Source organism: Dama dama, chromosome 12 (genome assembly GCF_033118175.1).
Source record: "Dama dama isolate Ldn47 chromosome 12, ASM3311817v1, whole genome shotgun sequence".
Classification (NCBI taxonomy): domain Eukaryota; kingdom Metazoa; phylum Chordata; class Mammalia; order Artiodactyla; family Cervidae; genus Dama; species Dama dama.
This window is the reverse complement of record NC_083692.1, coordinates 78,611,912-78,684,000: the sequence shown is the minus strand read 5'-3', so window position 1 is coordinate 78,684,000 and position 72,089 is coordinate 78,611,912. Positions and strand designations below refer to the sequence as shown.

Here is a 72,089-nt window from a genome sequence, read left to right as displayed (position 1 = left end):
AAAGTAGTCAGAATATATAGAAAGGACAGTCCAATTTTGCCAGAAATAAAGAAAGAAAATTTTAAATATAATTGTGAGAAAAATCTCTCATGAAGCCATTAAAAAGTTATTGCTAGAGATGAAGACAATGAAACTGAAAATGCTCATTTCAAGATATAATATTAAGTGGAAAAAATCAGAATTCTAATCATACTAGAACTTAAAAAGAGAGTAAATAAAATATTAGCAATAAATTATCTGGATGCAGAATTATAAATTTTACAACATTTTTGTATTAGACACATTTTATACATTTAGAATATAATTTTTACAATAAGTGAAAAATAACACACATAATTTTTGAAACACAAGCGTTAAGAACCCATCCATAATAAGAATGTAGTATTGTTCCCAAGCATTCATTTATAGAAGAGGAGTCTGATAGAAAATATAAAGTCATTTTTAAAGCCTGAATTTTAAAATAAAACCTAACTCCCTTCAAGAATTCAGTAAGCAATAGTCATCCAACAGAATGTGTTTTAACACTTTCTGCATCATATGAAACCTAATCTTCTTATTCTATGTTTTCCATGTCTGATATGTTAGTTTCCACTTGTAGAGAAACACTATGGCAAATGCTATAACTTGAAGGTTGTGCCACAGGAAGGGGGCTGCCCCAGTCGCAGGTTTCAGTACAGATAGCGGGTGCCTGGGAAGCACTGTGTCCTTGCTGCACAGAAGTAGACAGCTGAGTCTCCAGGTTCAGTGGTGGTGATGTGCAGGGAGAGATGTTTGGCTGTCTTATTCAATAAAACAGTCAGTCTCTGGCCTTCATTTTTACCCATATTTGAACGAATGTCTATAAGGAGCTGGGGACCTTTTCCAGGTTCTTGCTTATACCAAGGGAAGTAGCTTGAGGCAACATCTGTATAAGTACAGGTGATAAAACAGCTGTTTCCCTCCTGGACACTCAGGGTAGAAGGACTCTGCTCCACCTCATTTCCCAGGCTGACACCTATGGAGAAAGCAGAAGTCAGAGAAAGGAGAAGGGTTGTCAGATTTTACTTTTCCTTTTTTACAATAACTAGAAGAAACCTGCATAAAGTCAGTCTTGGCATCTAAAGAATATCTATGAATACACTCTATTTCCCTTAAACCCTCAACTCACAGTCCAGCTGCAGCCACAAGAATGTGATTAAAGCTCCAATGGGTGTCTTCATTGTTTTCCCCATTTAGGATCAATTGTGGATCTGCAGTCTCCAGCCAGAAGAGTTGCTTCTATTACCAAGTGCCCCCTTCTTTCCTAGCAGTCATAGTGGTTTCTCACATTGTCTACCCAGCCAATAATAAAAAGGCACTGCTTCTGCTCTAAGCCTATTCACTCAGAACCCACTCAAATGAACCTGCCACATGTTCTGATCAGCAGAGGCGCACCACCATCTGGTGGTCACATCTCTAGCTACTGAACTCTCTGGTTAAACGTTCTTCTCATACCCTGTGCTTATGAGGGACTCGGATGCATAAAAAGAGCATGAGATTAAACAAATTTGGTGTATATCAGAGAGTAAATGCACAGTAAGAATGTAGAGATTAAGATTTAAATCTCTGCACAGGATTGAGTCACTGTTAATAAGTCAGAAGAAGGTAAATGCTGTTGCCATTTATTCAGTTTTGAAATCAGGAAAGCACCATGAGTTACTCTCTTAAACAAAGAAAATGTAAAATCTTCCTTTTCAGCCAAATCTAACATCTCTACTTGTCTGTTTCTGTAATGCAGAAAGAAATCTTTGTGAAAGGAACATGAAAATCAAACAGCAGAGAAGATCATTTGATATTTCAAAGATCTACTAACTCAACCTCTGCTCCTCTAAGCTGGTCTCACCCATGACCTTGCTATTCCCAGAGAATTGGCAGTACCATCAGATTGTGTTGATTTACAATGAGAAATCGGGCATTCTTTAAAAAATCTATTCCTATTGCTTATGTGGATTATATTCTGCAAAGTATTGAGAGAAAGTAAAAATCCTCATAAAACATCAGGCTGCAGATTCAGAAAATAACCATATGTAAATTTATACTACAGATGTTTTTACTCTCTGATATCAAAAGTTATGAAAGTGAAAGCTGCTCAGTTGTGTCCAACTCTTGCAACCCCATGGACTATACAGTCCACAGAATTCTCCAGGCCAGAATACTGGGATGGGTTGCCATTCCCTCATCTAGGGGATCCTCTTCTCAACCCAGGGATCGAACCCAGGTCTCCTGCATTGCTGGAGGATTCTTTACCATCTGAGCCACCAGGGAAGAACAGATACAGGTGTATATATAACTGAGTCACTTTGCAGTACAACTGAAACTATCACAACATGGTTAATCAACTAAAATACAAAACAAAAAGTTGAAAAAAGCAAGAGGCAGAGCTTGATTATTTTGTCTTCGTCAAAAATATATTAACTTTGTTAAATTATCACTTAAAGTCTGTTGAGGTTTACTTGAATATCTGTTAGGGCATGTTTTTTATTCCTTATTTATTTATTTATTTATTTTTGTACCAGGAATTAGCCTTTACTTTTGGCCCACGATTTTTATTCTGGTGACTCAATTGAGCAAGGCATTTTTACCAAAATTCTTCACTCTAGAAAAGCCAGAGCTCCTATGCCTTCCCACCACAGCAAAGTCTCTGAAATCTCCCTGGAGTTTTTAGACCCTCAAAAGCTGTTTTGTGCTAACTTTCCCTGTCTCTCTGTGTGTGTGTGTGCATGTGTAGCTCTTGTGTAGGTTCAAAAAACTCCCTCTACAGATTTCAAGGTCCTTTTTATGAAGTTCACGTCTCTCCAACACCTTTCCCCTCAAATCCCAGTGATATCCCAGCCCTAATTCTGACCTCCGTTTCTTGCACACAGCAAGCTGCTGCTCTGCGGGGCTCCAGGTCCTTGTGCTGAAGGTTAGAAAATCCCCTGGGAGATGTCTAGTGACTGTGGGTGTCGCTCTGCAGGCTTTCTTTCTCCCACAGATGGCAAACTTTCACTGCCTGCACTCCTTGGAAACAGTTGCTTCATATGTTTTCCCAGTTTTGGAGTGGTTTACAGTTAGAAGATAATTCCATATCAGCTATACTGGAATAGCCAGACATTCTTTTGTTCTCTTAAGATAGCACTTTTTTTTAAAAGTATATTTCCTCTCTTTTGTTTTTTTCTTCCGGTTTTATTGAGATAAAATTGACATACAGATCTGTGTAAGTTTAAGCTGTACAGTATAATGACATATTCATCAGGAAATGATTACCACAGAAGGTTTAGTGAACATCCATCATCTCATATAGATGCAAAATTAAATAAATAGAAAACAATGTTCTTCCTTGTGGTGAGAACACTTGGGATTTACTCTCAACTTTTATGTATAAATGCAGCTGTGTTAAGCATATTTATTATGTTGTGCATTACGTTCATTGTACTTAGTTAGCTATCTTGTAACTGACACTTTGTACCTTTTGACTGCCTTCATCCAATTCCATCTCCCCCTGCCTCCTGTCCCTGGTAACCACAAATCTGATCTTTTTTTCTATGAGCTGATTGTTTATTTGTGAGTATGACTGACCTACAATACTATGTTAGTTCCTTTAAACAACATAGTGATTCAGAATTTCAAAATACTCACCACAAAAATTCTAGTCACCGTCTTTTACCAGACTAAGATGTCCACTGTACAACTCACATCTGTGCCTCACTTATTTTGCTGCTGGAAGTTTGTGCCTCTTAATCTGTCTCACCTCTTTCTTTCCTCCTCCTCGCTCCTTGTTTCAATTTGGCAATGCCTGTTTGTTCTCTTCCTCCATGACTCTGTTTATGTTTTGTTACCTTTGTTCGTTTGTCCTGTTTTTTTTTTTAGATTTCACATATAAGTGAAATCATAAAGCATTTATCTTTCTGTCTTAGTTATTTCACTGTTCCTCCTGTTTTAAAATTACCTGTCATTTTTTATTCAGTAGTCAAAATGTTTCATGCATATGTATTTATGATATATTGCACAGCTTATTTCAGAATGTTGTCTGCATTTAAAAGGAATGGGGTCTCTAGAGCACTAACACCTCTTTCTCCTCAGTAATAATTTCTGACTCTTTCCCTGGTCCTCAGTGCATCTGTTCCTGCCTGTGCACCCTGAGTGTGTGGGTGAGCCTGGGGACTGCTGTTCCTCGATCCTTTACTGCATCACGTCACAGTATTAAGGCTGCTCACTCCAGGAACTGTTAATGTTTATTTTAAGTCCCCCACAGCATGAAGGGTTTTATGACTTGCAAATTATATTTTGGTCTTAAGTTAGCCATCATCTGTCTTGCTTCCCACATGTATATGGTTTTCCTCAAATTGGAGCACTTTCCTCCCACTCTCTTTTGTCTTTAGCCTGATTAACTCCTATTAAACTACTAGGCTTCAAACTGAGGCATCACACAATCCAGGAAGCTCTCTCTGACTGACGTCTATTTGTCTCTATAATACCAAATTTCATCCTTTTTTACTTTATAAGAACTGTATTATAACAAAAATCTGTTTGCCACAGGGCTACATATTCAACAAGAGAAATAACTCTTTATTTACTGAAACCTCCTTATCCAGTACCTGACAGATATTAAATGCATATTTGTTGAATGATTGAATATACAAACCCTGTGAATAATGGTGGGTTGAAAATATGTCCTTAACTGAGGATTCTTGAATGAGGTACAAAAATTGTGACTCATTTTCTCAAGATGAAATAGCATTCTCATGACTGGAAATTAGCTTTTCTCCAATGGTCTTCCAAAACATAACAAAAAGGATAATGATACAAATGATATAAGTAAATACCATTGAATATGAACAAAATTAACAATTAAATGCTCTGTAAGACATTGAAATAAAATTAAGTGAAGTGTTACAGAGCATGGCATTGTCTTTCTTTGACACTTTAAGGTTTGACTTTCTATGATTTTCCTTCATGCGTGAGAATAATATGGGTTATGAATAAATAGTATTCAGGCTGAATATACCCATTTTTACACAGAGTCTTAAAATTAGGTTTGAAAGATTTGCTAACTGGAATTACTGAATCACTGATTCTCTGATTTAGGGATTAGGAGGTTAGGGATAGTTCTATTTAGGAAATGAAAGAGATAGTTACTTGGTTGAATATTCATTAGCACCTCGAATTTTTTTTGAAAGTGATATCACTTTGATTTATCCAGAGTCACTTCTTAATACCATGTAGGTGTGACTAAAAACATTCAGACACCTCTACCTCATGTGGGGTTTGCGGACTGCAGACACACATCTGGGTTCAGACTTGAGGTGCCTGGGAAGCCCTGTGTCGCTGGAACACAAGATATGAGGCTGAGTCTCTGGTCTGGTGTGCAGAAAGTTCTGCCCAGCCTTCATACTAATTGTGGATCTTAGTTTCTTCTGCTCCTTTTATTCCCATTTAAGTGTATTTGGAAAGAAAAGTAGAGCTTTTTCCAGGGTTCTGTCTGTACCAGTGTAAGCTATAAAAAGATGTTGAAGAGAAGGTGAGACTTGTGCTTCCATGCCCTTAGAGATGGAGGGATCAAGGGTTCTGCTCTACACTGAACCAGCTGCTCACTTCTGTCCAGAAAGACAGAATCAGATAGGAAAGAGTTGATCAATGTATAGATTTTACCTAGTTACAGAGATCTCCAGAAGACCTGCTTATGTGCCTCCTCTGCAGTGTCAAGTTGTAGTTCTATAGAAATGCTTTCTGCAGGAATCAGGAGATGCAAGACAATGAGATTTCAATTCTAATCACATTGGGCATCTGCTTCCACTCAGGGGGTTGGGTTAAGTCCTCAACTCTGGTTTTGTGTACAGGCTGCAGGTGTCTGCAGAGCACTGTGCATCCACAGCACAGAAGTAAGTGGCTGAGTCCTCAGGCTGGGAGTCTCTGATGTAGAGTTGACTGTAACGCTCCTTGTTATTGACGGTGGATTTCAGCCTTCCTTTCTGCTGCATTCCTGAAGCTATGTAAAACAGGAGATGAGGCGTCCATCAGGATTTTGTTGAAACCACTGCAAGTTTCTTATGGAGATAGAATAATTGCATATCAGAGAAGAATTTCTGCCCTCTTGGAGTGTCAGAACCCCAGGACTCTGCTCCACCTTCATCTGCACTCTGAGCCCTGTTGAGAAAGAGAGAAATAGGCACAGGTAAAGGTCCCTGAACAATGACTGTTTCCAAGTGGAAGGCATTTTCCTCTTATTTCCATCCTCACGGTGGACACAGCCCAAGAGACTCGTGTTCTCTCTCTTCCTCCATCATCCCCTCCCACCTTTTTCCTTTCCAAATTTAGTTGTGATGTTGATGTTCCTTCAGGTTCCCCCTGGGATGTTCTTAACTCACAGCAAATCTGCATCCATAGGAGACTCAGCAAAACTCTTCTTTGTGTCTGCATGATTCTTTACTCTTCTGCTACAGGGACACACCTTGATGTCAAGCTCCTTTAAATATTGGTATTCATGATATCTTGATTATGGGACTGATTCTGTTCCTGTGTGTCTGATTGTTTTCATGAGAGATTCAACAAAAGCCAACCCTCAGTGTCATCACTCAGCTGTGTAGTGGGAGCTCCACCCATCTCTGACTTAGTCCTTCTACACACTGTGGTCTGTGGGAGTGTGTGTGGGTCTGTTATGATGTTGGGGGTAATGGAAGGATTGTCTTTTCAGTGTTTAGGAATCTATTTCTGTAAACTCTGAGTGTATATAGAATAATTCATGTAAAGAATAGGGAGACCTATTACAGGGAGAATAAAGAAATGGTTTCTTATCTATAAAGAACCATAGATAAGAGATATTGGCCAAGCTGAAATGTCAGATATGATCCAATTTAGAGTTTTTTGGATTGTGATGACATATATATATATATAAAACATACACATTATATAATATGCAAATATATATAATGCAAATACATATGACTCATTTGCATTTTTACACTCCATGTATTTTACTTTTTGAATGTATTAATATCAAATGACACAGTAACAGTCTAGGAAAAATAGCCACTTGAAATAAAAAATAGTCATAATAGGAGAAAGGAAAATATTTAGTTCCTCAGTCTTTTTCACATCTATATATATGTTAGAAAAACATATATTGGTAGTATATACATATAAAACATGAAATATTACACACAAAATGAACTGAAGAAGTGAATGTTAGATGATCCGCATGTTAAATTGAGAGAGCAGAAACTTTGAGGATATATATATATTATGAGTATATATATATATATGATGAAATATTTATATGAAATATCCAGCTCTACTGTGTCTATCTGTCCATCTATCATCTATCCCCTATCAATGTCCATTTGTTATTTATCTTTCTATCATCTCGCAGAAGTTTCTACTCAATAAATTTAACATATAAACCATTGGTTTATAGCCAGTTGCCCCCAGGGGACACTTGACGGCGTCTGAAGGCATTTTTGGTTGTCGCAACTGGGGAAAGGAGAGGGTATCACTAGCCTCTAGTGAGCAGAGGCCTGGGATGTTGCTAAATATCCTCCAGTGCGCAGGAAAGCCCCTTCCCACAAAAATGTCACCTGGCCCCAAGTGTTAATAATGCTGCTGTGAGAAACATACAGACAATGGCTTCCAGTTTAAACAGTCTTCTGCCATTTTCTCTTACTCCGTATGTCTCCACCCTCTTCTTTCCATATATAATTTACCTTTTCTTTACTTGCTTCTATCTTTCCTTTTATTTTTCTTATCTTTGTGTTTCTCTTCTTATGTGAGGTATCAGTATGGTTTGGAAAAGAAAAACAATCAGGTTGAAAAGAATTTCTGGACAAATTAATAAAAGCTCATATTGGTCTCTGGTACCTAAAAATATGGATTCATGAAATTATAAAATTACAGAAGTATGAAACAAATTATCTTGTTTTAATTTCAAGCTTCATTTTTGAAGCTTAGAGATAAGAATTGGTGATAAGAAAGCAGGACCAAGGGCATTATGAACAATTTTCTTGTCCAGAAATTTTCTTGCTCCCCATCCTCTGCCCTGGCCCTAATTATTAGTCCCCTTCCTATTTCAGAGCTCTTCATTCTTCCTTCAGCAGTTAATCCTGAAAGCTTAAAGACACTTAGAGTGCCTCCATTTGGACTAAAACCTAGCACTGACACCACTTCATATACAGAGGGGTGTGTGTGTGTGTGTGTGTGTGTGTGTGTGTGAGTCGCTCAGTAGTGTTTGCAGCCCTGTGGACTGTGGCTCACCTGGTTCCTCTGTCCATGGAATTCTCTAGGCAACAGTACTGGAGTGGGCTGCCGTTCCGTTCTTCAGGGAACCTTCTCAACCCAGAGATCAAACCCAGGTCTCCCACACTGCAGGCAGATTCATTACCATCTGAGCCTCCAGGGAAGTCCATACCCAAACCAGGGTTTTTGATTGTGGCCTTCAGCATCACAGTGTGTTTTCATGAAGGCACAGATTGCTTCAGGATCATGGAGAGTGTCTGAGTTGTTCTTAAAAATTACTTCTCTGAATGGAGGTTGTAGGTGAGGAGATTCTTAAGTTGTGGCCCATGGAGATCAATGGCTAAGGGAACTAGTCACTGGCTTTCCATCATCACAAGAACGAGTTCCTTGAATGTGGAAACTGTGTTCTTTACACATTTACTGCACAGAATATCAGGACCCAGATGAAGATTTTAATGTATCTTACTGAATCTGTCATTCTGCCTTGCAAACTTTTAATTTTTTTAATCCATTGTGCTGGGCAATTCACAAAACACTGTTAATCCTCATAATAACACTGTAAAGTAAGTGCTACTTATTTACTTCCTAAGTACTTATGAGGAAACTGATGGTCACAACATTGGCATATAATGCCCCACAGCCAGTAAGTGGCAGAGGCATGGATATCCCACGCTCTTCTCAGAGTGTCATGTCAACTTTTACAGGTAAGAGCAGTGATTATGGAAAGACATGGGCCATCTTCATGGGAAAACAAAACCAAAATTTCCTGCCAATCCAGAACACCTCTCCATAAGGGTAAAAAAAAGAAAGGAAACAGTTTTATTATTGAATAAACATTAAATTAGAATATAGTGTTTTTCCTGGTCTATCCGTTAAAGATACTGCAAAGACAAAATTTTTTTATCCCTTTATGTAACCAAACAAATACAACCCATTTTATGCATTTCTCAAGATAAATAATAACTAGTTCTCAAGTAAGAGGACTTGACAGCACCATTTGCCAAGAGTCCTTCTGACCTTTACCTGGTCATTGGGGTAGCCACGTGTGCTTGCCGATTTCCTTTACCTGAAGGGACAATGGCTCGTTTCTTTGACAGGAGGAAAGTTTACAACTTAGAGCAAGGTGCCGGCCGAGGTTAGACTCCTACCCTCCACAGACACTGGGAGGTGGGGATGTCCTCCTTGATGAGTCCATTTCAAAGAGAAGGCTCCCAGGTGCTTGACGAATATTTCTGGATTGTAAAACTGGCAAGAGACTTATTTAGCTTTTTAAAAGGTTTACATACATCTCAAAGTGATAGAGAAAAAATTCATAATTACAAATTTTCTAAAGTAAATACTCCAAGAAAAGGGAGGCAGCAAAGCCTTTCCCTTTTTATATGAGGCAGAATTGAAATGTGTTTTTCTTATTTTTAATTTATATTTGCCCTTGCAATCTTCAAAATGAATGTATTTGTTTAAGGGGGTGTCTTCTGAGTATGTTTCTGGGGTAATATGAAGCAATAAAGATAAATAATATTTGGACTCAGTGAGAAAAATGAAACACTACTGTTATTATTTGTTAATATTTGTGTGGAAATTTATATTATCTATGACTTAGGATGAAAAGCTGAATTTCGTAGTCTCTCATGAGTGTAAGAGATTGACAGAAAATTTAAAATAAATGGAAGATAAATTTTTTCTTAATAAAAATGTATAGGAACATTAACTCTTCAAGAAGTACATATGATCAGCATAAATACAGGTCCCTCCTCTGTAAAAATATAGTACTTATTCGTATCATTCTTTCACATGCACACAAAATCACAAAGCCATTTTATGTCATCCAACTACAGTTAGGATTATGTTTAGCTGTAAGTAGCAAAGAAATTCAACCAAAAACTTGTTTATTAAAAATTTTCCTACACAAACAAATCTGGGGGAGGGATTTGACCTGGTGTCTAAAAGGTGATCAGGCATGGGATTAGGGAGGGAGTTTATGATTGTGCTTTCCTTCATGGTAGAGTTATCACTTCCATGTTTCAGGAAGAAAATCACTGGAAAGGGGACAGGAAGTTATGGTGCCTGTACCAGAAGAGCAAAAACATTACAGAGAATCCCTAGTATGTTTCTGAGTGTGACTCATTGGTCAGAACTATGCTATATGGGACCCTTCATTGTAAGAAAAGATGTGAAATGTAGTGGTTATTTTTTTTGTAAGTTGGGATACAGTTGTGCAAATCAAAATTAAAAGCTCTGTTAAGAAGGAAGCAGAAGAGAGTGGTGATTACGTAGGCAACTCACAGTGTCTGCCTCCCTGACTACTAAAATGAGAATTCAGAATATGTGGTAGAGGTTAGCTTATTCCTCCTTGAGAAGTCAGCTAAAATTTCACAGTATAAATAATATTTATTTAGAAAAATTAATAACAATATCATTTATAGGTGCATTTATTGAGTACATATTGCACTTGAGACTTCATATCATTTTTAAAATGTTGTCTCATTTAATTCATAGCAACTAAGCAAGATAGGTGTTCTTATTAACCTGTATTTACAAGGAAGCTTAGATGAGGATGAATAATTGGCCGAGGACACAGAATTAGAAAATCTCAAAGACAGGATTCAAAGACCTAGGTTCAAACCTGGCACATTGTGACTTCAAAACCTATGTGCTTCATATTATATCATCTTGCTTTAAGAACAACCAGGAATGCTTCAGGTATAAAAGTGGGCCAGTGAAGGACTTGCCAGATGGAGGAAGCTGTCAGCTTCCAGTTTCTTCTGGCCTTGAAAACTTGAAGCTATTGATGTCTGTTATGCAAACTGTAATCCCCAAGCAAATTCTGAGCAAATATAGGCTATTGCCGCTAATGCCTAAGTGGCTTCAGAACCACCTAGTGGGAATGTTGCTTTGGGAACACAGTTGGATATTACTGGAGTACATTTGGGGCATTTTCTGTCAAAAAGTAGGAACTTCCTTCTTCTAATTAATTTTTACTGCACTTCTGCCTTTCACTCTGGTTTAGCAAACTGGGGATGAAGAAGCTTCATCAACTGCATAAAGCTGCAAAATGATTCATTTCTGTCTCCTTGTACTGACCATTCCTTGCCATGGTCTTTGGGATGTACTGTGCCTGATATCCTCCATATTGACTTTCTTCTCACCCCTACTGCCTACCCTGAGAAGCTGTAAATATTGGATTTTGCCATACCTCAACATGAATCAGTCATAGGCATACATCTGTCCTCTCCCTTCTAAGCACTGTCCCACCTCCGTCCCCACCTCATCCCTCCAGGTTGTTACAGAGCATCAACTTTGGGTCCCTGTGTCATACATCAAACTCCTACTGGCTGTCTATTTTGCATATGGCAATGTATATGTTTCAGTGTTGTTCTCTCAAATCATCCCACCCTCTCCTTCTCCCACTGAGTCCCAAAGTCTGTTCTTTATGTTTGCGTCTCCTTTGCTGTAATTCATGTAGGATCCTCAGTATCATCTTTCTAGATTCCATGTATATGCTTTAGTATATGATATTTTATAAACCTTTATTTTTACTCACTTAAGTGCATGCATGCCCATGTGCTCAGTCGTGTCTGACTCTTTGCCTGTCAGGATCCTCTCCAGGCAAGAATACTGGAGTGGGCTGCCATTTCCTACTCTAGGGGATCTTCCAGACCCAGAAGATATAAGAAGATCTCTTACATCTCCTGCATTGGCAGGCAGATTCTTCACCACTGGGAAGCCTACTCACTTGAGTGATGAGTTTCATTTCCAGAAGCTTGTCTTAGAGCAGATGAATCTTGTCCTCTAGCACATGTGGGAAATGTTCTGGAAAGGCAGCAGAAACGGTTCTCCTCCATGAGAAAAGATGTGTGAGGTGGAGCTGGAGGACTGAGGCAGCTCCAAGGCTGGGGGCCTGCAGCAGGGTCTGTGTGCAGGCAGCAGGAGACCCTGGAGCACCGCGCCCCTGCACAGAGGTGGGTGCCCACATCCCCAGGCTGGGCTGCAGTGATGGGCAGCGAGCTGTCCTTTCTTGCCTCACCAAATTGAGCCCTTATTCTCTTCTGCTCCTTCGTTTCTTTAGGTTTCGTTAATGTCATCAAGAGGACAGGCCCTTCCTCGGGCTCCTGTCTGTACCACTGAAAGAAGGTGAAGGTGCTTGAGGAGCTGCAGTGCACGGTGACATTTCCTCCCTCCTGGACACGTAGAAACTGCGGATTCTGCTCCAGCTGCTGGGTGCTCTCCCCTGTTTAGAAACAAAGCAGAATGCAGCAGGGAAGGGAGTTAGGGCCTCCTTCCCAACCCAAAATGATTATTTTCTCCCTTGGTCCTCTCTTGCTCTCTCCCTTTCTTCTTTCCTTCCTAACACTTCCTTTTACTCTTTACCATAAAATAACCTGCCTTCAAGGATTTTTCATCTTTGGAGGATTTTCTACTCGTGTAATCGGTAACTTCTTAAACTCACATGCCAGTTGAATCCAAAAGACCAACACCAAGAGTTTCTGGAGCATCTTTTCTTCTTATCATTTGGTGGCTACAGTCCCTGATTTTAGTTGTCCTTGAAAGATTCCCTCCTGAAACAGACTTTTCTGGGCTATAGCAACACTTGCTACCCACTTTGATCTCAGTAAAAAGGTACAGGCCTCTGTGTGTCAGCCAATTGAATCATTCACCCTCCACCCCCACTCCCGTTTCATCCAACCTCAAACTCTACTTTGATTCTGGGAATGATTTTGCCTTTTGGAATACTGCCCTCCTGTGGAGAGGTAAAAAAGTAATTTACTTTCTTTTTATTGACAGTCTAACGGATTGAACCCAGTAGAGTACAAGTAGAGAATATGTTTTTTTCTTTTCCACCATTGTCCCCTGAAACCTGCTCTGTTGAGTTGCTCTTCCTTGACCTTAGTTAAAATGTTGGCAGACTCCAGGGCTTTTTTAGTCACTTTCAGACAGTAAAAACTATAAGAGTAGCCTAATATCACAGGGTTAATTTCTCTTTCATTCTAAGTCTACTTAAAATGTGAGGAAGTCATATTTTCACCTTCTCTAGGCTAAGAAACCTGCAGCAGGGAAGGGAAATGTTGGAATTTCCTTAATGAAAAGTGGCTTGCTTTCAATGATGCTTCTGTTTCTTCCAATTTTCATTTGGTATGCACAAGTATCAGGATTTAAATAAGTCTGGTGACCTGGTTAGACATGAAAATATGACCTTTAAAATTTGCCATTTTTAGCCAAGATAACAGAAGATAAAGAACATATCATCCTATCATTTCTGGTATCCTCAAGAAGCATGATGAGCAGTGAAGTGTCTGTGTAAACTGCATTTGTGGTTGAGTGTGCGCTGTGATTTTTATGAAATTGTATCATATTTTCTGAGTCATATGGCATGGGTCAGTAAGCAGCAGTGAAAGTCTCTCAGTCATGTCCAATTCTTTGCAACCCCATGGATCTAGCATGCGAGGCTCCTCCATCCAAGGGATTTTTCAGGCAAGAATACTGGAGTGGGTTGCCATTTCCTCCTCCAGGGGATCTTCCTGATCTAGGGATCAAACCTGGTCTTTTTTGCCTCCTGCATTGCAGGCAGATTCTTTACTTTGAAGTCAAAGTGGAATAAATACTTGACTTGACAATGTAAGAATTAAGGACAACCACATTAATACATAAGCAAAATAAAAGTTTGTATGTTAGAATAAAATATGCAAAAATATAAAATCAAAATACTAAGATATAGAAATAATTTCTACAAATAAAAAGAGAAAACCTTAAAGAAAAATGATCAAAAAAATAGAAATAAGTTTATGACCAGTGTTAAATAACAGAGTGCCAATTCATGGAGAAAAAGTTGCTTAAAAGCACTCAGGTTCAAAAAAATGTATGTAGGTAAAGTATGTTTGGATTGCTAAAATAAAAACACCAGTATACATATACACCATGGAATATTACTCAGCCGTTAAAAAGAATTCATTTGAATCAGTCCTAATGAGATGGATGAAACTGGAGCCCCTTATACAGAGTGAAGTAAGCCAGAAAGATAAAGAACATTACAGCATACTAACACATATATATGGAATTTAGAAAGATGGTAACGATAACCCTATATGCAAAGCAGAAAAAGAGACACAGAAATACAGAACAGACTTTTAAACTCTGTGGGAGAAGGTGAGGGTGGGATGTTTTGAAAGAACAGCATGTATATTATCTATAGTGAAACAGATCACCAGCCCAGGTGGGATGCATGAGACAAGTGCTCCGACCTGGTGCACTGGGAAGACCCAGAGGAATTGGGTGGAGAGGGAGGTGGGAGGGGGGATCGGGATGGGGAATACGTGTAAATCTATGGCTGATTTATATCAATGTATGACAAAACCCACTGCAATGTTGTGAAGTAATTAGCCTCCAACTAATAAAAAAAAAAAAAAAACACCAGTAATCCCCAATTTGTAGAGAATGCAAAATGTACCTGCTCATTCACTGTTAATTGAATTAAAATTGTTTAAACCATTTGGAGGGCAAATGGTTACTGTCTTCATTTACATGTGCTTTTCTTTAGGGTTCTTTGGTAGCTCAAAAGATAAAGAATCTGCCTGCAATGCAGGAGACTTAGGTTTTATCCCAGGGTCAGGAAGATCCCCTGGAGAAGGGAATGGCAACCCACTCCAGTATTCTTGTCTGGATAATCCTATGGACAGTAGAGCCTGGTGGGCTACAGTCCATGGGGTCACAAAGAGTCAGACACTACTAAGCAACTTTCACTTTCACTTCTTTAGAAAAAAAGTGACTTTCTTTCACTTTCATAGCAATTACAATTTCATAGATTTCATTAAGTAGACATTTCTACATACATAAAATTGTATGTACATAGATGTATAAGGCATTCTCCATGACAGCAAAGAAACAGAAACACATCTGCATTAATAGGAGAACAATTAATTAAATAATGAAATGTTTCAAAGTACTAAATCAGTATCAAAAAGGATAAAGTACACCTCTTTACATTTTTCAATTATAGAAATATCTCCAGGAACTATTAAATGAAAATAAAAAGGTAAGTTGGAAAAATTAAGTTAATCCAGCTTACATGGCAAATTCTGTGTGTCCATGTATGTGTACACATATATGAGTGCATGTGTGTGTTCCTGTATAGTGTTAATCACTCAGTCGTGTCCGACTCTTTGTGACCTCATGGCCTGTAGCCCACCAGGCTCCTCTGTCCATGGAATTCTCCAGGCAAGAATACTGGAGTGGGTTGCCATTTCCTTGTCCAGGGGATTTTCCTAAGCCAGGGATTGAACACGGTTCTCCCGCACTGCAGATAGACTCTTTATCCACTGAGCCACCAGGGAAGCCCTGTTAATGTATACGTAGTTGCATAAAATGATCTGCAAAGTCATACATATTAAAACGGAATGGGCTGGTATCATAAACTATCAGAACTGGTTTTCTCAGAGGACCACAGGAGCTGTGGTGGAATGAGCACTGGGCTTTCACTTTTGGTCTCTCTGAGACTCTCATGATGAGATGGATCTATGTGCTGCTTCTCTCTGTGTGTGTGCTCACTCAGTTGACTCAGCTGTGTTGAGAGAGTTAATTCTTAGGTAGGTTGGGGTAAGAAGTCTGGTTCCCGATGAGGAGAAAGGGAGGAGAAAAGGACAAACAATTTTAGTCTTAGTCACATAAAATATTTTTGTTTTTGCTTTTCTTCTTTAAGCCCAGAGCTAATGATTATATAGCAGAGAAGAAAAGTTATGACCAACCTAGACAGCATATTAAAAAGCAGAGACATTACTTTGCCGACAAAGGTCCATCTAGTCAAGGCTATGGTTTTTTCAGTGGTCATGTATGGATGTGAGAGTTGGACTATAAAGAAAGCTGTGCACTGAAGAATTGATGCTTTGGAACTGTGGTGTTGGAGAAGACTCTTGAGAGTCCCTTGGACTGCAAGGAGATCCAACCAGTCCATCCTAAAGAAGATCAGTCCTGGGTGTTCACTGATAGGACTGATGTTGAAGCTGAAACTCCAATACTTTGGCCACCTGATGTGAAGAACTGACTCATTTAAAAAGACCCTGATGCTGGGAAAGATTGAGGGCAGGAGGAGAAGGGGACAACAGAGGATGACAGTTGATGGCATCATCAACTCAATGGACATGGGTTTGGGTGGACTCCGGGAGTTGGTGATGGACAGTGAGGCCTGGCGTGCTGAGGTTCAAGGGGTCGCAAAGAGCGGACACGACTGAGCGACCGAACTGAACTGAACTGAATTGATTTACAATATTGTTTTAGTTTCAGGTGTACAGCATAGTGATACAGTTACAAATATACATATATTCATTTTTTTCAGATTCTTTACCCAAACAGGTATCTATATTCATGAGGGATAGTTCTCTGTAGTTTTCTTTTTGTGACACTTTAAAAATGTTGGTACTAAAATAATACTAGTTTCAAAAAATGAGTGAGAAATTATTTTCTTCTATTTTCTGGAAGAATTTGTGTATAATTCGTGCTAATTCCTCTTCAGTGTTTGACAGAGTTCTTCAGTAACACTGTCTGAGTCCGGGGACTTTTTTAATTAAAAATTCAGTTTCTTCGTAGACATCATGACTTCAGCTTTCTCTGCCCCTGCTCTGAGGGGAGTTGAGGAGGGGTGGACCCTGGAGCCCACAGTGAGGTTTGGGGACAGAGAGCAGGTGCTTCCAGAGCACTGTTTCTGGGCACAGAAGTAGGTTCCTACATCTGAGGGCTGGGCGGCCATGAGGGGCAGGGAACTGTGCTGTCTGGATTCTCCAAACCGAAATGTCAGTCTCTGCTGCGTCTTTACTTCTCCACCCTTACCTAATATCATCAAGAGGACAGGACTGTCCCCAGGCCTCTGCTTATACCACTGTAAGTTGTAAAAGTGCTCTTGAAATTGCAGTATGTAGTGAAGTTCTCTTCTTCTTGTAGAAGCAAGAATTCAGGAAAATGCTTTATCTGTTGTCCATTCATTTCTGTTCAGAAAAACAGAGGGAAGCATCAGAGATAATCTGGTTAGATGTCTAATCCGTCAACTACCCTGTCTCTCATTCTTGTGTATTTTTCTCCTTTGTTTCAAGTCTCCCTCCTCAACTCCATCTTCCTACTTTATTATTTCTGTGCTTTTTCACAGCTTTGCTCTCAATCAGAAAATCCCACTCCTCCAGTTGTCTGCAGATAAGATTCCACTGTGCTGAATTTTCTGAGAGCAATCAGGGAAACCCCAAACTCACGTGGTATTTGCATCCATAAGATTAACATTGGTGCTATGAGCAGCATCTCCCTCTTCTTCCTCGTCAGGGAGAGTTGCTGAATCTACCTGCTCCTAAAGGGTTTTCCTTGTACAAGCTTCTTCCAGACCCACAGAAACACGGTCTGCACTGCTCTTTGGAAAGAAAGGTGAAAGGAGTGACCGCAGTTTGATGCAGCCAATCAGGCTTACCACTGTTTTACTCAGGTTATTTTCAAGAGAGGCGGGTTTATAGATGCTGCCCCCATGTGGTTGGATCAAATACTGCTGATTTTATAACTAATTTCTTATAAAGTTTTTCTTTCTCTTTTTATTGCAGATATATTTTAAACATTTATTTTATCTTAGAGTATAGTTGATTAACAATGTTGGGCTAGTTTCAGGTTTACATCAAAGTGATTCAGTTGTACATACACATGTATCTATTGTTTTTCAATATTTTTTCTAACTCATGTGGTAAATACTTGTCAAGGCTTGGAAAAAGTTTACTCATGCTGATAGTGTTTAAAAGTTGGAAGAGAAAGTGAAATTCGCCCAGTCGTGTCCGACTCTTTGCGACCCAATGGACTATACAGTCCATGGAATTCTCCAGACCAGAATACTGGGGTGGGTAGCCTTTCCCTTCTGCAGGGGATCTTCCCAACCCAGGGATCGAACACAGGTCTCCCACATTGCAGGTGGATTCTTTACCAGCTGAGCCACATGATAGTGTTTGGGGAGGTATATTTTGCCCTTCAGGAATGGATTCTGTGATTCTTTAAAAACCAGGGCATCAGAATGAAATAAAATATTTCATTTGCCATTTCCAATTTTATCAGAATCATGTAGTGTGTTTTTCTGTATGTACTGATGGAATATATTAGGTCATTTTAATAAATGTGGAAAAGACCCATAATTCATTGTTAGACAACCTATGATGTCAAAATGGAAGATAAAATGTATATTTTTATCTGCTGTCATATAGAATACTCTGGCTGTAAATTATCCAGTTTAAAACTTATGGCTGTCTCACCATGTTACTTTACCACATACCAGGGATTTTAATAAATCAATGTAATTCAAAAACAGTCTTATCTATCTATCAGACATGAACTACTCTAACGAGAATTTCTTAAAACTAAGCAGTTGAATAGAATACCATCCTATGGTTTTACAGAATTTCAGAATTTCTCACTTAGCACTATTAGCTTGTATTTTAATTATTTGTTAATTGTGGGGGCTGGCTCCACGTGCCTAGAGGGCATGTAGTGTATCATCATCAAGAACTAAGCTGTCCTATATGTTGGCTACAAGCTGCTTAACTTAAAGTAAATTAAATTAAACAGTGGAAGTGAGAAATAGACTCAAGGGATTAACTCTGATAGACAGAGTACCTGAAGAACTATGTATGGAGGTTCATGACATTGTACAGGAGGCAGGGATCAAGACCATCCCCAAAAGAAAAAGAAATGCAAAAAGGCAAAATGGTTGTCTGAGGAGGGCTTACAAATAGCTGAAAAGGAGAGAAGTGAAAGGCAAAGGAGAAGAGGAAAGATATACCCCTTTGAATGCAGAGTTCCAAAGAATAGCAAGGAAAGATAAGAAAGCCTTCCTCAGTGATCAATGCAAAGAAATAGAGGAAAACAGTAGAATGGGAAAGACTAGAGATCTCTTCAAGAAAATTAGAGATACCAAGAGAAGATTTCATGCAAAGATGGGCACAATAAAGGACAGAAATTGTATGGACCTAACAGAAGCAGAAGATATTAAGAAGAGGTGGCAAGAATACACAGAAGAACTATACAAAAAAGATCTTCACGACCCAGATAATCATGATGGTGTGATCATTCACCTAGAGCCGGACATCCTGGAATGTGAAGTCAGGTGGGCCTTAGGAAGCATCACTACAAACAAAGCTAGTGGAGGTGATGGAAATCCAGCTGAGCTATTTCAAATCCTAAAAGATGATGCTGTGAAAGTGCTGCATTCAATATGCCAGCATATTTGGAAAACTCAGCAGTGGCCACAGGACTGGAAAAGGTCAGTTTTCATTCCAATCCCAAAGAAAGGCAATGCCAAAGAATGTTAAAACTACCACACAATTTCACTCATCTGACATGCTAGTAAAGTAAAGCTCAAAATTCTCCAAGCCAGGCTTCAACAGTATGTGAACCATGAACTTCCAGATATTCAAGCTGGATTTAGAAAAGGCAGAGGAACCAGAGATCAAATTGCCAGCATCTGTTGGATCATTGAAAAAGCAAGAGCATTCGAGTAAAACATCTACTTTTGCTTTATTGACCATGCCAAAGCCTTTGACTATATGGATCACAACAACCTGTGGAAAATCCTTCAAGAGATGGGAATACCAGACCATGTGACCTGCCTCTTGAGAAATCTGTATGCAGGTCAGGAAGCAGCAGTTAGAACTCAACATGGAACAACAGACTAGTTCCAAATTGGGAAAGGAGTACGTCAAGGCTGTATATTGTCACCCTGCTTATTTAACTTATATGCAGAGTACATCATGAGAAACACTGGGTTGGATGAAGCACAAGCTGGAATCAAGATTGCTGGGAGAAACATCAATAACCTCAGATACCCAGATGACACCAACTTTATGGCAGAAAGTGAAGAAGAACTAAAGAGCCTCTTGATGAAAGTGAAAGAGGAGAATGAAAAAGTTGGCTTAAAGCTCAACATTCAGAAAACTAAGATCATGGCATCCGGTCCCATCACTTCATGGCAAATAGATGGGGAAACAATGGAAACAGTGACAGACTTTATTTTGGGGGGCTCCAAAATCACTTCAGAAGGTGACTGCAGTCATGAAATTAAAATACACCTGCTCCTTGAAAGAAAAGTTATGATCAACCTAGACAGCATATTAAAAAGCAGATACATTACTTTGCCAACAAAGGTCTGTCTAGACAAAGCTTTGGTTTTTCCAGAAGTCATGTATGGATGTGAGAGTTGGACTATAAAGAAAGCTGAGTGCCGAAGAACTGATGCTTTTGAACTGTGGTGTTGAAGAAGACTCTTGAGCATCACTTGGACTGCAAGGAGATCCAACCAGTCCATCCTAAAGGAAATCAGTCCTGAATATTCATTGGAAAGACTGATGCTGAAGCTGAAACTCCAATATTTTAGCTACCTGATGCAAAGAACTGACTTATTTGAAAAGACCCTGATCCTGGAAAAGATTGAAGGTGGGAGGAGAAGTGGCTGACAGAGGATGAGATGGTTGGATGGCATCACCAACTTGAAGGACATGAGTTTAAGTAAACTCTGGGAGTTGGTGATGGACAGGGAGGCCTGGCCTGCTGCAGTCCATGGGGTCACATAGTGTCAGACATGACTGAGTGAACTGAACTGAACTGAAAGTTAAATAGAATTAAATTTTAGTTTTTCAGTCATACTAGCCACATTTCATGGCTTCCTAGAAGGTGCTAGTGGTAAGAACCTTCCTGCCAATGCAGGAGACATAAGAGACACAGGTTCGATCCCTGGGTCAGGAAGATCCCTGGAGAAGGGCATGGCAACCCACTCCAGTATTCTTGCCTGGAGAATCTTGCCCAGAGAGCCTGCTGGGCTACAGGCCACACTTGTACTACTAGGCTAGGGGCTATTAGACAGTGCAGATAGAGAATGTTTCTACCTCCTCTGAGAGTTCTATTGGACTGTGATGTTCTAGAAGGGAGAATATGACAACAAGAAATTTTGTCTTTCATATTATAATTAAAGTCCCAGGTATGTGGTATACACTAAATAAATATTTGTTTATTGTTCATAACCATGTTCCCAGAAACTACTTGAATACCTGGTGAATAGTGAATATTCAAACATTTGTTGAGTGACAAATAAATGTGTGTATTTTCATGCTTGAGAGTTTGAACTCAACATAGGCCAAAGACCAACTTAAATGCATTCTCCCATGAATGTAAACAACCAAGGATTGGCTATAGCTATTTAGAAATGTTACTTTTAGGAACTGTGTCAGAATCCTTTTTCTATCATAAAAAATTATCACAAATTTGAGACCGAAATGCCTCCAATGACCCCTGCTTCCTGATATCCATGCCTTTGTGTAGATCCCGTGCACACTGGATCTCTGCTGGCTTGGTGACTCACTGTAATAAACAGTTTACATAGCATATACATGTATTATCCTAAGTATCCATGGTCTATCATGTTTCTCACAGTCAATGGAAAATCAATTCATAAGGTGTTATATTGAGAGAATGGGTGGAATATTATAATATGTGATGAGTATAACCAAGCAATATTTGCCATGATTGTTTATGTTTCCCATTATTGACTCTTGCTCCCACTTCTCAGGCTATTTCTATACTACAAGAAAAGACATAACTGTAAGCACAATTTCACTTATCAGGGAAGAAACTCTCACTTTGTGAAGTAATTTAGAGTTTTCTTTCCAAGGTAGCCTCTTACTCTCCAGCCAGAATCATCCTATGTATTCTATGTTTGAAGTCAATCCCTTTTATATCTGGCAGGCAAAAGAGAGGGAGAGGGGAAAAAAAAAAACCAAAAAGAAAGGCCAGTTCTCCTGAATTCTCTCTCTCCAGATGTCTGCATTGAGTTTACTGACTGGTTCAGCAACCACAGGCCCTACCTTGATGAGACTTCCTCACAATTGAGTGCCTCCCAGGTGGCGCTAGTGGTAACGGAGTGTAGGAGTGTCAGTGTAGGAGATAGAAGAGGTGTGGGTTTGATCCCTGGGTCAGGAAGACCCCCTGGAGGAGGGCATGGCAACCCCACTCTAGTACTCTTGCCTGGAGAATCCCACGTACAGAGGAGCCTGGCGGGCTACAGTCCATGGGGTCGCAGAGTCGGACACGACTGAAGAGACTCAGCACAGAGGGCAGCAAGGAAGCCCGTGTAAGTCTCACAGAATGTTCGAGTAGGACTGCAGGTGGCAGTGCTTCGGCGTTTACTCCTGCTGCATGCAGTGCGCTGGAGTCTGGTTCTCAAGGAAGGAAAATAGAAAGATTTAAATTAAGAATTCACCAAGTAAAGATGGGTAAAGATGTAAAGGAACTTCAGAGATAACACCATGTAGATGTTTGGGAAGATAGCCTCACAGGAGTGTTTAAAGAATAATACCTCATCGTAGCCCTCAATTTCCCCAGCATACTATTAAATAAAAAACTTGCTAAAGCACTCAGCACTGTTAACTGATTAGTGGATGATTTCCTCATCTACTCATCCTGGAACTTAGTGTCTAGGTTTGGCATCTTCTCTTCTAGTTCACTTTAGGTTCCAGTTTAAACCAATAATGTCACCATCACTCAGATGTCCAGCCACCCTATTTTGAGTCCAAGTGCTTCTCCATAGTCTAGACCTTGCTCCTCAGGAGCCCCCTAAAATGTTACACTCTGGCTGATAATAAAATGTAAAGAAACATTTCACAGTTAGGAAAGTTATGGTTCATTTCCCAAAGACTAAAAAAAAAAAAAAAAAAAAAGAAACAATAAAACCTATCTGATAGGATTTTGATATTTAAATTAGATAATGAATCTGAAATGCATACCACAGTGCCTGACATAGAATAAGCTCAAAAAATACCATCTTTCTTTTTTTCTAGTGAAACCTCCCTTTTCTTCAATATCCAGAATCTGTGACTTGTTACTACCTTTTTTTTTTTTTCCCTCAACATTGGTTCAATGAGGGAAACTATAGGAAATTTATTTAATTACTTCTTTTCTTTGAGACAGTCATTATTTTTCCCTGTCCTCTTGGGTCATATTCTCCTAGCTACATTAGTACATTCAGGGTGCTGAAAGGACACAGATGGAGCATTGAGAGGGAGCTTTATTTTCACTTACCTGATGAATAATAATATTATTTTTAGTATATTTATTAGGTATTGAATATCAAATTTCCGAATTGGATCTCCAAGATTGTCCCATTCTTCTTGACTGTTTTCTTTACTGATTAATTTGTATGCGTTTTACATATTTTTTTTATTTGAGTCCTTTTTCAGAAATATGCATTGGAAATATAGTTTAAAAGTCTGGCACATTGACTTTCCACCCTCTTAGCGTTGATATTCAACACAGACATTTTAATATATGTCTTCATTTTCATAAGAAGCTAGCTTTAAAGTTCTGTTTATTTTCTTAAACACTTTAAAAATACTTTCCCATTTTAACTTCTGTTGGTCTGGATGAGAAGTCAGGTATCACTGTTTTTTCAAAGTTCTGATAGCTCTTATTTTTTCCAGTAGATTTATTATCTCTACTTTTAAAATTAATTTTTATTGGAATATAGTTGCTTTACAGTGTTAATTTATGTTGTACAGCAAAATGAATCAGTTATATGTATATATATATCCTCTCTTTTTTAGATTGTGCTCCTGTATACGTCATTATAGATTATTGAGTAGAGTCTCCTGGTTATACAGAAGGTTCTCATTAGTTATCTATTTTATATATAGTAGTGTGTATATGTGAATCCCAGTCTGCCAGTTTATCCCTCATATCCATTTCCCCCTTTGGTAACCATAATTAGTTTTCTACATCCTGGATTCTATTTCTGTTTTGTAAAGACCTTCATTTGTAAATACCACCTTTTAAAATTCCATCTGATAAAAGAGATATCAGAGGATATTTGTCTTTCTCTGTCTGACCTACTTCATTCAGTATGACAATCTTTAGGCCCATCCATGCCACTGCAAATGGCACTGTTTTGTTCCTTCTCATGGCTGAATAATATTCAATTGTATATATATGTTGTATCTTTTTTATCTATTATTCCATCATTGGACATTTAGGTTGCTTCCATGTCCATGCTACTGTAATTAGTGCTGCAATGAACATTAGGGTGCTTATATCTTTTCTGCTTGTATAGACTACTCCATCAGCTCTAGCAACTGCCTGAGTTCTAATCTTCACATATAACTAACCTCTTATTCAACATCACTGATGGTCTGCTTCCTGATTGTACCTTAATTGACACCAAGTCTAAGAAGAAAGGACTAAGTAAATGATTTTCATAATGATTCCAGATAACTATATCCAGGTTTGTGATGTGAGTGTATTTTAGTGAAGCAGTCACTTTAAATTATTATGGAGCAAGTTTATAGCTTTAGACAAGTTTACACATGTTCTGTATGATTGATTTAAAGTCGATAGTTCAAGAGAAGAATGTATTAGTAGAAAGTTACTGTGGACACCTGCTTCCGAATAACAGAAATATCTTTGATTTACTTGAAGTTTTAACTACAAAGTTTAATGAAGGGAATATTTATAGATTTGCAGGCAGGGTTAAGGAAAACAAAGAGATGGGAAGCATCAAGATACTAGCAAGAGCTGAAAACCTGTATCAACCTGGACAGTCAGAGGAAACTCTGAGTGAAAGGGGAGGCAAGAGCTGTGAAGTGGATCCACCAGAAAGGAGTTGCAGGAGATAAGATGTGCTTTCCCAGTTCCAGCGTCTACTGGCCTCCTGCTCAAATGGGGGACCCAAAGCAGTGGTGGGAAATTGGGGGACCAAAGGGAGGGAAAAACCACAGTGATTCCCTGTCTTCTTCAGGCTGCAGTTCCTGCGGGGCAGGCCCACCTGGTTCCAGCTGTAGCCTGGTGATCCACCTAGAAGGAGTTTTTTGTTTTGTGTTTTTTTTTTAGGAGGAGCTTTTATTTAGAATTAAACCTTCTGATCCAGACCACAGATGAAGCAACCACAGGACTACCATTTCTCCTCTGGGATGTGCAGGTGTGCACTTCAACTGAGGTCCTGAAGCAGTGTGTCTCTCTGTTATTAAGCTCTGGGGATTTTGTCCAGCTTTTCCCATTACTTCAAGCACTGTGAGCTCCCAGAGAGCACAGAAGTACTTTGCAGAGTCTTCGAGCTGTAAGGCTGAAATGATGAGGCTGATGGATTTATCTGCTTTCTGGAAGTTTACAGAGTAGCGGCCATTCCTTGCATTCAGGTGTTCTGAATACTGATGAATAAGGAAATTCATCTCTCCACTGGGAAGCTGTTTACACCAAAAAATGTAGTAGTAGTCCATGGTCCAACTTAATTCATATAGACAATTCAGGGTGACTATCTGCCCCACTCTACTGGATACAGCTGTCTGGACTCGAGTTACTTTCTGGGCCAGACTGGATCCTATGGGGGAAAAAATCAGAAAACAGAGGAAGTAGTAAATAAAATAGTGTGGGATTTAGACTAATTTAGGGCCAGAGACAAATCAAATTGAAATTATAAAATGCTTCTTTTTCTCCAGTCCTCCAAGTGGACTTACCCTCCAAGTCCCTGTGAAGCACCGCACATCTGTGTGCGGTCCTTTCATCCTGAACACTCACATGCATGCTTGGAAGCATCCCTACCAGAGAAGGTGAAGGCCAGGAACACCCAGAGCAGGCCGAACAGTGGCATGAGGCGTGGATTCCCCTGCACAAATGTGCTCAGTTCTGCCTCAAGCTGAGAGTTCAGTGTCTCTGTCTGCCTGGCGGCACATTTACATAGTACCTGTGTGACTATGTGTGACTCCTTCAGACAGGAAGTGGGGTTTGTCATGTTCATAGATTACATGGTCTTTTTCACAGATGGGAAAAACTTTTGGCTCACAGATGTTTAATTTTCTTTCCCTGATTATTACGTTAGGTAGATCCTGAAAGCGTCAGGGAAAAGCAGTTAGTATTATATGTTTGAGGGCTTCCCTGATGGCTCATATGGTAAAGAATATGCCTGCAGTTCAAGAGACCCTGGTTTGATCCCTGAGTTAAGAAGACCCCCTAGAGAAGGGAATGGCAACCCACCCCAGTGTTCTTGCTCAGAGAAGTCCATGGATAGAGGAGTCTGGCGGCTACAGTCTATGGGGTCCCAAAGAGCTGGACACGACTGAGCGACTTTCAGGAATGTTCAGGCCTGCTCACTGTTCTCTTTATTTTCTTTGTTCTCAGGAAAGCAAAAGAAAAAAAACCTCATTCCTCTTCTTTCCTTTTCACTGCAGCAGGCTTCTTCGCAGTTTAACCCATGATCACTGGAGGGGAGCAGAGATGCCAGTGTAAGCATCATAAGATGTTTGAGCAGGACACCAGCTGGCAGAGCTTTAGCTTTCATTCTTGATTCATGCAAGTGTGTTACAGCCTGATTCTCGGGGGGAATATAGAAAGATTTAGATAAAGGATTCATTTTCATGTTCATAAGAAGCTAGCTTGAAAGTGATACTACCTTGAAAGTATTACTAGCTTGAAAGTATTTGCTTCCTTTTAACACTTTAAAAATGCTTTCCCTTGGTGACTTCTATTGCATCTGATATGAAATCAAGCATCATTCTTAATGATATTTCCCAGAATACAATATATCATTTTTCCCTGTTTATTGGTGAAAGGTCACGCTGACCGCAGGCAGGAAAGCGCCAGCCGGACTGACGGAGAAGCCCCCTGCCTGAAAATCCCGGGGACAGACATCCACCAATCAACAGCCCGTTGCCAGGCAGACTGACGGACGCGAAGGCGCCAAGACTCTGGCCAATTAAAAAAAACCGACACGGGACCTAGAAGTCCAATCAGCACCCTGGTCCCGCCACTTCCGTATCTGCCGGGGTATATAGGTGTCGCCCTGCCTCCCCGCAGATTGCAGACCCCCGCTTTCCCCCTGCTTGCGCCTGGGGGCTCTGCCCGGGAGCGATTGCCCAATTAAAAGCCTTTTTGATACTCGGGCGCTCTCTTTGTCTTGCCGTGGCATTCTTACATCTGGCGCCCAACGCGGGGCTCGAGGTGAGAGCCCCGGCTCATGGCGTGCGGGCCCCCTTGAGCTTCACCGCTGCGGCCATACGCGCCCCAGCCACGGACCAACCTCCCGGACGGCAGACGACGGGTAAGTCCCTCCAGCTTTGGATCCAGCCACCCTGGACGACCACTTCCTAGGGCCAGATAACCGGTGCACACATATCGGGCCCACTTCCGGCAGCAGTGCCTCCTTCCAGTTCTCAGCTCATGCCGGAGACGTCCTAATCGGCTGAGTAACCCCCGGTCTCTCTCGAGACCTCCGGCTGCCTCTGTTTGCTCGGGGATGCCTGGACAATAGAGGCTAGCTCCCAGTCTCTCTCGAGACCTCTGGCTGCCCTCTGTTCGCCCAGGGATGCCCGGACAATAGAGGCTAGCCCCAACGTGGTCGCCATGGGGTCGACAGCCTCCAAACCCGAGTCCAGTTGGTCTACTCCGCTAAAATCCCTGCTAGCCAACCTAAAAAATCTGAGGTTAGCGGGCTACGTCTGGCCAAACCGGCTCACTTTTTTCTCAGAGGCTTGGCCTCAATCCCATTGGCCCCCCACAGGGACGCTCGACTTTGATGTCCCCCGTGATGTAGATAATTACTGTCGGAGAACGGGAAAATGGTCCAAGGTCCCCTACGTACACTGGGGGACACTGGACACTGCGCTCCCGCCCTACCCTTTGCACAACCTGCTCCCCGACCCAAATTATGCTCATCACGGCTCCTAAACAGCCTGCCTGCCCAAATCCAGAACCCCCTCCCAAAGAATCGCCAGGCCCTGAGTCCTCTGCCTTCTCTATTCACCCAGAAGACCTGGTCGCCCCCCAGCCCTACACTTCTCTGACTCCAGCAGTTCCATCCTCCACTCCCACTTCTCTGACTCCAGCAGTTCCATCCTCCACCCCCACTTCTCTGACTCCAGCAGTTCCATCCTCCACTCCCACTTCTCTGGCTCCAGCAGTCTCCTCCCCCACTCCCACTTCTCTGACTCCAGCAACTCCCTCCCCCACTCTCACTCCCCTAGCTGCCCCAACAACACCTCCCCACACTTCCTCAATCGATACACAACCAACTGGCCCCAGCCCCCCTACTCCCTCTGAGACAAGTAGCCGGAGCCGAGGGCTTGGCACAGGTCCACATCCCCTTCTCCCTCCAGGACCTGTCTCAAATCGAGGCCAAGCTTGGGTAATTCTCATCCAACCCTACCCATTACATCAAGCAGTTCACCCAACTGACCCGCTCATACGCCTTAACCTGAAAAGATATCTATGTGGTCTTAGGTTCCACCACTACCCCAGAAGAGTGACAAGCCATCTGGACGGCCACTAGGACCCAGGCCGACCAGAGACCCTCCACTAACCCCTCTCCCGAGCGCCCCCCAGGGGCCCAGGCAGTCCCCAACACAGACCCTAACTGGGACTATCAGGAGACTGGGGGAGGCGAACTCAGGGTCAGGTATATGGTAGAGTGCCTCCTGGATGGCATGGAAGCCACTTCTAATAAAGTGGTCAACTTCCTCAAGCTGGATGAGACCACCCAGGGCCCTGACGAAAACCCCGCTATGTTCTTAAATAGGCTGACAGAGGCCCTTACCCAATATACCCAACTGGCTCCAGACTCCCCAGCCGGAGCAGTCACTCTGACCAATTGTTTTATCTCTCAATCTGCCCCCAACATCCAAAAAAACTGGCCAAGGCTGAGGACAGCCCTCAAACTCCCATAGGAGACCTGGTAAAAATGGCCTTTAAAGTTTACAGTGCCCGGGAAGAGACTGCAGAGGCTAGTCGTAAAGCCAGACTGAAACAAAAGGCCGAACTCCAGGCCAGCCTCCTCAACCAACAAACCCAGGCTCTGGTAGCAGCCCTGCGGCCGGTAACGGGCTCGGGCCCACAAAAACCCCCGCCAGGGGCCTGCTTCAAATGCAGCAAAGAGGGACACTGGGCCAAAATGTGTCCTAACCCAAGACCGCCCACAAGGCCCTGCCCAAAGCGCAGGCAACACGGACACTGGGCAAGTGAATGTCCCTCGGCCTCTCGGGCCCTGACCCCAGGGGGTAAGGGACCAGAGCGACCCAGGATGACTCCGAGCCCAGACCCTGCCCTACAACTGCTGACCTTCGATGACGACTGAAGCCGCCCAGACTCGGGAACCCCAATAACCCAAGCCGAGCCCAGGGTAATGCTCCAGGTAGCGGGTAAGTCGATCGACTTCTTGGTTGACACGGGGGCTACCTATTCGGTCCTTCCCTCTTTCGGAGGCATCTTGCGTCCTTCCTGGGTCTTGGTAATGGGAATTGACGGCCAGCCATCACAGCCTTTAGAAACCAAGCCCTTAAACTGTCAATTAGACAATTGCCTATTCACCCACTCCTTTCTAGTTATTCCCTCCTGTCCGACCCCTCTGCTAGGGAGAGATATTTTAACAAAACTCAAGGACACACTTCATCTAGCCCCAGGGCCTTTCCCTTCCACAGGCAGATTCCTACTGCTACTCACCAGGTCCTCTAGCTCCCAAATAGATCCCCAGGTTTGGGACATCGAGATCCCAACAATTGCCCAACACCAACCCCCAGTCCTCATCCACCTAAAAAACCCCACCTGTTTTCTGGCTCGACCCCAGTTTCCCCTGTCCCAGCCAAACCTTCGAGGGCTTGAGCCAATCATTGACCGCCTCCTGGGACAGGGCCTACTGGTCCCCACCTCATCCCCATGTAATACCCCCATCCTTCTGGTCCGTAAGGCCTCAGGAGCCTACCGACTAGTCCAAGACCTCTGGCTTATCAACGAGGCCGTTGTCCCTACACACCCACTGGTCCCCAACCCCTATACTTTATTGTCCTAAATACCCACGGGCACCACCCACTTCACGGTAATCTATCTCAAGATGCATTCTTTTCCACCCCAATCCACCCCAACTGTCAATTTCTGTTTGCCTTCACCTGGACTGATCCTGACACCAGACAGGCCACTCAACTCACGTGGACGGTCCTGCCTCAGGGGTTTCGAGATAGCCCTCATTACTTTGGCCAGGCCCTGGCCCGAGACCTGGCCCTCTGCCCTCTTAGCCCTAGTACCCTACTCCAATATGTAGATGACCTCTTACCATGTAGCCCTTCCGAGGATCTTTCAAAACAACATACCATAGCTCTCCTTCACTTCCTGGCCACCAGAGGATACCGGGCCTCACAGGCAAAGGCCCAACTCACCCAGTCCTCAGTTACTTACCTGGGATTACAAATTACCCCCACCACCAAGGCCCTCACAACGGACCGTTGTCAACTCCTCTGGTCTATCCAGCCTCCAACTAATGGAGACCAAATCCTGTCTTTCCTGGGCCTGGCGGGATTCTTCTGCCATTGGGTTCCCAACTATGCCTCACTGGCAAGACCCCTCTATACAGCAGCAAAAGAAACCCCAAAGGGGCCACTCTCCTCACAAAACGAGGTCACCCGAGCCTTTCTCACGTTACAGTCTGCTCTGACATCTGCCGCTCCCCTTTCCCTGCCTAATCCAAACTACCCTTATCATCTCTATACTGGTGAAAAGGGGGGAATAGCCTTTGGGGCCCTGGTACAGCCGGTGAGCTCTGAGTTGCTGCCTGTTGCCTGCATCTCCAAACAACTAGACCCCACTGCCAGGGGATGGTTCCCCTGCCTGTGGGCACTGGCAGCGGCAGCAGCAGTTTACATGGACGCAAAAAAATTACTTCAAAATCAACCTCTAACCATTTTCTCCCCTCACCGCTTCAGTGACCTCTTGGCTTCCAGATTCCTCTCTGACCTCAGTGACTCCAGACCGTACATCACTCCTGTCTGACCTGCGCAATGATCTCTCCTCAAGGAGGGCTCCGCTCCCCCCAGGAATCCCACCAGCTGAGAGGACATCTGCCCAGTCAAGATTGGCAGGTGGACTTCACTCACATGCCCAGACACCGGGCTTATCGTTATCTGCTGGTACTTGTGGACACATTCTCAAGATAGGTCGAGGCCTTCCCCACCTCCTGCAAAACGGCCGCAATAGTATCTGAAACGCTGGTCAAACACATCATCCCTTGGTTCGGACTCCCTAGCTCCCTCCAATCCGATAACGGACCTGCTTTTGTTTCGCAGATAACCCAGCAGGTAGCTGCAGCCCTCAACATCACCTGGCATCTTCACATCCCGTACTGACCCCAGTCATCGGGTAAGGTAGAACGGGCCAACGGGGTCCTCAAGGCCCACCTCGCCAAGCTCACCTCAGAAGTGCAGCTCTCCTGGGTTGACCTCCTCCCCTTGGCTGTCACCCGCATCCACACAACACCGCACTCAAAGACAGGTTTGACCGCCTTCGAACTGCTGTACGGCAGGCCCTACCTGCTGACCCATCTGCCTCCAGAAAAACCACCTCCCCTGGCCAATTATCTGCCCCTCTTCACCCGCCTGCGCACCTTACTCAGGGAACACACAGATCGGGTCCTGCCACAACCTGGAGACGGTGACGGCTCCATCAGACCACTGTCGCCTGGGGACCAGGTGTTACTCAGGACCCTGTCTCCCGGGCCCCTCCAACCTCGTTGGACGGGTCCTTACACAGTAGTCCTGATCACCCCCACTGCAGCCAGGCTCTCAGGCCTCGAACCCTGGTACCACGTGACCAGGCTCAAATGAGCGCCCCCTCCGGGCCTTCCAGAAAGAGATTCAGGCTTAGACCCGGGTCCAAAGGCTTCGCCAGGACACACATACCAGTCCTCTCTAACGGGGCCCACAAAACTAAAAATCTCCCAGACCCCCTTCCCATCAGTGGCCAAAGAATGACAGGTACCCTCCTATTGCTTGTTCTCCTCAGTCAGACCTATGGGGGATTTGATGACCCGGCTAAGGTGAGGCAAATCCTGGCCAGGCAAATGGGTAAGCCTTGCGACTGCGCTGGGGAGACTCTCTCCCAATATCCCAAGGGAAGGGTCAGACACGTCCAATCAGTCAACTGTGGGGACAAAATGGCTTACAACTTTATAGGGTCGGGATACAAGCCTTCCTCAAATGGATACTCACACATTGGCAAAGCCAATTCATGGCAATGCGTTAACGCCATCTAGACCCCAGAACCCCTGCCCCCAGGTCAGCAAAAATAGACGTGGGCTAGACCTCCTCACCACCCGAGAGGGCAGCATGTGCCTTTTCTTACAGCAAAGATGCTGTTTCTATGCCAACCGCTCTGGAATAGTCCGGACTAAGATTAAAGAACTACAGGACGACCTGGAACAAAGGCGAAGACAGCTCCAGGAAATCCCCTTCTGGACCGGACTCAATGGTTTACTCCCATACCTCTTGCCCTTTCTAGGCCCTATACTCCTGCCAGTTATGAGCCTCACCATAGGCCCCTGCCTCCTCCAATTTGTTTTTCGCAGGGTCCAAAAAATAGCGCAGGCCGCGACCGGACAGGCCATGATACTACCAGCTTACACTCGACTCAGTCAAGAAGACATAGACCTACCTCACAATCCTGCATAAGCTGACCTTTTGTCCCAACCGGCCCTGACCCCCACGTCACCTCCGTTCAGCAGGAAGTAGCCAGAAGACGAACGTCGCCCCTTGTCCTATACCAAAAAGGCCGGGATGAAAGGTCACGCTGACCGCAGGCAGGAAAGCGCCAGCTGGACTGACGGAGAAGCCCCCCGCCCGAAAGTCCCAGGGACAGACATCCACCAATCAACAGCACGTTGCCAGGCAGACTGACAGGGACAGACATCCACCAATCAACAGCCCGTTGCCGGGCAGGCTGACAGGGATAGACATCCACCAATCAACAGCCCATTGCCAGACAGACTGATGGACACGAAGGCGCCAAGACTCTGGCCAATAAAAAAAACCGACACGGGACCTAGAAGTCCAATCAGCACCCTGGTCCCGCCACTTCCGTATCTGCTGGGGTATATAGGTGTCGCCCCGCCTCCCCGCAGATTGCAGACTCCCGCTTTCCCCCTGCTCGTGCCTGGGGGCTCTGCCCGGGAGCGATTGCCCAATTAAAAGCCTTTTTGATACTCGGGCGCTCTCTTTGTCTTGCCGTGGCGTTCTTACAATTGGCAAGATTATTTCCACTTAAATAGACCCTTGGATTTGCCTTCAATACCCTTTGAAATTCTGTCAAAATCACAGTGGTGGACTTGCAGAATGTCTTATTCACCTTGATGACTTTCCACATAGAATTGCTCCTATGTAAGGAGCTTGTTTTATAGGAAGTCAAGTATGGCAGTGAGTGAAGGTGCTTGTTATGAGCAAAAATGTTATGGAATGGGTAATGGAAAAGGTAATTACAAATACTACCAACAATCACGTGGTCATTCGCAGTAACAAAGACTGTAATAGTCAGAAATGGAGTATTTCCTGCCATATCAGTAAACGAGGATGTCACAGTCATCAACAACTGTAGCCCAATGTGAGCTCCTGAGCCTAAGGGCACTCAGGAAGGAGAAGAATATCTGTGATCTAACAACCATCAGAACTGCAGTCACTCCCTACCAGGAGCCTAAAGGATCTCAGGATGTAAGAAACACAGATACTGGCCTCAGGACAGCTGAGGTGAATAGTAAAAGAATGACTTCAGTGAGCCCAGACTCTTTCATCTTCCCATGCACAGAAAAGAGCTAGATTCCTTAACTTGAGATATCCATTTTTCTTTAATTAACAATAATCTTTTGATGTTCAGACTACCTGCACTTTGTTGCAAAACTTTATACAACCTGGCTCCTCTGCTCACCTCCTTAGAGCATTTCTTTCAGGGTTACTTGAGATGCTATCTCCCAGGCTTGAAGTCCTAAAAATTCCCACCAGATAAAACATAACTCTCAACTTCTGGTTGTGAATATTTTTTAAGTTGATAGTAGTTATGACAATTTCTTTTTCAGTTTGATGTGAATATGTTTATGTATACAGTAATCATTTTTAAATCTCTCCCCCAATCGCCTGCCTATGGAAACGTATGATGTGCAAAATACAAGTTAGTCTTGTATCTGATTGTATCTCAGTAGTTAAGATGCAGGATCCAATGGGACAGTGTGGGTGAGGTATAAAGGGAAAGAACACCCAAAAATGGATAAGTGAACTTGGTATCCCTTGAGGAGGGTATGGCAACCCACTCCAGTATTCTTGCCTGGAGAATCCCATGGACAGAGGAGTCTGGTAGGCTGCAGTACATAAGGTCATGAAGAGTCGGATGTGGCTGAAGCAACTTAGTACGTATGCACAAACCTGGTATACTCTTTTCAGGAGAAGGTTATGGTGATTTTGGTCAAATGGGAAGTAATTGCATCGTATTAAGAAGCATAGTTTTGCTGTTTTCTTTATTTGAAGGTGTGCTGTTAAAAGAGGTATAGATGGATGACCAGGTGACATAGAAAGTAATGGAATAGCTTTGTAGTGTCTCTAAGTCGTGTCCGACTCTTTGCGACCCCATGGACTGTAGCTTACCAGGTTTTTCCATCCATGGGATTTTCCAGGCAAGTGTACTGGAGTGGATTGCCATTTCCTTCTCTAGGGGATCTTCCTGTACTAGGGATTGAACCCAGGTCTCCTGCATTGTAGGCAGACACTTTACCCTCTGAGCCAGCAGGGAAGCCCTTGTAGTGTCTGTGCTAGCTGGAAATCTATGACTCAGAATTTGTTTCTCTGTATTGTTCTGGGTTAGGGTTGGCTATAAAAAAGATTGTGCAAGGTTTAGAAGGTAGTTGTCATGAAGTAGCCACATTTTTTTATGTCCTGCTGGTTGGTGCAGGGCTTCAGTCACTGTGCAACTCACACGTGTTGCTGCTCACCTGCTAGCTCATCTTATTGTTGACTTACAACTCCTTAACCTCCAGCCAGATCTCCCACTTTGGGTCAAATGTGCATGTAGCATGATGGTAAATACCCACTTCTCCTGAAAGTCACCCATTACCGTGAGATTGAAGGAGGTGAGAGACAGACAAGTTTTAGTGTGTCTTTGTGGGTCCCAATTGTCCTCATGGGTTCTAGTATGTCCTTACATGTCAGTTTTTCCATGCTTTTGTCCATATCCAATTTTCCTTTCCAAACGACACTCTAGTTGATTTAAAGTATATTCAGGCTCAGCACCAAATGCAAGATAACAGCTTTGTATAAATTCCTCTACCAACTCTAGCAATTGCCTGAGAGTTCTATTCCTTAAAATGAGTCTCTTATTCTGTATCACTGTGGTTCTACTTTTCTGATTGTACCCTAACTGACACAAAACCTAAGAAGAAAAGATAAAGGAAATTATATTCATGACAATTTCTGAAAATTAAACCCAGATTTATGATGTGAGATTTTTCAGGTGAAGTTGCCACATTAAATTATTATGGGGCAAGTTTTCAAATTTAGACAACTTTGCACATGTTCTGTATGATTGATATAAAATTTTTAAAAAATCAAGACAGAACATATTACTAGAAAGTTAGTCTGGACATCTGTTCCTAAGCGACTTAAAAGGGGCTTCCAGACCACAGATTAAGCAACCACACAACTACCATTTCTGGTCTGGGATATGCAGGTGCATATTTCAGCTGGAGTTCTGCAGCAGGGAAGCTCTCTTTTATTAAACCCTGGGGTTTTTGTTTAGCTTTTCCCATTACTTCAAGCACTGTGAGCTCCCAGAGAGCACAGAAATACTCTGCAGAATCTTCCAGCTCTAAGTCTGAAATGGTGAGGCTGATGGATTTACGAGCTTTCTGAAAATTTACAGAGTAGCGGCCATCCCTTGCATTCTGGCCAGTAGAAACCTGACCAATAAGGTAAATCATGTCTCCATTGGGAAGCAGCTTGTACCAAAACATGTAGTAATAGCTCCAGGTTGCTCTATACCGACAGTTCAGGGTGACTGACTGTCCCAGTTGACCAGATATGTCTGGCTGGTCTTGAATAACGTTCTGTGCCACACCAGATCCTGTAGGGGGAAAAAAAAATCAGGAAACGGAGCTGAAGTAATGAACAAAATAATGTAGGAATTAGACTAATTTGGGGCCCAAAGAAAACCCAAATTGAAATCATAAGTATGCTTTTCTCCAACCCTCCTTTCCTCCCCAATTCCCTGTGAAGCATCGTGTGCCTGTGTGCGGACCTTTCACCCTAAACACTCGTACTCTTATTTGGAAGTATCCCTACCAGAGAAGGTGAAGGCCAGGAACACCCAGAGCAGACTGGAGAGCGGCATGAGGCATGGATTCCCCTGCACGAATGTGCTGAGTCCTGCCTCAAGCTGAGAGTTCAGTGTCTTTGAGTGCCTGGCAGCACATATACATGCTACCGGGTACCTGTATGACTCCCCCCAATGGGAAGTGGGGTTTGTCATGTTCATAGCCCACGTGGTCTGTGCACATGTGGGAAAAAAAGTCTGGCTCACCACAAACTTTATTTTGTCTACTTGTCTCTCCTTGGTAATTGAGTTAGGCAGATCTTGAAAAGGAGTATGGAGAAAAAACAATTAGTATTAAAGGTATGAGCTGAGGGGAACTGAATTTTAAACAAGTTGAAAAATATTGATAATCATTCAGTAAAATAATTTTACCAGCTCATTTAAGATAGAATTTAGTATAGGCTATGAACTCTTCTTGTAACTTACTTACTGGTCATTCATTTAGCCTTTGCTTACCGTTCCTCCATTCAGAACAATGACTTTTTTAAAACCCACAGGTTTTCAGCTATCTTGGTGAAGAGCTATCTTATCCAAAATAATTATCTTTTTTTTCTTAACTGTGTTTTAGGGCTCTATTTAAATTTTTTAGTAAATAAAATTACTTCAACATGAAATGAAGAAACATCAGTTCTTCTGACTTTCAGAATCTATTCATTTGTATGTGTTTTTATGAAACTGTAACAGGAATAAAATATTGGTTTTTTGAAATCTGACACTGAATCTTATTTATTAGACTTTGAGGAGGATCAGGATATTCAGTCTTGTTGCCTCTATGAGGAGAATTGTACTTATTAGATCATGTGCCCAAGAATTGTACTGATGGCACTCAGAAAGCTATAAAATATTGATGAATAAAATTAAAGATAATGCAAGTAAATATAAAGATATTTCATGTTCATGGGTTCTAAGAATTAACAATGTTGAAATGTCCTCTGAACCAGAGCAATCTACAGATTTAATGCAATCCCTCTCAAAATAGTCATGGCATTTTTCACGCAACTAGAACAAATAATCCTAAAATTTGTATAGAACCACAAATTATCACAAATTACCACAAAAGACCACAAATTATCAAAGTAATTTTGAAAAAAAAATAACAAAGTTGAAGGTATCACACTCCCTGACTTCAAAATATGTTTCAAAGATGTTATAATCTAAAATGTACATTGCTGGCCCAAACACAGAGATTCAGTCAATGGAACAGAAAAGGGAGTCCAGATTTTAACCCTTGTATACATGGTCAATCAATCTATAACAAAGGAGGCAAGAATAAGCAATGGGGGAAAAACTGCTTCTTCTGTTAGTGGTGTTAGACAACTGGACAGCTACATGTTAAAGAATGAAATTAGAATATTTTCTCACAGCATATACTAAAATAAACTCAAAATGTATTAGAGACTTAAATATAAGATCTGAACTCATAAATTCTTAAAGAAAGTATAGGCAATATGCTTTATGACATTCATCTTTGCCATATTTTTGTATCTATTTCCTCAGGCAAGGAAAAAAAGAAACAACACAGAAAATAGGACCTAATTAAATTATTTTGCACAGTGAAATAAACCATTCACACACACAAAAGAGAGGGCATGAATAGGCATTTTCCCCAAAGAAACATACAGATGGCAAACAGACACATGAAAAGATGTTCAACATCTCTAATCATCAGGTAAATGCAAATCAAAACCAAAATCACCTCACTCCTACCAGAATACTATGATGACAAAAATGAAAAATAATTGAGTATTGTCAAGGATGTGAAGAAAAGGGAAAACTTGTGTATTCTTGCTGGGAAAGTAAACTGATGTAGCCTCTATTTAAAACAGCATGAAGATTCCCCAAAATAATAAAAATGTAACTGCTATATGATTCGGGGTTTCCCAGGTGGCTCAGTGATAAAGAAGCCACCTTCAATGCAGGAGACACTTCAATTTCGATCCTTGGGTCAGGAAGATCCCCTGGAGTAGGAAATGGCAGCCCACTCCAGTAATCTTGCCGGGAAAATTTCCAGAGATAGAGGAGCCTGGCGCTCTATGTTTCCATGAGATTGCAAAGAGTCGGATATGACTGCATTGACTTAGCATGCACATGCATTATATGATTCATTGATTCCATTCCTGGGTATCTACCAGAAGAAAACAAAAACACTAATTCAAAAATATGTATGCACCCAAATGTTCACTGCAACATTATTTCCAATAGTAAAGATATATAGAAACAACCTCAATTTTCACTCAGATGAGTGGATCTAGAAGATATATATATGTGTGTGTGTTTGTGTGTGTGTATGTATACAACGGAATGTTACTAACCATAAAAAAGAATAAAATTTTGCCAGTCGGGACAGCATGATAGACTTGTAGGATGCTGCACATAGTGAAATGTCAGATAGAGAAAGACAAATACTGTATGCTTTCACTTTTATATGCAATCTAAAAAGCAAAACAAGTTAACAAATATAACAAAACAGAAACAGACTCAGACATATAGGGAACAAACTATTGGTTACTGAAGGGGAAAGGGTGGGTGTAGGGGTGAAATAGATGAAGGGGATTAAGAGGCAGAAACTTCCACTTACAAAATAAATAAATTAAAACTAAGTAATGTGCAGTGAAGGGAAAGAATCCATCCTGCTAAGAACTTGACTGTAGCCAGTGAAACTGATTTTAGACTTCTTGCATCCAGAACTGAAAGAGAATAAATTTGTTTCAAATGATCAATTCATGTATGAACACTGAACAGATATTTTCTGTTTGCTTTGCCCCAGTCATAGGATAAGATGTAAGAATTTGCAAATGTAATTGCAATTGTGAGTTATTTGTATTTGCAATTATGGTAAGGCGGATTTGAATATTCTTGAGACACCCAACTAAACTGGATAACATCTTTATTGGAGTTATTTTCTCTCCTTTTAGATCCTTTCACTTTTTATCGTTTTGGAGTCCCTCATATTGTGTTTAAATATTTACTTTAAATCTGTCGTCTTATCTGGATACTCTCCTAGCTACAAGTCAGAGGTTGTAGTGTAGAAGGAGATATAGGAGATATTCAGAAGGGAAAAGACCAAATCCCAAATTCGTTGGGCCAAAAAGTGTTTGTGGTTAAAACTATACCAGTGTAGGTAAGAAATACTAAACAGTGCAGATACCTGGTAACGGCGTCATGGTGTGACTGTGGCTGGAGGAGGGGCTGAGCCCCGGGAGGCTTAGTGTAGAGGCCACAGGTGCCTGGGGAGCACTATGCTGCGCAGCACAGAAGTAAGTGCCCGAGTCTGTGGTCTGCGAAGAGGAGACATGCAGTGAGCTGCGGCATTCTGTAGGGACTGTCATGGTGTTTAATCTTCCATCCTGCTCTGTCCCTGAAGGAATGTAAAACAGATGGATGAGGCGGCACCCGGGGTTCTGACGGAACCACTACACACTGTCTGTGAGGGTGGAGAAATTACACCGCAGGGTAGAGCTGGCTCCCTCCTGTAGACTCAGGGCTGGGGGACTCTGCGCCACATCCACCCCTCTCACACCTGATGAGAAAGAGAGAACAGTCATAGGAGAGGGTCACAGTAGTGTAGTGTAAGTCACTCAGTCATGTCCCACTCTTTGTGACCCCATGGACTATATATAGCTCATGGAATTCTCCAGGCCAGAATAGTGAGTGGCAGCCTTTCCTTTCTCCAGGGGATCTTCCCAACTGAGGGATCGAACCCACGTCTCCCTCATTGCAGGCGATTCTTCACCAGCTAAGCCACAGGGCTCCAGTAAAACCCTGAAAGTGCCCTCAGAAAGAGAAATTAAGGAATCAATATCATTCACCATTGCAACAAAAAGAACAACTTATCTAGGAATAAACCTATTTAAGGAAACAAAATACCTGTATTCAGAAAACTATAAGATACTGATGAAAGAAATTAAAGATGAATAAACAGATGGAGAGATATTCCATGTTCCTGGGTGAGAATAATCAATATTGTGAAATGACTATACTACCAAATTCAATCTAGGGATTCAATGTGATCCCTATGAAATTACCAATGGCTTTTTTTTTTTCACAGAACTAGAACAAAAAATTTCACAATTCAAATGGAAACACAAAAGACCCTGAATAGCCAAAGCATTCTTAAGAAAGAAGAATGGAGTTGGAAGAATTAACCTTCCTGACTTCACACTATACTACAAAGCTACAGTCATCAAGACAGTATGGTACTGGCAGAAAAACAGACCAATGGAAAAAGATAGAGAACCCAGAGATAAACCGACACACCCATGGTACCTTATTTTTGACAGAGGAGGCAAGAATATACAATGGGGCAAAGACAGCCTCTTCAATAAGTGGTCATGGGAAAACTTGACAGCAATATACAAAAGAATGAAATTAGATCATTACCTAATGCCATACACAAAGATAAACTCAAAATGGATTAAAGACCTAAATGTAAGACCAGAAACTATTAAACTCTTACAGGAGAACATGGGCAGAACATTTGATGACATAAATCAAAGCAAGATCTTCTATGACTCACCTCCTAGAGTAATGGAAGTAAAAACAAAAATAAACACTTGGGACCTAATTAAACTTAAAAGCTTTTTCACAACAAAGGAAACTACAAGCAAGGTGAAAAGACAACCCTCATAATGGGAGTAAATAATAGCAAGGGAAACAATTGATAAATAATTAATTTCCAAAATATACAAGAAGCTCATACAACTCAATACCAAAAAAAAAAAAAAAAAAAAAACCAACCAAACAAACAAACAAAAAAACCCTATCAAAAAGTGGGAAAGGGACCTGAAGAGACATTTCTCCAAAGAAGACATACAGATGGCTAGCAAGCACATGAAAAGATGCTCAACATCACTCATTATCAGAGAAATCCTAATCAAAACTACAATGAGATACCACCTCACACCAGTCAGAACGGCCATCATCAAAAAGTCTACAAACAATAAATGCTGGAGAGCATATGGAGAAAAGGGAATGCTCTTGCATTGCTGGTGGAAATGTAAATTGATACAGCCACTATGGAAGAAGGTAAGGAGACTCCTTAAAAAGCTAGGAATAAAACCACCATATGACCCAGAAATCCCACTCCTAGGCATATACCCTGAGGAAACTAAAATTGAAGAAGACACATGTACCCCAATGTTCCCTGCAGCTCTATTTATAATAGCTAGAACATGGATGCAACCTAGATGTCCATCGACAGGTGAATGGATAAAGAAGCTGGTACATATATACAATGGAATACTACTCAGCCATAAAAAGGAGCACATTTGAATCTGTTCTAATGAGGTGTACGAAACTAGAGCCCATTATATAGAGTGGAGTAAGTCAGAAAGAGAGATATAAATATTGTATACTGACACATATATATGGAATCTGAAGAGATGGCACTGATGAATTTATTTTCAGGGTAGCAGTGGAGAAACAGACATAGAGAACAGACCTATGGGCAAGGCAGGAGAAGAGGAGGGAGAAGGGGAGGCATATGGACAGAGTAACATAGAAACGGACAGCACCGTGTGTGAGAGAGGGCCAGCGGGAGTGTGCCATGAGACTCAGAGCAGGGCTGAGGGCGCAGGAGCTCAGACGGGGGCTCTGAGATGGGCCGAGGGCGGGCGGGAGGGAGACGGGAGGGAGCTCAGACGGGGGCTCTGAGACGGGCCGAGGGCGGGCGGGAGGGAGCCGGGAGGGAGCTCAGAAGGGGCTCTGAGACGGGCCGAGGGCGGGCGGGAGGGAGACGGGAGGAGGTCTGGGAGGGGGGACATGGGTGTACTGTGGTTGATTCTTGTTGCTATGAAAGAAAACCACGAAATTCTGTAAGGCAATTATCCTTCAATTAAAAAAATTAAAAATAATAAAAAGAATGGTATCTATCATCTTGTAGATCTTATAAGGAACAGGTGGAAAAAAAAAAAAAAGATTTGTTTCTAGAGAGGCACATATGGGTTTGTGGGAATATTAAATATTTTTTTAAATGAGAAAGCTTGAATATTTTAAATGCTGGGAGGAAATTAGCAAGAAAATCTTGAAGAGTCAGACCAAAGTTTGTATGATCAGTGGGCTGAAGTGCCAGAGAATTCAGACAGAATACTGTGGGTAAAGCATTTCGGCAGAGGGGTACCATTTCAAAGTAAGAGAGACACCTTTTTTTTATTATTATGGGAGAGAACGTAAACTATACATGTAAAACAGGAATGTTTTACCTAGGATGCAGAAAGTTGAGGAGGATTCATTTAATGATACGAATTGTGTTTATTGTCACCTACCATGACTCATCAAATGTGGTCGGTTGGCTATTTTAGGAGAGTACAGACTCAAAGGAGATATAAATGATCTATTATAGAAACATGAAAAAGTTTTCATTCACCATTTCATTTACTATTGATGTTAAAAGCCACAAATATATGGAGGCAAACTTCAGTAAGACTGTATGATTCATATGGCTGGATGGAGTAATTTTGTCTTCTAGGGATTATGGTTTAAGTACGTAAGAGTGGGAAGCATAGCCCTGTGTTGGTTTGGGGGATGTAATGAGGTTAAGTTGTCCTCAAGGGTTGCCATGTGGGAGGTTTCCAGTCCACCTGCATATCCAGCTTCACAAGCCAGCTCTCATTCTTCAGTGCACATGTCAAAAGCACCCTGTGGTCAAGCTGTGGCCCATCTGCTGAATGTTCCTTGTATGTCAGGAATAGTAATAACAGGTGAAATTAAAGAATAGTGTGGAATGGCCCCTATCCTTGAGGAACTTGTACTAGTAAAGCATCAAAGACCAAACAATATTCATAACATTGTAAATATTGCTATTACAAAATTGTGTACAAAGTACTAAAAGAGGAAGAAGACAAATAAATATAAGGTGGAAAATCTTTTATAAAGTAAATGTGACATTTACTGAGTCCTGAAGGTTGAGTAGGCTTTTGCAAACTTGAGAAAAGAATAATATATATGAGAAGAAAATATTAAAATGAGTTCATTATGTCTGATGTTTAGAAATCTTGGGGTAGTGGTGGGGATGAGGATGAAAACCTCCTGGAAGTAATACTGTCGATGGCCACAGAAACCTTGATTTTCATTTATGGGTCATCGTGAGCTATAGAAGGTCTTGAAATAGAATAGCAATCTAATCCAAATGTGTGTTTTAGAATGATTACTTTAGAGAGTTTGGAGTGGTAGGAGCTCATGGGTAAAGGATATATTTAAGAAGTTATTCCAACCAGCTTGGTGAGAGATTATGAGAACCTGAACCAGGATAGTAACAAGGCAACTAAAAAGAGGTGGTTGAATGCGAGAGATATTTAGAAGACAGGATTGATGTGACTTCATGTATCAGTCAACTTTGGCTAGCATAAGACTCAGTACAAAGAACCTCACAATCTCAGTGGCTCACAGGAACAAGCTTAATGAATGGTCCACTGTGTGTTACTTGTGGGTCAGCTGCCATTTCAATACTGTGGCTCTGCTCTTGCATACAAGTGGATTCAGGTCTGCTCCCATGAGTTGTCTCTTCATTCTGAAACTTGTGTCTGCTTCACATTATGGAATAAAACCTGAAAGGACAACCACTATCTGGTATGTGCAGGGAAGAAACAAAAGAAGACATATCGTGTAATTATATTTAGTTTTAACTAGGATATAACTATCCACTCACATTTTATTGGTCAAACATGGTCACATTGTTACGTCCAAAGTCCACAGGGTGGTGAAGTATCAGAAATACACTCTGGCTAAAGGTTAGCATAGCAAGAGTGAGAGAGAACAAGTAGTCAACAAACAATATATACTATTGCTCTTGGGCTTCCCAGGTGGCACAGTGGTAAATAATCTGCTTGCCAATGCAGGAGATGCAAAAGACGCAGGTTCAATCCCTGGGTCAGGAAGATCCCCTGGAGAAGAAAGTGGCAACCCACTCCACTATACTTGCCTGGAAAATTCCATGGACAGAGTAGCCTGGCTGGTTAGGGTCCATGGGGTCGCACATGCACACTTGGAAATGAGCTACGTGAGAGTGAGCTTATAAGGCAGTCACAGGTTAACCATTTTAGGGAAAAGAAGATGTATTAACTTCAAATATTTAAGAAAGGTTTTTGTGAAGACCTAGATGAAATCAATAATAAAAATAACTTGCTTTTCCCATTTTTCTCTTTTGTTCTTTTAGTAAAATTCGAAGAACATGCCTTAAGTGAGTTAGTTGCTCACAGTAACAACCTCTTATATAAGATCTTGTCCCCTTTATCAGAGCAGATGGTTCTGTTCTGGTGATGAAGTCTTTATGGCTGCTAAGTTTCCATGTTCACATTCAAATACTTGGCTCACAAAGTCATAATAGTGAGAGATTTGTGATTTAAAAAAATTATTTTAGCTATCACTTAATTTTCTTCAAGTGCATGTGACTACATGATAGAGAAAACTAAAGGGCTAGAGTCCACCATATCAAAACATGTCACCTTATAGTTGAAATTCAGAAGTGAAATTTTTCCCTCCACAATGCTCAGCAACCAAAATCATTTTGGCTGCTGACTTACAGCTCTTCAGAATGGTCCAGAATCTTGCTGAAAAGCCATATACTTTGAATCTTTATTTTCTTTCCATGGGTGTCACAGCATCTCCAAATGAGCCAGACTGGACTCATTTTTCCATATGCTATCTTTTTTTTTTTTTTAATTTTTATTATTATTATTATTATTTTTTCCAGTGGGTTTTGTCATACATTAATATGAATCAGCCATGGATTTACATGTATTCCCAATCCCGATCCCCCCTCCCACCTCCCTCTCCACCCGATATGCTATCTTTTGAACACTGTCCTATGGCTCCTTTCTTTCTTGTAACTACCCCAGTATACAAGTGACAAAACTAAGATTAAAATATTTATTAACTTCTTTTTGCTGTAATTCAGTTGAGTTGGAATATGCATATGCCTACCCTCTTAAATGCCTTTATATTGCTTTACTTACCAGGGATTATTTCTACTTTCCAGGTTATGATTATAATTGAATTACATACATACTCAAATAGTTTTGCATAATACATGCTGCATAGTACATACAATACCAGAGAAACACCAAGAAAAACTTGAAGATGGTAGACAGGGTAGGAAATTAGAAAATGACTTGAGCTGTGCATAGTAAATATTTCTATGAGATGAAGCTCATAGATTTTCTTTTTGCCTTTTACTTTCTATATGAAAATTAACTTTTACAAAGTTAATCGACTTTACTTTTGTAAAGTTTTTTATTTTATATTCCCCTAGAGTAGGAAATGGCAAACCACTCCAGTATTCTTACCTGGAAAATTCCATGGACAGAGGAGCCTGGAAGGCTACAGTCCATGGGGTCACAAAGAGTCAGCATGACTGAGTGACACATACAGCCAATCAACAATGTTGTGACAGTTTCAGGCGGACAGTAAAGGGACTCAGCCATACACATACACGTACCCATTCTCCCCAAGCGTCCCTCCCACATAACAGTGAACAGAGTTCCCTGTGCTATGCAATAGGACTTTGTTGGTTGTGCATTTAAAATATAGCAGTGTGTACATGTTGATCCCAAACTCCCTAACTATTCTTTCTCCTCATTCTTCCCCCCTGGCAACCATATGTTCATTCTCTAAGTCTGTGGATATGTTTCTGTTTTGTAAATAAGTTTATTTGTATCATTTCTGTTTAGATTCTGTATATAAGGGATGTCACACAATGTTTCTCCTTTTCTGTCTGATTTGCTTATCTCAGTATGATAATCTCTAGGTCCATCCATGTTGCTGCAAATGGCATTTATTTCATTCCCTTTAATGGCTGGGTAATACTCCATTGTATACCTGTACCACGTCTTCTTTATCCATTCCTCTGTCAATGGACGTTTAGGTTGCTTCCATGTCTTGACTATTGTGAATAATGCAGTGAACATTGGAGTGCATGTATCTTTTTGGACCATGTTTTTTCCTCTGGGTGTATGCCCAGGAGAGGGATTGCTGGATTATATAGGAACTCTAGTTTTAGTTTTTTGAGGAATTTCCATACTGTTTTCCACAGTGACTGCACCAATTTACATTCCCACCAACAGTGTAGAAGAGTCCCCTTTTCTCCACATCTTCTCCAGTGTTTATTGTTTGTAGAATTTTTTGATGATGGCCATTCTGCCTGGTGTGAAGTGATACCTCACTGTCATTTTAATTTGCATTTTTCTAATAATTAGCAATGTTGAGCATCTTTACATGTGACTGTTGGCTATCTGCATGTCTTCTTTGGAGGAATTTCTATTTAGGTCATATGCCCATTTTCCCACTGGGTTGTTTCCTGTTTTGTTATTGAGTTATATAAGCTGCTAGTACATCATGGAATATTAATCAGCCATTAAAAAGAATTCATTTGAACCAGTCCTAATGAGATGGATGAAGCTGGAACCCCTTATACAGAGTGAAGTAAGCCAGAAAGATAAAGAACATTACAGCATACTAACACATATATATGGAATTCAGAAAGATGGTAACGATAACCCTATATGCAAAACAGAAAAAGAGACACAGAAATACAGAACAGACTTTTGAACTCTGTGGGAGAATGTGAGGGTGGGATATTTCAAAAGAACAGCATGTACACTATCTATGGTGAAACAGATCACCAGCCCAGGTGGGATGCATGAGACAAGTGCTCCGGCCTGGTGCACTGGGAAGACCCAGAGGAATTGGGTGGAGAGGGAGGTGGGAGCGGGGATTGGGATGGGGAATACGTGTAAATCCATGGCTGATTCATATCAATGTATGACAAGACCCACTGAAATGTTGTGAAGTGATTGGCCTCCAACTAATAAAAAAAAAAAAAAAAGAAAAAGAAAAAATAAGCTGCTAGTATATCTTGGAAGTTAAGCCCTTATACATCACAACATTTGCAAATATTTTCTCCCGGTCTGTAGCTTGGGTCTTTGTATTGTTTATGAATTCATTTGCTGTAAAAAAAATACTTGTAAGTTTATTAGGTCCCCTTTGTTTATTTTTGCTTTTATTTCTATTGCCTTGGAAGACTGACCTGAAAAAACACTGGTGAGATTTATCAGAGAATGTTTTGCCTATATTCTCTTCTAGGAGTTTTATAGTATTGTGTCTTATATTTAAGTCTTTAAGCCACTTTGGGTTTATTTTTGTGTGTGTTGTGTGAGAGTATGTTCTAACAGCATTGATTTACACGCAGTTCTCCAACTTTCCCAATACCATTTGCTGAAGAGTGTCTATGTCATAATAAGTAAACTGGGTTTCAGAGTAATACATTTGAGAGATGAGTGCGGTTTGAGCAAAGAAGTAGCAGTGAAAATGGCAGTGGTGGTTTGATTTGGCATTAATTTTTAAAATATGGCCAACTGGATTTCTTTTTGAGTTAGATGTAGGCAGTGAGAAAACAATAAGAGTCAAAGGGCACTAAAGTTACAGCAAGAGATGTGGACAGCATGGAGGTGCTCTCAGCTATAAACGAGAGGTGTGGAAGGAGCGTGTTGGAGGACAGCTCAGAAGGTGAAAGATCAGAAGTTTAGTGCTGCTCACATTGAACTGGGGCTTCCCAGGTGGCTCAGCGGTAAAGAACCCGCCTGCCAAGTGGGAGATATGGGTTTGATCCCTGGGCCAGGAAAATCTCCTGGAGAAGGAAATGGCAACCCACTGAAGTATTCTTGCCTGGGAAATCTCATGGGCAAACGAGCCTGGGGGACTGCCATCCAGGGAGTTGTAAAAAGTTGGACATGACTTAGTGACTAAACAACAACAACAACACTTAAAAAATCCTTCAGAATGCTATGTCACCACGAAAAGGAGACTATCCATACGAGTCTATTCCAGGTCTGGTCTCACATAGGTGTGAAACAAGAGACTCATTGAAAATCTTGTTTTTCCTTGGGACCATGCACTCCCCAGGACTCTGCTTCTCCTTCTGCTAACTTTCATCAGATCAGAGACCTCTCTAAAACCAGGTCAGGCTGAGACCCTGAGTGTTTTAAGCTACAATGTCTGAGAAGGTTTTTGTTCAGCTCCCCCTGCAGACTCAGGCACTGTGTCACACAGAGCACAGAAGTACTTGGCAGAGTCATTCCCATGGGCTGAAGCTTTCATCAGGTGGAAGGACTTTTCATCCTTCTTGAATTCAGCTTCGAAGCCTTTGAAGCCTTTAACCCGGGTGGGCCCTGATAAATACTTCAGTAGAAACTGGAGGCCTTGGCTGGGGTACTGGACATACCAGAAGAGATTAATAGATCCACCATAAGAATAGTTGCATCTCAGCTCCAGACGGTTTCCTTCAGAGACGCTGATGTGACCGTCAGGCTGGGTCACTAACTGGGCTCCAGTTCCTCCTGCAACAGCAATGCAGCATCAGTGAATCCAGGACACACCTATCTATAATGAGACAGTGTTTCCATTCAGACACCCTCAGAACAAAATTCCTTCTATACAGGCAGAAGCATGGAATATAATGTTACTTACTTGCTGTGAAGAGCATTCCAAGTAGCAGAAGAGTCACTGAGAGCATGGCTACAGAGGGAGGAAGATCTCCCTTGAGGAGCAGGAAGGAATGTGCCAGGGTGTGCTGAGTCCTTGTAACGGGGAAAATCTGAGAGTTAAAGAGATCCCTGTTTAGGCAATCCTAGCTACTACCAGTAAGAAATGCTTCCTTAAGAATGACTACTCCTAAAAAAAAAAAAAAAAAAAAGAATGACTGCTCCTGACGTTGAGCCTGTTCAAATATGCACTTCAATGAGTTAGTTGTAAGATAAGAAGCTCATAGGAGTGAGACAAACACTTCCAGTTTATGCAACATCACCCTCTGCAGGTCAACAAAAGAAACAAATTGAGTCTTCAGGCTTTTGTGCCCCATCTCCTTTCTGCTCCTATTTAGGCTTGAATTACTTAGCATTTTAAACTGATGAGAATGTTTCAGGGGTTTGCTTACTAAGAGGCTCTTTTAATATTATGAATTAAATAGCATTATATAATCACATAAAGTAAATTATCCTTATTTTTATAGATGAGAAAATTGAAGCAAGAAAGGAAGGATGTAATTTGTTCAAGATCACAATAAGTGATCTGGAATTTGTCCCATTGGTATGATTCAAGAAGCTGTATCATTGGCCACTGACAATTTAGCACTATGGCCATTAGGCTAGATAGTATCCTCACTTATTAGATGGGAAATCATGTCCTTTAGAAGTTAAATGATTTGTCCAAGGACATATAAGGATTAGAACCTAATTCAATTAGACTCGACTATGTTGTCATCTACTGACAACTACTGACAATACTACTCTTTAGATTAAATGTAATTTCACCAAGACACACACGCAGAGCAAACGTCACAAGAGAATAGAAACTAAAGAAAATCTCAAGGAACTCAAACACTGACGTGATGGCCAGTAGAAAAAAGTATCAGAGAAACCTCAAAGGTAATTCAGAGAAGTACATGGCAAATCAGAATTGACCGGTGTCCTGAAAGAGAAGGAAAGTGGAGTTTCGAAGAGGAAGGACTGTCCATCAGAGCAGATGCTAAAAAATGTCTACCTAGTGAGATGATGACTGAAAAGTGTCTATTGACTTTTAGCAGCACAGAGATCATGATTTGAGTCTTTCAGCAGGAACTCAACTGTAGTAGAGATAAGACAAAGGAGAAAAATTTTGTAATACAGAAATCTCTTTCCAGAGGCTGAACTGAGAACGGGAGAAAAGACATGTTGCTAACTAGACAAGGATGTTGAAGTGGTAATAGTAGGGGTTTTAAAGATTGAGATATATTTACATGTTTTTGGAAATGTTCTATAAACAATGGATCAAACTTCTGAAGAGACAGCCAGGATGGAATATGGACCACAGGTAGGAGAATTAATTTGTGAGGAGAAACAGTTATTTCCAATTTTATTGGAATGAAGGAGGAAAGAATTGGTTTGGTTTTCAGTATTATTTCAGGATATGAAGGCAGAAAGTTGACACATCTATCAATTTTAATGAATTTTTTCTTCTTGTAGATAGAAATTAAGTACCTTCTAAGATAATTGATAGAAGAGATCCTGGGTTAAGAAATCAGATGAATGTGAGAAGTTGTGAAAAAGTCACTGTAGGAATTGACAATGAGAAATGATTACAGAGAAAAAGAATACTTTCTTGGAAGCACTGTGGGTCTAGTTAGTGTTGGAGGTGATCACAATTTCAGTGACACCAGCCTGCCCATCAGTGTGATTTTCTTGAACTCTGCTTTATCAAAGTATATAAGAAAGTAGATTTTTTTTGTAATTTGATCTTTATGATGACTGAACAGTATTCCATGGTATGAGTGTAATATAGTGTTTTGAATCACTACCCCAATGAGGTGCATAAGAAGGCAGATATTAATGCATGATTAGGAATTAGTAAGATTATTGATATGACATAGAATGAACTCAAAACAATGAAGTTAGTTGACTAAAGACTGATTGAAGAAGGGCTGTGAAGTTTAGATACAGTAGAAAGAGAAACAAAAGATCGGATACTTCTGAGAAATAAGATAACAATCAAGACATCTGGGGACTAAATGATCATAAAGAGTCAAAGAACGAATGCAGCAGAAGTATATAAGTGTAAGAATCTGAGGATGCAAGGTTGAGACAGGATGTAAGATTTCAGAGGTGGAGCAGCATCTACCTGGAGAAATATCATCACAGCTTTCTGGAGTGTGGCCATGGGAGTTTGTGACTGAGAGGGATCCTAACTGATAGACTTCAAAGTTGATGAGTTCAGGTTTCTGTCTGAATTGAAGGCAAGGAGTATTTTAGGTTACAGTAGAATCTCATGTGTGTACATCTTCAATATATAAGGGAGAGTGCAGCAGCGTCGCACTGACTGATTCTCACAAACACACAGGATCGTAAGAGACAGTGCGGGGAGGCTCGGGAAGAGCAGCTCTGAGGAAACGCCGGGCGCGCGTTTGTTGGTCACGTGTCAGGTGATCTTTAACTGAGAGCAGGAAAGCCAGACGGAGGCAGCACTCTGGGGCTAAGGAAGTGACCTCCTGGAGGTCTGGAGGAAATCACACCAGAGTCCTAAAGAAAGGCCTTTGAAGAAAGGGGGGCTTGTTTATCATGCAGAACAGCATCCTGCAATGCTGACGTGTCAACCAGAACATCTAACTTAAAGGCAGGGGAGAGCAAGCGAGGAGGAGGGAGTGAGTGAGAGTCAATTCCAGGAGACGTTTCTGAGCAAACAGTGAAACATGGTTCCCCCAGAGAGTGTCTGATGTCTATAAAGATGGGAGTGATGAAAGGAATAGGGAAAAGTAGGGGTAAAAGGCAAAGTCTCAAAGGGTCAAAGACAAGAGTCCGTTTTTGGGGGGTGTGGTAGTGACAAGCATGCTGTTCTCATCTCTAAATTTGAAGTGTTTTAGATGAGGGAGGACCAGAAGTAACCACAAGTGAAAGAGCTGTATTACAGTCAGGTTTCAGTTAAGATATGTGGAAGGAATTTTTACAGGGGCTACTGAATGTTTGTTTTCAATAGAATGAGGATTTAGACTACAAAGTGGAAAGCAGTGTGGGATGGTAAGAGGTAGTTAGGTCAGTGTAGAAAATTAAACAGGTCAGACTCCTTGGTGAATCATTCCTCTCTGCAAGGAGTCAATCAGGGGTAGAAGCAAAAGTGCCTTCAAAGGTCCTAGTACAGAGGAAGGTGGCCACAACCAGATCAACCGGTGCTCAAGTCTCTAAGAAGATGTCATAAATCAGTAAATTTTGGCTATCCCAATGGATTACTTTCAGAAGTTTTCTTTTCTTTGTGTTCAGGAAATTGTCTTTTCCATGTACCATATGTATACACTTGTTACTTGTTTCTTATAACCCTCTTATATCTTATCTACTTCAGGGGGCAAGTCAATTTGAAGTCACTTAGTATGTTGCACATTTCACACAATTCTGATATAATGAATTAGATATGCTTCTAACTTAGACTCAGTCTCTCAGATATGCCTAACAGATGGAGTTTGTGAAACACTAGAATCCTTAATGTGGCATCGTTCACATCATATTCTCCATATTCAAAAAGACAGAAATTTGTCCTGGTGTGTAGGATGTGTGTGGAAATGTAAATAGCTATGTTTATCATACTTTGGAAATTGTTTTGAGTCTGTGAGTGAAATCTGAGGTAACAGATACTTGTACTCAAGTCTTGGAAAGCACAATGAGAGGTGCTCTAGCACTTTCCAAAGATCAGTATATCCCTTCAGGACACTTTCAGTCACTTTTTCCCTCATTTCCTCCCCTTCCCAGCTTTAGAGCTCACTTGCTTATTTCCTCACTTTGCTTTTCCTAAAACTTATCTTTTTGTCTGTTTTATTTGTTAAAATGTCCTCAGTAATTAGCATAGTACCTGACAAATAGTAGCTGCTCAATAAACATTTATTGAATAAAGAAATATTCTTGGCTGAACATGCAACAAAATATAGAGGGCTTGAGTTAGATCTTCTAAAAACATAGAAGAAAGAGTCAAAGGACATCACATGGGATCTCATAATGAAGACAAGAATGTATTCCAAAATCTTTATTCATTCACGGACTCATTAAATTTTTCCTTCCTATTTACCTTTTTTCTTTCCTTCATCCAACCCTCTCCCTTTTTCTTCCTTCGTCTTTGTATTCCCCATTCCTATCATTATTAAATGTGAAATTGGTCCCCAACTATTTTGTTAGGCTCTTCCTGTGAACTTCAGTTCATTCCAATACACACTTCTCTTAATCTCTGACATTCTTCATAGACTGTGATAAATGGCATAGATTTCTGCTTGTTTTATCAAAGTGTTTAATTATTGTTTGTCATAAGGTTGACACCAGATAGTTTGAAAGATGATGATTGCATGTAGCTAGATAGAGTCCCCTGGAAAGACGCGAGGAATTCTCCTAACTTTGCAAAAAAGAATAACAAAAAAATATTCATTTAGACATCAGTTGATACTCACAGTCAACGTGTCATCACAGCTATAAGTCAATGAAAATGTAAAAATGCACATGATGACTCAGCAGTGTGCCCAAGGAAACACAGTGCTTGTCAACCCTAAAGTAGTGAACCAATTTGATTAATAAAAAGCCTCTTTTCATATTGGGGCTTCCCAGGTGGCACTAGTGGTAAAGAACCTGCCTGTCAGTGCAAGAGATATAAAAGACATGGGTTCAGTCCCAGGGTTGGGAAGATCCCCTGGAGTAGGGCAAGGCAACCCACTCCAGTATTCTTGCCTAGAATCCATGGACAGAGGAGACAGTCAGGATACAGTCCAGAGGGTCACAAAGAGTCAGACATGACTGAAATGACTTAGCATACATGCACATTGTGTATAGATAAAATATATTTGGACTGTTAAGATAAAAAACACAGATGATTTCCTATTTGTGGAGGATGCAAGATATGTCCTCTCACTCTGTTGAAGTGTGACTGTTCACAGCATATAGAGGGCAAGATACCACTTCTCCAAAAGTTTTAAATGCGCCCTTTATTGAACATCTAACCAAATTTTCTAGTATCTAATTCATATATCTAATTAAATTTTTCATGTAGATGCCAAAGTGATTCTACAAAGATGTGTAAGACAAAGATGTGTACACATCTACAAAGATGTGTAAGATTCCACAAAGATCAGTAAGATGTTGTCTTCATTATAATTATTATAATAATTATTATAATTACTAATTAATTAATTTAATGATAAAATGTTTCAAAGTACTAAAAAGCATCAGAAAGAATGTAGTGGGCCACTTCACTTTGTTTCAACTGTAGAAAGAGCTCCAGGACATTATTAAATGAAAATCAAAAGGCACAGTGTGAAAAACCCAAATAAATTCAATTTAATGGCAAATCATTTGATCTTTGTGTGTGTACATATGTATGTATGTGTATAAATGTGTATGCAGTTGCATAAAGTGATGTGCAAAGATATGTGCGTGTGTGTTCAACTGTGTCCAACACTTTGCGACCCACTAGACTGTAGCTGCTCAGGCTCTTCTGTCCATGGAATTTCTCAGGCAAGGATACTGGAATGGGTTGCCATTTCCTACTCCAGGGGATCTTCCTGACCCAGGAATTGAACTTGCCTCTGTTGTATCTTCTGCATTGGCAGGCAGATTCTTTACCACTGCACCACCTGGGGTTCAACTCAGTTCAGTCACTCAGTTGTGTCCGACTCTTTGCAACCCCATGGACTGCAGCAGGCCAGGCTTCCCTGTCCATCATGGAGCTTGCTCAAACTCATGTCCATTGAGTCAGTGATGCCTTCTAACCATCTTATCCTCTGTCATTTCCTTCTTCTCCTACCTTCAATCTTTCCCAGCATCAGGGTCTTTTCAAATGAGTCAGTTTTTCACATCAGGTGGCCAAAGTACTGGAGCTTCAGCATCAGTCCTTCCAATGAATATTCAGGACTGATTTCCTTTAGGATGGACTGGTTTGATTTCCTTGCAGTCCAAGGAACTCTCAAGAGTCTTCTCCAACACCACAGTTCAAAAGCATCAGTTCTTTGGCACTCAGCTTTCCTTATAGTCCAACTCTCACATATGACTACTGGAAAAACCATAGCTTTGACTAGACAGACCTTTGTCACAAAAGTAATGTCACTGCTTTATAATATGCTATCTAGGTTTGTCATAGCTTTTCTTCCAAGGAGCAAGCGTCTTAATTTCATGACTGCAGTCACCATCTGCAGTGATTTTTGAGACCCCCCAAATAAAGTCTCTCACTGTTTCATTGTTTCCCCATTTATTTGCCATGAAGTCATGGGACTGGTGCCATGATCTTAGTTTTTTGAATGAAGAGTTTTAAGCCAACTTTTTCACTCTCCCCTTTCATTTTCATCAAGGGGAAGCCTTTCACCAGGGAAGCCTTTCACCTGGGGAACTGTGCAAAAATATATGTAATTGAAATAAACAAGCTGATATGATATACATTAAACTGTCAGAAAAGGACAGTGGGAGGAATCTCCTTCACTTGGTGGAATGAAGGAGATATAGTTATGAGCCTTCACTTTTGCTCTGCCTGAGACTTTTATGATGAGATGGATCTATATACTGCTTAGAATATAAAAAAATTATGAAAACTCTTTATAGAGGCAGAACTTCTAGACAGATTAAAAACAAATATTCACTTAGCTTTTGTTTACTTAAAATTTTTTTTATCACAAACATGCGTGTTCTAGAGTAGTAACAAAATAACATTTCAGATTTTCCTCTGAGTAAGATCTATTTGCAAGTGAAACAACTGTAATAATATGTGTTCTGAGTATGGTTTTGTCCTGCGTCCAAACAAAAGAAGCCTTTGGAACAGGAGAATTATTTGTGTTTCCCTTATCTTTTCATCTTTAACACACTGAAACCAACATTTTATTGACACGAGGAGGAGCCATGAGAAATTTTATTCCTCTGTTAAAATTATGATCCTTAATTGCCTTGTCATTCGCAGCCACATCAACCAGTGACGCACTTTTTGCTTGTCCTCTTTCTCTTCTTTTCTTTATCCACCTTCTTCCCTTTCCCTTCCCTTCATTTTCCTCATTTCTCACTGCTCTCTGACTCTCCTTCCAGATGACTCTAGATTTGCTCTCGTGACTGCTCCCCCCACGGTGTCCCCCCTTCTTCCCACCAGAGATACTGCCCAGGTGCAGCCCCATCTGTCCCCGTGTGCCCCTCTCAGGACGCAGTAGTACACAGCCAGTGGTGTCTCTCAGGGTGACCTGGGGCAGGACCAAGGTGCTGGACTTTCTGTCTGAAGCTATGGTCAGAGAGGCCAGGTTGTTGTTCACTGTGCCTCGTAAGCCATGAATGACATACTGTGGACTCTGATTGGGATTTTGCCGATACGAATGTATATAGTCATCTCCACCAATGGTAGAGTGGTTACAAGGCAGGTTTACATCCTCTCCTTCAGCACAATCCATGGAGCTGGGCTGAGTGGTCTTAGCATCCATCACAGTCCCTAAAGGGTCAAGAAAATAAAATTATCCCCAGACAACAAATCAGTGTAATTCTGTGGAACAAGGGCACAACATTCCCAAACTGTCTGGACTTACCCCCTACTCCAGTATTTTTATCTGTGTCCTGAGAAATATTATTGGTGCTTATTATATAGGGACCAAAGACACATGCAAGATTCTGAGAACTCTATAGGCTTTATCCCATGGGTCCTTGGCTCAATAACCCCAGAGATTTCTTCCAACCTGCTTACTGCTAAGGTCTCTTCTGGGATCATGGCTATGGATTAACCTGTCATGTAGAAGTTTGCGCTCACTAACAAATTCATAGATCTGTTCTCAATTCCATTGCTATAAAGCTGAATAAAACACAGGAAGGAGAGTAGAGAGCAAATGATGCTTTATGCTCCCTTGGCCTCAAAGCCAACCCTTGTAGACACAGAACACTTATCCAAGGTCAGAAAAACAGTTACTCCAGCCACCAGCCTCATACTTCAAGGACAAACCAGGATTGTGGGCTCACGGCTCACACTTGTGTCTGCTCCTGGGCTTGTCTCCAGAGAACAGAAACAACTGCTGCTAGTAGAGACTTAGAACCAGTGCAGGTATCTGTTGCAGTGTGTTGTTGCCAGGATCTGTCAGCCAACGATCAAGCAGTTCCTTGTGTAGGTCTTCCTCCCGTGTTTTAGTCATGTCCCCCAAAGAAGGAGAGACATCCTCAACTCACAGGGTACAGACTGATACTCTTGTGAAGTTTCAAGTCTGGCTCTGGAAAAGGAACACCAATCGCAGTGGTGTGTCTATCCAGAACCATTGTTCTATCATTTCTTCTTCAAAGAAATTTTCTGATGCTCCGTGAAGCTTGTGGAAAACATTGTTTAATCCCAGAAAGCTTTACTGAGCTCTAAAATGTAAAGAGGTGAAAATTCCCATCCACATTCTAGCAAATGTACATGAGATTTCAAAGTAGGCTCTGGTTGTTCCTAGGGACAGGAAATATTAGTAACACTGAGACAAAAAGCTAAACATCTTGATCTCGGACATTGGAACTCAGCGTCCTGAAAATGTCCTTGGATTCATGCATCTGTCTCCATCTAGGCAGACATTTCTCAATGCATCGGTTCTTGATATCATAACTGATGACACGGATGGTATTCTCCTCGTCCTCCTTGAACAGTTGTCCTTAAAGGCCCTCTGTGCCCACGTTTGTAGGTGCTCTGCACCAAGGATGCAGACACTGAGAGAAAAGACAGAAGGGAGAGCAAACTCTCTGGGGTGGAGAAGGGTGGAGGTGGATGATCCTGGCAGAGAAAGAGGAGTGAAGAGGAAAGAGCATAAGCAATAGGGAAGGGAAGAGTTAACCAGGGGTGGGAAATGGGAAAGCAGTGTTTAGGGAGGTAAATGGAAAAGGTTTAGGCTAAGAGGCTATGATTCCCTGAATCCTCGACCACATGCACTCAACAAAGGATTATAAAATCAGTTTATCTAAAGACAATGAAAATCTGTTCTTTTTTTTTTTCACTTTTCTGTGGAACATTGATGGAAAACATGTTTCCTTTCCTTTATAGCCAGAAAGGACCATTGTTTCCAAGTGAAGCAGCCCCCTCTTGTGACTGAATAAACAGACTGCAGAGCTAAACTCCCACCAGAAGTCAACCTTTTGAAAAGTTGCTCAGATTGAAAGGTAAATATCCCTGGTGGCCGGTAAAGAATCCACCTGCAATGTAGGCAATGGGGGTTCGATCCCTGGATCAGGGATATCCTGTGGAAAAGGAAATGGCTACCCACTCCAGTATTCTTGCCTGGGTAAATCCATGGACAGAGGAGCCTGGTGGGCCCAAGAGCTGGACACAACTGAGAACTCACACACATCGTAGTTGTACCACCTCTGCACTCAGCTGTGTTTTCTTGGTTCTATACCACTCCACAAAAGATTTTAGTTATTTCTGGCTCCTTTCTTTGTCACACCCCCATTATGACCCTCAGTTGTCGGCTTCTTTGTAGTTCTCCTTTTGTCTTTAACCTTCCCATATTTTAAGGTTATTCAAAGTTTATAAAGAGAGGTTCCTACACAAAAAGCACTCAAGAGTTATCTGTTTTCTGAATGAGTAGATGAGTTGTTATTCATGAACTTAGTGAAAGAAGTTATGCTGAGCAACTCTTGAAATTATTCTAAAAGCAATCTTTCAATGCCATGGAAGTCAAGTTAAACAAAAGACTCCAACAGGATAAATAGAGGGTTATATTTATGGACAAACTTCAAGAACAGATAACAAACATCCCAACTCTAGGATGGAGGAAAATTAAACTGATGATATGGGAGTAAATATCATGATAATCATGCTTCATTCATTTAACAAATAATCATAAATATTCTTTGGGAGTCTCTCTGTGGCGGATCACATGCACACACAAGTCAACACCCACTACTACTGAAAATATAGGAACAAATGAAAATGAGTTCATTTAAGCTATGTAGGAATATATTATTTTATTATATTAGCAAAAGGCAGAAGAAAACTAGCATGAACATTTTGTTTGTTGGTTTCTTTGACTTTATTTTTTAGAAGATTGTATGAAACACTTCAAAGTGTCATTTTAAATAATATCTCCAAAAATATATGGAGAATCTGAAAATAAGTTTTCTAGCCTATTGCTGCTTTTCAGAATTTTTAATTTTAGAAGATTATATCTTGACCATATGAGGTGAGGTTATCTTCCTTTGCTTGATGAAAACCAAAATTGTGTACTTAATTTACTTTCAAATAATCAAGAGAATTTGCTGAACGGCTAACGTCTCTTTTGTCATGTATGTATGATGGGAGTTATGGGAGGTAAGTATGACGAATACTCCCAACAATCCAAAAATAAAAGACAAATTCCCAAATCTAATAAAGGGTATCATTGAAAACATCAAAGTCAGTATTATTCCCTACAGGATCACAAACAAGACAGGTAGACTATCAGTACTCCTATTCACTGTCCTAATGGAGGGCCTGGGATCAAACCAGGAAAGGAAATAAGATGTATTAAGTTTGAAAAGGAGAAGTAAAGCTATTTTTATTTAGAGATCATAAGTTTGTATGTGTAGAAAATAAAAAGTACCTCTAAACAAGCTAAGAACTAGAACCTATTAGTGTATTGATACAGTCACTAAACACAAAAAATCAATTTTATTTCTAGATTCTAGCAAAAGCATTAGAAAATGCAATTAAAATGTCATTTATCAAATGCTTGGGAACTAATTTATTATAAGGTATGCAAGTCCTCTTCTTGATTCCTCTACAATAACTCTAGAATAGTTTTGATTTGGGAGAAAAAAATGACAGATTATTATAGAGAGATGAGAAACGTCCTCACTTCTGATGTCTGGGGTAACTAACATAAACCATGGCCTGGTACTCAGTGGTGACCAGTCCTTGCCACCTACAGACACTGATATCAGGAAAGACCATTTCCTAAGGCTGCTCAATGAAATAGTGTTTTCAAAACCCCAACAAGAAGTTGGTACCATCTATTTGGCTGTTGAATTGAATCTGTTCTCATATTGACAGGTATCTAACTCTGTTCTGGCCATTTCGGAGCACAATCAAATCCCTGTATTCACATTTTTCTTAACCCAGTTAACCCCAGCTCTGGATTTGATGCTAGGCATTTAGGTCAATTAAGGTAAAAAAAGTTATATGAAATAAAAGATAAAATTGTTATATCAATAAGTAGTCTTGCTTCCCAGGTGGCTCAGTGGTAAAGAGTCTGCCTGCCAACCAGGTGGATTATTTTTATTTATACATCATACGTTTGTATATGTAGAAAATACCCCTGCATTGGGAAGATCCCCTAGAGATGGGAATGGCAACCCATTCCAGTATTCTTGCCTGGGAAGCCCATTGATAGAGGAGCCTGGCGGGCTACAGTCCATGGGGTCGCAGAGTTGGACACGACAGAGACTAAACAACAGCAACAATGCATGTCCTCTACAAAAATCTTAACATTAATGAAAGAAATTAGGACATAAATAAAGAGGCTATGGATCCAAAGACTCCATATGTTAAGATGTCAATTGTCCCAAATCAATTCATAAATTCAGCACAATCCCAAGCAAATTGCCTCAATCTCTTGTGGTAGAAGCTATGTATAACTTATGTGGAAGTGCAAAAACCTAGATAAGCCTTGAATAAGACAAACAAAGCATCTCTTGCATTTCCAGATTTCAAAATGTGTATGAAGCCCCAGTAATTAAGAGAGAATGGTCTGTTGGTATGAGGATAAAATAAAGTCAATAAACAGAATCAAGTCCAAAAGGAGGTCATAATCAATGTGGCATCATTTTTTTTTTTTTTTTTTCCCTCTAAAGGTGCCTATGCACCTCCATGGGGCTTCCCCTGTGGCTTAGCTGGTAAAGAATCCACCTGCAATATGGAAGACCTGGGTTTGATCCCTGGGTTGGGAAGATCCCCTGGAGAAGGGAAAGGCTACCCACTCCAGTATTCTGGCCTGGAGAATTCCATGGACTGTATAGTCCATGGGGTTGCAATGAGTTGGACATGACTGAGGACTTTCACTTTCACTTTTAAAGATGCCTATGCAGCTCCATGGGGGAAAAGTTGGTCTTTCTAGGATAACAGCTAGAATAATTGGCTATTTGTATTTTCTGGAAGTACCAGTGTTTTGTAGCTTTCTGTGTATAAGTTCTGTACATGTTTTCTTAAATTTTAGCCTAAGGATTTAGGGTCTTTCTTGAGTCATTGTAAACAGTATTATATTATTAATTTAGATATCCACATGTTTACTGCTAGTATATAGAAATGCATATTATTTTGTGTTTATCTTATGTATCCTGAGACCTTCTGAACCTACTTACTAGTTGTAGGAGCTTTGGAGGGTATATTCTTTGGGATTTTCTACATAGATAGAAAATAGTGGTAATTTGACTGCCTTTCTGGCTTATAAGGTTGATCATATATTTACTTTCTTTACTGCCCTGGTTACAATGTCCAGCACTGTGCTGAAGGAGAGTGATTAAAGTGGATATTCTCCCTTTAGTTCCCTTCCTTAGGGAAAAGTATAGTTTTTTATCAGTAAACATACTAAGTGCTGCTGAGGAACTTCTCCATTATTGCTGTGTTTCTTAGAGTTTTCACCATGGTTGACTATTGGATTTTGGCAAATGCTTTTTCTACATTGCTGCTGCTGAACTAGCTCATCTTATTGTTGACTCACAAGTCCTCCACTTCCCATTAGAAGTCCTCCTCATCTTCTTTGTCTTGGGCCAGGTATGCGTATAGCATGATGGCAAATGACAGCTACTTCTCTTCAAGGTCACCCAGTATTGTGAGACTGAAGGAGGTGAGGGACAGACAAGTCTTTGTGGGTTCCAAGTATCCTCACAGTTTAAGTATGACTTTATGTGTCACAGTTTGTCCATGCTTTTGTCCTCATCAAACTTTCCTTTACAAACGTCACTCTAAGCTCACTGAAGTGAATTCAGGCTCAACATCAGATATAAAATAACAGCTTTGTACAGACTTGTCCACCAGCTCTAGCTATTGCCTGAATTCTAGTCCTTATAACTAATTTTTTATTCTCCATCACTCATGGTTCTGCTTTTCTGATTGTGCCCTGACACGAAGTAAGAGGAAGTGACTAAGCAAATGGTTTTGATGGTGACTCCACACAACTAGACCCAGGTTTGTAATGAAGTAAAACTGCCAGTTTAAAATATTATGGGACAAGTTTTCAAATCTAGACAACTTTACACATGTCCTGTATGGTTGACTTAAAGTCAAAAATTCAAGAGGAGAATGTATTTGTAGAAAGTTACTTTGGACACCTGTTTCCAAAGACAAAGAAGGAGCCTTTATCTAGAATTAAATCTTCTGATCCAGACCACAACTTAAACAACCACAGGACTATCATTTCTTGTCTGGGGTCTGTGGGTGTGAATTTCAGCTGGGGTCCTGCAGCAGGGGGGCTCTCTCTTATCAAGCTCTGGGTTTTTGTACAGCTTTTCCTATTACTTCAAGCACTGTGAGCTGAGGGAGAGCACAGAAGTACTTTGCAGAATCTTCCAGCTGTAAGGATGAAATGATGAGGCTGATGGATTTATCTGCTTTCTGGAAGTTTACAGAGTAGCGGCCATTCCTTGCGTTGCTGTCTTCTGAATACTGATAAATAAGGTAAGTCATCTGTCCACTGGGAAGTTGCTTGTACCAAATAAGGTAGTGATTTATCCAACGTGTTTCATACCGACAATTCAGGGTGACTGACTGCCCCACTTGACTGGATATATCTGGCTGGTCTTGAGTAACTTTCTGGGCCACACCAGATGCTGTGGGGAAAAAAATCAGAAAACAAAGATGAAGCAGTGAATAAAATAGTGTAGGAGTTATTTAGGACCCAAAGACAAAAAATTGAAATCATAAGATGCTTGCTTGCTTTTCTCCATCTTTCCTTTCCTCCCCAAGTCCCTGTGAAGCACCAATGCCTGTGTGCAGTCCTTTTGCCCTGAATAATCACATCCGGGTTTGGAAGCATCCCTACCAGGGAAGGTGAAGGCCAGAAACACCCAGAGCAGACTGGAGAGCGGCATGAGGCATGGATTTCCCTGAACAAATGCGCTGAGTTCTGCCTCAGGCTGAGAGTTCAGTGTCTTTTAAGTGCCCGGCAGCACATATACATACTACCCGGTACTTGTGTGTCTCCCCACAACAGGAAGTGGGGATTGTCCTGTTCATAGACCACGTGGTCTGTGCATGCATGGGAAAAAGTCTGGCTCACCACAAACCTTTACTTTGTCTGCTTGTTTTTTCCTGGTCATTAAATTAATCAAATCCTGAAAGAAGGCATGAAAAAAAGCAATCAGTATTAAAATTTAAGCTGAGGGGAACTGAATATCAAGCAAGTTGACATACATCGATAATTATTCAGCAAAATGGTTGTTTCAGCTGATTTAAAATATAATTCACTATAGCCTATGAAATGTTCTGTTATCTATTAACTGGTCATTTATTTAGCCTATACATACTTCTTCACCCAGAATCTAATGACTCTTTAAGAAAACTTGCAGATCTTAGGCTTCTTGGTGAATGGAAATTTTATTCAAAATAATTATTGTATCTCTTTGTCTTTGTATTGAGTTCTATGACTCTATTTAGGTTTTTCAATAAATAAAGTTACTTCACCATAAATGACAAAAGATCAGTCCATCTGACTTTCAGAGTCTATTCAGTTTTAAATTTTGAATGAAATTATACAGGAATAAAATATTCTTTTGAAATCCTAAATTGAGTCTTATTTATTAGACTTTGAGGAAGACCAGGATATTCAGTCCTGTCCCCTCCACAAGCAGAATTGCATTTATTAGATCATGTGTCCTGGAATTGTCCTGACGTCACATTTTCTATGTCAGTTGTCCAAGGTGTTCAGTCTCACTTGTTAGTGGCTCATTATTTTTCTCTTTGTAAAATAAATTCAAGATAAGTATGCCAAATCTTTCTGTGACATAATGCTGTAATGCTCTCCTACAAAAGTTGGTATTTACAGGTTTCAAAAACTTTGTTGTTGTTCAGTTGCTAAGTTGTGTCCAACTCTTTGTGACCCCATGGACTGCAGCACACCAGGCTACACTATACTTCAGTATCTCCCAAAGTTGCTTTAATTCATGTCCATTGAGTCAATGATGCTATCTAATCATTTCATCCTCTGCCTCTCCCTTCTCCTTTTGCCTTCAATCTTTCCCATCATCAAGGTCTTTTACAATGAGTTGGCTCTTCGTATCAGGTGGCCAAAGTAATGGAGTTTCAGCTTCAGCATCAATCCTTCCAGTGAATATTCACAGTGATTCCTATTAGGATTGACTGGTTTGTCTTCCTTGTAGTCCAAGGGACTCTCAAGAGTCTTCTCCAGCACCACAGTTCAAAAGCATCAATTCTTCAGCTTTCAGCCTTATTTATAGTCCAACTTTTACACCACACATGACTATTGGAAAAACCATAGCTTTGACCATACAGACCTTTGTCAACAAAGTGATGTCTATGCTTTCTAATATGTCATCTTAAGTTTCCTAGGTGGCACTAGTGGTTAAGAACTTGCCTGCAAATTCAGGAGACATAAGAGATGTGGGTTCAGTCCCTGGGTCAGGAAGATCCCCTGGAGGAGGGCATGGCAACCCACCCCAGTATTCTTGCCTGGGAAATCGCACGGACAGAGGATCCGGGAGGGCTACAGTTCACAGGGACGCAGAGCCGGACACGACTGAAGTGACTTAGCCCACCTGCAGGTTTGTCAGATCTTTTCTTCCATGGGGCAAGCATCTTTCAGTCTCATGGCTGCAGTCACTGTCCGTAGGGATTTTGGAGCCCAAGAAAATAAAATCTGTCATTGCTTCTACTTTTTCCCCTTCTATTTGCCAAGAAGTGATAGGACCAGATGCCATGATCTTAGATTTTTGAATGTTGAGTTTCAAGGCAGCTTTTTCACTCTCCCCTTTTGCACTCATCAAAAAGCCCTTTCAGTTCCTCTTCATCTTCTCCCATTAGAGTGGTATCTTCTGCGTATCTGAGGTTTTTGATATTTCTCCCGGCAATCTTGATTCCAGCTTATGATTCATCCAGCCCGGCATTTCACATGTTGTACTCAGCATATAAGTTATATAAGCAGGCTGACCATATACAGCTTTGAAAGACTCCTTTCCCGATTTGGAACCAGTCCATTATTCCATGTCTGGTTCTAACTGTTGCTTCTTGACCTGCAACCAGGTTTCTCAGGAGACAAATAACATGGGCTGGTATTTCCATACTTTAAGAATTTTCCACAGTTTGCTGTTATCCACACAAAGCTTTTAGCATAGTCAATGAAGTAGAAGTAGATGCTTTTCTGGAATTCCTTTGCTTTCTCCATGATCCAATGAATGTTAGCAACTTGATCTCTGGTTCCTCTGCCTCTTTGAAACCCAGCCTGTACATCTGGAAGTTCTTGGTTCACACACTGCTGAAACCTAGCTTAAAAGATTTTAAGCATAACCTTACTTGCATGTGAAATAAGCACAATTGCATAATAGTTTGAACAATCTTTGGCATTGCCCTTCTTGGGACTGGAATGAAAACTGACCTTTTCCAATCCTGTTCAAACACTTAATATATGTCAATACCACAGAAGTTGATGATTGAAGTTTTGTATACTGTGCAAGATCATGAAGTATGTATCTCTCAGTCTTCCACTTAGTTTCATCATCTTAATAGATGAATTAATTTAAAAGAACCAAAAGCAAATAAGCAAATAGAAAAGGAAGTACAGACACAGTCTCCAAAACAGTGCCAGTTCTTAAAATTTAAGGTCAAAAGAACTCATTAATGAGTGATGCAGGGAGGAGAGTTTACATGTAGTTGAACCATTTACTCTTCTGTCCCATTTCAACTCTGAGTGATAGGCAGCTGATGTCCTGGTTTCTAATTATTTACAAGGAAGCAGGGGAGACCACAAATGCCCAGAGCAGTCTGCGGAGAAGAATGATAATGCATATACTATATGTATCATTATATTATATGTATCATTTTATTATACATATCACATGTTTTTATATCCACCTTTTTATGCATAGCTATGAAATTTATCCCATTTGTAGGTTCTTGTTACTACCACTAAAATTAAGATATAGAATCATTCCATCACCCTGAAGAACTTACTTTGCAGACCATCCCCACCTCCACAACCCTTGAAAATCCCTGAAATCTGCTGATGTCCTGGTTTCCATTTATTTGTAACTAAGCAGAAGAGACTACAAAGGATTTCAGCAGCCTGAAGAGCAGCTTGATATTCTGAAATATATATGCTAATATAATAATTATATATACATACCAGGAAATTGATATTGCTAACATTTTATTAAAATACAGATCACAATCTGATACCTCAGTTTTATATGCACTCTGGTTTTGATGCATAGCTCTGTGAAACTTTATCGCATGTATAGGCTCTTGTTACCACAATTAAAATCATGACATAGAATTGTTCCATCTCTCTAAAGAAACCCTCTTTGCACACCCTCCTGAGGCCTGCAACTCTTTACAATCCAGGTCACTACTGATGTCCTTTCATCTCTGTATTTTGTCCTGTTGAGAATGTTGTATAAGCAGAATCACACTACATATACAGTCATAATAATCCAATAAGTGTAATCATATACCATGTAGCCTCTGAGATTGACTTTTTTACTCAGCATAACATGCTGAGATCCATCTAGACTATTGCATATATCAATAGTCTGTTCCTTTTAATCACTGCAGACTGTCCCCAACTTATGATAATTCAATTCAGAATTTTTGACTTTACAGTAGTGAGAAAGTGGTATACTTTCAATAGAAACCATACTTGGAATATTGAAATTTTATATTTTCCTGGGCTAGCAACATGCAGTATTATGTTTCCTGGTGATTCTGGGCAGCAAGAGTGAGCTGAGCTCCTGGCCAGCCTCAAAATCATGAGTTTAACAACTAACACATTTACAGCCATTTCACACCCGTATAACCATCCTGATTTTCACTTTCAGTACAGTATTCAATACATAAGATTTTCATCACTTTAGTATATAATAGACTGTGTGAGATGATTTTTTTCCCAACTGTAGGTTAATGCAAGTATTGGCCACATTTAAGGGAAGCCTAGCTTAAATATATTAGATGGATTTTCTTTTTTTAATTTTAATTTACTTTTATTGGAGTATAGTTGCTTTACAATGTTAGTTTCTGCACTGCTGCAGAGTGAATCAGTTTTAATGTATATATTTATCTCCACTCTTTTATAGATCTCCTTCCGGTATTAAACGAACTTTTGACTTTCTATTGTTTCAACTTAAAATGATTTATTGCAAAATAACCCTCTTGAAGTTGAGGAAGATGTATAAATAATATTTCATTGTGTGAATGTACTACAGGATATTTATCTATTCATTCAGTGAAGATCACTGGTTGATTTCAAGTATTAAGAATTCTGTAAGTGAATATTTAAATGTATTTGAAATTCTTGGACTATTTTCTAGAATGACTGGGCCATTCACCCACCAGCAATGCATGAGTGATCCAACTTCTCTGCATCCTTGCCAGAACTTGGTATTGTCAGTATTTTTAATTTTAGCCCTTATGATATATGTGAAGTGGTGTCTCTTTGTAGTTTTAATTTGGATTTTCCTAATATAAATTTAGGGGTATAGTCTTTGTATTTTCTACATAGATAATCATGTTACCAGCAAATAGTGACAGTTTTACTTCTTCTTTCAACTCTATAAGATCGTTACATCTACTTTCTTTATTGCACTTGCTCCAACATCTAGCACTGTACCAAAACAGTGACAAGAATGGACACTCTGGCTTTTTTCTCTTTCTTAAAGAAAATTATAGTCTTTTACTAGTAAGAATAACATTAACTATTGAGGAAATTCCCCACTATTCTTGTGATTCTCAGAGTTTTCATCATAATTGACTACTGAATTTTTGCAAATCTTTTTTTCTGACTAGATTAATATGATGATATGGTTCTTCTTCTCTACCCTGCTAATATGGTGAATTCTATCCATTAATTTTCAATATTAAAGTGTCTTGCACCCTTGAAAGAAATTACATTTGTGCTTGGTATATTATTCATTTTACATATCAATGAATTTTACTTGCTAAAATATTTTAAGAAATTTGTGTCTATCTTCTAGATAAAAGATATTTCCCTGTAGTTTTCAGTTCTTTATGGTCTTTGTCTGATTTTGGCATCAGGGTAATATTAGCCTCATAAAATGAGTGAAGAATTATTTTCTTTCTATTGCCTGCAAGAAATTGTGTATAATTCATGCTAATTCCTCTTCAGTGTTTGACAGAATTCTTCAGTGACACCGAGTCTGGGGATTTTTTTTATTAAAAATTCAATTTCTTCATAGACATCATGACTTCAGCTTTCTCTGGCCCCTGCTCTGAGGAGAGATGAGGAGGAGCGACCCCGGAGCCCACAGTGAGGTTTGGGGACAGACAGCAGGTGCTTCCAGAGCACTGTCCCCTTGCCCAAAAGTAGTTTCCTACATCTGAGAGCTGGGCAGCAGAGAGGCGCAGGGAGCTGTGCTGTCTGGACTCTCCAAGCCGATCTGTCCATCTCTGCTGCGTCTTCACTTCTCCACCCTTAGCTAATATCATCAAGAGGACAGGACTTCCCCCAGGCCTCTGCTTATACCACTGTAAACTGTAAACTGTGCTTGAGAATTGCAGTATGTGGTGAAGTTCTCTCCTTCTTGCAGGAGCAAGAATTCAGGAAAATGAATTCTGTTGTTTATTCATTTCTGTTCAGAAAAGCAGTGAGAAGTAACAGAGAAAGTCTGATTAGATGTTTATTCTCTCAGCTGTCATGGTCTCTCTCATTCTTCTTGTGTATTTTCTCCTTCTTTCCATGTCTCTCTCCCCAAATCTATCTCCCACTTCTTAGTTTTCATTTTCTTCTCAACATCCTGCTCTCAGTCAGAAAATCCCCCTCCTACAGTTGCCTGCAGATAAGATTCCTCTGTGCTGAATTTTCAAGGAGCAATCAGGGAAACCCCAAGCTCATGTGATACTGGCATCCTTAAGATCAACACTGGTGCTAACAGTAGCATCTCCCTTTTCTTCCTCTTCAAAAAGAGTTGCTGAATCTGCCTGCTCCTGAAAGGGTTTCCCTTGTATCAAGTTCTTCCAGACCTATAGAAACCTGGTCTATACTGCCTTTGGGAAATAAAAAAGAAAGGAATGACTGCAGTTTGAGACAGCCCATCACTTACCACCATGTTACCCACCCTTCTTCCTCAGGGAGGGTCTATGTTTGCAGATGCTGCCCCTCTCTAGTAATACCTGGTAAATAGTGGTTATTCAAACATTTGAATGATAAATAAATGTGTACGTTTACTTATGTGAGAATTTGAATGCAAATGTCTCAAAGAGTAATTTAATTTAGTTAATTCCACTTAAAGGAATTTAAAAACGTCCTTCCATGAATGTAAACATTCAGGAGTTGCTTGTAGCTATTTAGAAATGTTACCTATGGAAAACTGTGTTAGCCCCAGTAGCCCTTGTTCTACCATTACAAATTATCACAAATTTGATGGCTCCAAAAAGCAAAAATTAGTTCCCTGCAACCTGGAGGTCAGAAGTCTGATGACAAGGTGTGAGCAGGAACACACTCCTTCCAGATGGTCCAGGAGAGACTCTTTCCTGCCTCTTCTGGCCTCTGGTAGCTTCAGGTGCTCCTTTGCTAGTGACTGTACACCTCCAGCCTCTTCCTCCACCAAGAAGACCTCACGAGGCCTTCTCACCTGTGTGTCTCTTAAAAGGACACTTGTGACTGGATTGAGGCCCCACCAAGATAATCCTGTATGCTTGGATTTTGACACCCTTTTCTTAATTCCATTTGAAGAGTTGCTTTGTTAAATAAGTTCACATTCACAGTTTCCGTGGATTAGGATGTGAATGTATCCTTCGGGGGCCGCCCTCCAACCCACCATAGGGTCCTTAATGTCTTTGAAGTGTTGCCATGCAGTTATATAAATGGTAGACATCTCAAAACTTCTTTAAAGTCAAAAGTAAATCTGAATCTGAATTACTTTATATATAGAAACAGAAAGAGTAGCAGGTTTAGGATGTAATGGAAAAGGAAAATCCCATGAGTTTACAAAGTTCTTTGAAATGCACATCATTGGGATAAATTTTCCTTTTCAGGCATGTTGGATTTGAACCTCCAAAATGAAGACAAATCTAACAATGCTATGTTGGTGAAGGCTCTACTCCCACCCTAAAAGAGCAAGGGGTCTGGAGCAGCACTTGGGGATGCTTTAAAAGTTCCCTGGTCTTCATGCAGATCACGAGCCTTGCTGCAGTTTACACAGAAGGATGTAAACCAAGACAGAACAGTCACCCCCTAGAGAAGGCCGCGCTTTCCCAACTCACAGCATCGTATTTGCTGTAGCCTATCTCCGGGGCGTGTGCTGTGAAGGAGATATTTGCTAAATGAAAAGAAGGGAACCTGACCGTGCTTTGGTTTGTGGACTAAAAGGAATCTCTTCATGCCTCATAGGAAACAGTTTGAATGAATATAAATATAAGATGGCCCTCAGTAGCAAATATTCCTGTCAAACCATCTTAAGAGGGGAGCAGATCCAAGAATATTTATAATTAAAAGTTAGCAATATTATCCTCTAAGACTTCACATAAGAAATAATGTTGCTTGAACTGGGCTATAAAGGTTGAGTACATATATGTGTTTTACACAAGTACTTGGGAAAAGCCATTCTGACCAAAGAGGACAGCATCCACAAAGGTTCAGATTAAGGAAAGAGCTTAATACCAGCATAAATGGTTTTATTTTAAAGTGGCTGATGTACATCTAGAGTATGTGGCAGAAAAGGGTGAATGAGAAAACTAGAAGTAACTCAGGGAAAATTTGTACATTGCCCTGTAATTCTTAATATAAAATTTGATCTTTATAATTTCTAATGGTTCCTTTTCAGGCATGTTGGATTTGAACCTCCAAATGAAGACTAATGGTTCCTCATTATCCAAAGATGAGCATGAAGTGAACTAATTTTATGTTACTCTTGTTATTATTGTTGTTCAGTTATTGTTATTGTTCTACAATCGCTAAGCTGTGTCTAATTCTTTGTGACCCCATGAACTGCAGCACGCCAGGCTCCTCTGTCCATGTGATTTCCCAGGCAAGAATACTGGAGTGGGTTGCCATTTCCTTCTCCAATATATATACAGTATATATATATATATCTCCAATATATATACAGTATATATATATATATATATATATATACATGTATACAGTATATACAGTATATATATATAGTATATATATATATATATCCAATATATATATATACTCCAATATATATATAAACTCTATGGTCATGTAAAAGTCAGATTCAAAGAGTTGAGAGCAAAGACAGGAAGAGAGCAAAGAGGCCTTTGCAGTTATCCAAGTGAGAGGTGCTAAATGCTTAGATTAGGTTAGTTGCAAGGAGTATAGAGATGAGGAAATGGATGTGGGTGTTATTTGAGAAGTAAACTGACTTGACCTTGATGATTATTAAGGTCTATGTGCTTCATTAGCACTCTGGTGCCACTTTGCCACAAGGAATGTATTTATTCTATCAGCTCACGTGGAAACTAGTGGCCAAAGTTGCCTCCAGTGATCCTTGCTTCCCGATACCTGGGACCTTGTGTAGCCCCCGTGTGCACTGAGTCCAGGCTGGCTGCGTGACTTACTGGAGTAAACAGATGAGCAGAATTAACATCATGCCAGTTCTGAGGTGAAAGGGGGCGACTCTTTGGCGGTTGACACTTCTGTGATTTTGGAAGCCCCGAGGCACAATGTAAGATGCCCAGCTTCCCTCAGGGCCACAAAGAGAGATCACATGTATGGGCCATGGTCACTCCTGAGAACGTCTGAAGAAGAGATGAGCCTGGGGCTCTGAGATTTCAGTTGAGCCTCAGCTTCCAGTCAACCCCACTAATTAAGTGAGTAAATTGAGGGATTCCAGTGGAATCCCTTTCACCGCATGGAGCAGAGGCATCATGAGATAATTAAACAGTAAGTTTTAAGGTGGTTTGTTGTGCAGCAAAACACAATGACACTAGCGCCCGTGAAGAGAATCCTGTTGAAGACTTGTGAGATATTAGCAAGAATGAGAGGTGTTTTTCCTCTCTCTGATTTCTGATTGTCTCTTAGAGCTGGCCCTGAAACATCTGTTTCACCAAACTTCTTCACGTGTGGTCTGAGTGCTCCT

At 40.8% G+C, this 72,089-nt stretch overlaps 1 protein-coding gene and 5 gene segments (V, D, J or C); all 6 read right to left on the bottom strand.

Annotated features, from left to right (window-relative positions):
• Positions 1–455: 455 nt before the first annotated feature.
• On the bottom strand, positions 456–1,251 carry LOC133067400 (T cell receptor alpha variable 13-1-like). The segment is given in 2 exon segments: positions 456–994; positions 1,148–1,251. Coding segments are annotated over 2 exon segments (390 nt in total).
• A 10,700-nt stretch (positions 1,252–11,951) lies between these two features.
• On the bottom strand, positions 11,952–12,845 carry LOC133067071 (T cell receptor alpha variable 27-like). The segment is given in 2 exon segments: positions 11,952–12,454; positions 12,674–12,845. Coding segments are annotated over 2 exon segments (549 nt in total).
• Positions 12,846–16,777: 3,932 nt separating this feature from the next.
• LOC133067070 (uncharacterized) lies at positions 16,778–25,852 on the bottom strand. The gene is made up of 3 exons (XM_061158312.1): positions 25,804–25,852; positions 25,266–25,582; positions 16,778–17,089 (listed from the first exon to the last, which is right to left on the bottom strand). Exons 1-3 carry the CDS (start codon positions 25,850–25,852, stop codon positions 16,778–16,780), a joined length of 678 nt encoding a protein of 225 aa, XP_061014295.1.
• A 6,522-nt stretch (positions 25,853–32,374) lies between these two features.
• Positions 32,375–36,464, bottom strand: LOC133067069 (T cell receptor delta variable 1-like). The segment is given in 4 exon segments: positions 32,375–32,429; positions 32,691–32,770; positions 35,801–36,111; positions 36,330–36,464. Coding segments are annotated over 4 exon segments (495 nt in total).
• Positions 36,465–39,801: 3,337 nt separating this feature from the next.
• LOC133067068 (T cell receptor alpha variable 8-3-like) lies at positions 39,802–49,013 on the bottom strand. The segment is given in 3 exon segments: positions 39,802–39,880; positions 48,344–48,689; positions 48,820–49,013. Coding segments are annotated over 3 exon segments (471 nt in total).
• Positions 49,014–62,280: 13,267 nt separating this feature from the next.
• On the bottom strand, positions 62,281–62,976 carry LOC133067067 (T cell receptor delta variable 1-like). The segment is given in 2 exon segments: positions 62,281–62,627; positions 62,840–62,976. Coding segments are annotated over 2 exon segments (396 nt in total).
• Positions 62,977–72,089: the final 9,113 nt, after the last annotated feature.

Coding starts and splice junctions, on each gene's coding strand:
- LOC133067070 (XM_061158312.1), bottom strand. CDS start 25,852: ATGCCACTGTTCGGCCTGCTCTGGGTGTTCCTGGCCTTCACCTTCTCT. Junction 25,583..25,803: donor CCTGGCCTTCACCTTCTCTG/GTAGGGATGCTT, acceptor TTTCCCCCATAG/GATCCAGTCTGGCCCAGAAA. Junction 17,090..25,265: donor GGGAGCTCACAGTGCTTGAA/GTAATGGGAAAA, acceptor TACAACTTACAG/TGGTATAAGCAGAGGCCTGG.